At 47.8% G+C, this 71,447-nt stretch overlaps 1 protein-coding gene, 1 long non-coding RNA gene and 1 other non-coding gene across 5 annotated transcripts in view; 1 reads left to right on the forward strand and 2 right to left on the reverse strand.

The window, feature by feature from the left end:
• Positions 1-9,655: 9,655 nt before the first annotated feature.
• Positions 9,656-54,561, reverse strand: LOC149369889 (phagosome assembly factor 1). Of its 2 annotated transcripts, none has more exons than XM_089559623.1 (13): positions 54,055-54,561; positions 50,712-50,794; positions 48,368-48,451; positions 48,212-48,255; positions 44,300-44,379; positions 40,821-40,894; positions 33,761-33,873; positions 29,686-29,798; positions 27,977-28,053; positions 25,431-25,571; positions 21,605-21,808; positions 20,845-20,976; positions 9,656-16,019 (listed from the first exon to the last, which is right to left on the reverse strand). In XM_089559623.1, exons 1-13 carry the CDS (start codon positions 54,116-54,118, stop codon positions 15,936-15,938), a joined length of 1,293 nt encoding a protein of 430 aa, XP_089415749.1. In that variant the 5' UTR covers positions 54,119-54,561; the 3' UTR covers positions 9,656-15,935. The 2 variants fall into 2 exon arrangements, with proteins under 2 accessions (XP_089415749.1, XP_089415743.1); XM_089559617.1 differs by lacking the exon at positions 54,055-54,561 and adding an exon at positions 52,874-53,979.
• Positions 54,562-63,036: 8,475 nt separating this feature from the next.
• On the reverse strand, positions 63,037-63,109 carry TRNAA-AGC (transfer RNA alanine (anticodon AGC)). The gene has a single exon. It is a non-coding gene; the product is annotated as a tRNA-Ala (tRNA).
• Positions 63,110-65,179: 2,070 nt separating this feature from the next.
• Positions 65,180-71,447, forward strand: part of LOC149369891 (uncharacterized) — an 8,733-nt gene continuing 2,465 nt past the window's right edge. The window contains exons 1-3 of one of the 2 annotated variants that reach the window (XR_016285466.1): positions 65,180-65,247; positions 65,375-65,431; positions 65,848-66,000. This is a non-coding gene — a long non-coding RNA (uncharacterized LOC149369891). Of the gene's footprint in view, positions 65,280-65,374; positions 65,432-65,847; positions 66,001-71,447 lie in introns of both variants that reach the window. The other variant, XR_016285468.1, reaches the window with a different exon arrangement.

Consider the following 71,447-nt stretch of genomic DNA (forward strand, 5'->3'; position numbering starts at 1 on the left):
CGCTTCAAAAGCTCCTTACACATAACCAGCTGCTTGGCAAAGAGACCGTGTTCTGGTCGCGTTTGTGCGGGTCATCTACATTTCAGGCACCCGATATAGGCACACCACCGAACACTGTCACCTTTTCCGTCACTGTATTGTTCTTGGCGAGTCGTCATAGAATGGCGCTCTCACTCTATTTAAGTAATGCGCTTCAAAAGCTCCTTACATATAAGCAGCTGCTTGGCAAAGACACCGTGTTATGGTCGCGTTTGTGTGGGTCATTTACATTTCAGGTACCCGATGTAGGCAAACCACAGAATACTGTCACCTTTTGCGTCACTGTATTGTTCTTGGCGAGTGGTCATAGAATGGCGCTCTCACTCTATTTAAGTAATGCGCTTCAAAAGCTCCTTACATATAAGCAGCTGCTTGGCAAAGACAGTGTTATGGTCGCGTTTGTGTGGGTCATTTACATTTCAGGCACCCGATGTAGGCACACTACTGAACACTGTCACCTTTTCCGTCACTGTATTGTTCTTGGCGAGTGGTCCTAGACTGGCGCTGTCACTCTATTTAAGTAATGCGCTTCAAAAGCTCCTTACATATAAGCAGCTGCTTGGCAAAGACACCGTGTTATGGTCGCGTTTGTGTGGGTCATTTACATTTCAGGCACCCGATGTAAGCACACCACCGAACACTGTCACCTTTTCCGTCACTGTATTGTTCTTGGCGAGTCGTCATAGAATGGCGCTCTCACTCTATTTAAGTAATGAGCTTCAAAAGCTCCTTACATATAAGCAGCTGCTTGGCAAAGACACCGTGTTATGGTCACGTTTGTGCGGGTTATCTACATTTCAGGCACCCGATATAGGCACACCACCGAACACTGTCACCTTTTCCGTCACTGTATTGTTCTTGGCGAGTGGTCATAGAATGGCGCTCTCACTCTATTTAAGTAATGCGCTTCAAAAGCTCCTTACATATAAGCAGCTGCTTGGCAAAGACACCGTGTTATGGTCGCGTTTGTGCGGGTCATCTAGATTTCAGGCACCCGATATAGGCACACCACCGAACACTGTCACCTTTTCCGTCACTGTATTGTTCTTGGCGAGTGGTCATAGAATGGCGCTCTCACTCTATTTAAGTAATGCGCTTCAAAAGCTCCTTACATATACGAACTGCTTGGCAAAGACATCGTGTTATGATCGCGTTTGTGTGGGTCATCTACATTTCAGGCACCCGATATAGGCACGCCACCGAACACTGTCACCTTTTCCGTCACTGTATTGTTCTTGGCGATTGGTCATAGAATGGCGCTCTCACTCTATTTAAGTAATGCGCTTCAAAAGCTCCTTACATATAAGCCGCTGCTTGGCAAAGACACCGTGTTATGGTCGCGTTTGTGTGGGTCATCTACATTTCAGGCACCCGATGTAGGCACACCACCGAACACTGTCACCTTTTCCGTCACTGTATTGTTCTTGGCGAGTGGTCATAGAATGGCGCTCTCACTCTTTTAAGTAATGCGCTTCAAATGCTCCTTACATATAAGCAGCTGCTTGGCAAAGACACCGTGTTATGGTCGCGTTTGTGCGGGTCATCTACATTTCAGGCACCCGATGTAGGCACACCACCGAACACTGTCACCTTTTCCGTCACTGTATTGTTCTTGGCGAGTGGTCATAGAATGGCGCTCTCACTCTATTTAAGTAATGCGCTTCAAAAGCTCCTTACATATAAGCAGCTGATTGTCAAAGACAGTGTTATGGTCGCGTTTGTGTGGGTCATTTACATTTCAGGCACCCGATGTAGACACACCACCGAACACTGTCACCTTTTCCGTCACTGTATTGTTCTTGGCGAGTCGTCATAGAATGGCGCTCTCACTCTATTTAAGTAATGCGCTTCAAAAGCTCCTTACACAGAGCCAGCTGCTTGGCAAAGAGACCTTGTTATGGTCTCGTTTGTGTGGGTCATCTACATTTCAGGCACCCGATATAGGCACACCACCGAACACTGTCACCTTTTCCGTCACTGTATTGTTCTTGGCGATTCGTCATAGAATGGCGCTTGCACTCTATTTAAGTAATGCGCTTCAAAAGCTCCTTACATAAAAGCAGCTGCTTGGCAAAGACACCGTGTTATGGTCGCATTTGTGCGGGTCATTTACATTTCAGGCACCCGATGTAGGCACACCACAGAACACTGTCACCTTTTCCGTCACTGTATTGTTCTTGGCGAGTGGTCATAGAATGGCGCTCTCACTCTATTTAAGTAATGCGCTTCAAAAGCTCCTTACATATAAGCAGCTGCTTGGCAAAGACAGTGTTATGGTCGCGTTTGTGCGGGTCATCTACCTTTCAGGCACCCGATATAGGCACACCACCGAACAATGTCACCTTTTGCGTCACTGTATTGTTCTTGGCGAGTGGTCATAGAATGGCGCTCTCACTCTATTTAAGTAATGCCCTTCAAAAGCCCCTTACATATAAGCAGCTGCTTGGCAAATACACCGTGTTATGGTCGCGTTTGTGAGGGTCATTTACATTTCAGGCACCCGATGTAGGCACACCACAGAACACTGTCACCTTTTCCGTCGCTATATTGTTCTTGGCGAGTGGTCATAGAATGGCGCTCTCACTCTATTTAAGTAATGCGCTTCAAAAGCTCCTTACATATAAGCAGTTGCTTGGCAAAGAGACCGTGTTATGGAGGCGTTTGTGCGGGTCATCTACATTTCAGGCACCCGATGTAGGCACACCACCGAACACTGTCACCTTTTCCGTCACTGTATTGTTCTTGGCGAGTCGTCATAGAATGGCGCTCTCACTCTATTTAAGTAACGCGCTTCAAAAGCTCCTGACACATAACCAGCTGCTTGGCAAAGAGACCGAGTTATGGTCGCGTTTGTGTGGGTCATCTGCATTTCAGGCACCCGATAGAGGCACACCACCGAACACTGTCACCTTTTCCGTCACTGTATTGTTCTTGGCGAGTGGTCATCTTCTTCACGCAGTTCATTATTCTCTCCCTCGAGCCAAACTTGGATTGTCATACCTGAAAAACGTAAGTACGTAAACAAAAAAAGTAAAAAGAAACTTGTTCGAGGCCCCCCACTTCCGGCTTCCCTGCTTCAATACTTTGTTTCTCATTATAATCGTGAAAAAAAGATGACAGATCTTGTTTTCCCAGGTTTACCAATCCTGTGGATTCGTCTTACAGAAGAGCATACCACTGAACATGAGTTGCGATATGTCATCATCATCATCAGCCTGACTATGCCCACTACAGGGCAAAGGCCTGTCCCATGGAGGAAGGAAAAAGAGAGGAGAGGCCGTCACGTGACATTTTGTGAAGCCGGAAACCAGCTCGGCGCCATCTTGTCCGGGCTGACGTCATCGCATAAGTCCCGCCCTCGACTACTGCGCGCGTGTTTCAAAGCCAACGAAGGAGCGTGCTACCGCAGGGGCACAGATCCCCGCGCTGGTGGCGCTTGGCTGCTTACCGGCCGGTTTAGGGCGCCCTATGCCGGTGTTCGTCAGCGGAAAAGTTAAAAAAGCGGAAATACCCGTGTGAGACAGGCGGCTACTTTCAGTTACTGCTTCGTACTGCGTCGTCTCCGCGCCGTCTCCAACTGCTTGGCCCTGGTGACAATTAGTAGCAGCCGAGAAAAATACTTATCTCAGCTCTTGCAAGCGCGGGAAGTGACCTTCGCTTTCAATTACTGCGGTGGCCCATCTTGCGGTGGTTATCTGCGGTGGCCCCCCTTTGGCAACGCCCGTCCCTGGGACTCTGAAGTTGAAGGCTGCATTCGATGAAACTAGTATACTTGCTTGTTTAGCTCAGCGCTCGAAATTAGCCTTCCCCGGGTGAGGTGAAGGACACGCGATAAACGTGGGCCCCTCGTCGCGCGAAACCACACGACGGCCACCGATGCCCGGGAAGGGCATTCGTCCGGTATGGAAAATCTCCTCCCTGTTCCTCAACTCTTGTAAGCACGGGAAGTGACCGTCGCTTTCAATTACTGCGGTGGGCGAAGGACAACTAAGCACACGCGAGAAACGCGGGCCCCTAGCCGCGCGAATTCCACACGAGCAGTGGTGTAGCCAGAAATTTTGTTCGAGGGGGGCACATGTTTTATTTATTTATTGGAAACGAAAATAATGGAAACGAAAATAAATGTGGAAACGAAATGTGGAAACGAAAATAAGAGTGCCCATTTATTCTTCACCGTCGCACGGCGTATGGCACTCCTTTTAATTCTAGGCACAGTTCACCCCATTATTAACAGACCTTTTTACGTCAGTTTACTTTTTAATCCTTTGCATTCTCCTCAAATGAAGGTATCGCGAAAATAAAAAGTGCTTTTTTTTTTAAAGGACCTGCAGCCGAGCGCAGGTTTGCGTATGGGGTTGAAGTTTTGACAAATGTCATTTGTTTGCAGTTGATGACTTTGTTATAGAGCAGAAGCTTTTGTGTTGTTGTATATGATGTGAAGATATTGTAAATAGCCACGTTTTTTCGTGCGAGTTGTTTTTTGTGAGAAAATAAATGTTTTTTACAAATTAAGTTTTCGGCATCCTGTGTGCATTCGTATCTTTATGTAGATATTGCAGTGAACAAAACTAACCCTTTGCCTTTATTAAAGTAAAAAATCTCTAAGGTATTGTTTAAGCGCAGGGTCTTTCTTTTCATTTTTACCGGCGGCGTATAACAGGGACGTGCAAGCATGCAAAGCGAGCGCAGCGGTTTCCTTTAAAATATCGCCCTCCACCGATGTCATGGCCCCCGCTGCTCACACAAGCGCAATCGCGAAAAACGAAAATAGTTACACTAACACCAGTGACGATCACTAGAGCGTTGCAAGAGCACGCCTAATAGCAACGAGGTTTCACTGCCGATGGAAACGGGAGCGCGAATGGCACACGCACACTGCACGCACAGGACGCGAAACGTCCGCGCAATACGGCGACGACCTCTCTAGCGCACGGCGTATTGAATCACTGGTAAACGAACAGCGCGAGTGCTCCTCAGTAAGCAGCGGCGGTCTCCCGACGGCTCCGAGCAGTGACGCAGTTGACGAAATGCCCATGCGATCGTGGTCGCGCACGTTGAAATCAATGCACGCAACAACGAGAGTTTTGCAGCGAATTCCGCCTGAGATATGAGTGAACGGCGCCAACGTAAGCTTGTGAGCACGATCAAAAACAAACTCGAGCAGTTGAGAAAAGTACGCCGCGGTCGTCTGCTACCGCCCGGCTTGCAAGCAGCAACTACGACGCCGTTGCTAAGCTGCCCGGACTAGGTGGCCTCCCGATCGCGAAAAAAACCACGTGATTTCCTCCACATTTTTCTCCCATGGTGTTGTGTGGAAAGGGCCTCTCCTCTCTTTTTCCTTCCTCCATGGCCTGTCCCATGTCTCTCCAATTAACCCTGTCCTTTGCCAGTTGCGGCCACCGTATCCCCGCAAACCTCTTAATCTCGTCCGCCCACCAAACTTTCTGCTGCCCCCTACTACGTTGGCCTTCTCTTGGAATTCACTCCGTTCCCCTGAAGGACCAGCGGTTATCTTGCCTTCCCATTACATGCCCTGCTCAAGCCCACTTCTTCCTCTCGATTTCATCTAGGATGTCATTAAACCTCGTTTGTTCCCTCACCCAATCCGCCCACTTCCGATCTCTTAACGTTACACCTATCATTTTTCTTTCCATAGCTCGCTGCATTTTCCTTAACTTAAGCTGAACCCTCTTTGTTAGCCTCCACGTTTCTGCCCCATAGGTGAGTACCGGTAAGATACAGCTGCCGCATACTTTACGTAGCTTGTAACTTGCACTTTGCGAGAGGAGCACGTGGCATGACGGCCGTAGGTTACTTTAGCCGTGGTACGTCGGATGTATCCTCGCGAAAGTAGGAGGACGAAGAGGCAAGAAAAGCCATGCCTTTCTGTCCTCGAATTTTCACTCAGCTTTTAAAATGAGCAAATCGCACCAACTAGCCAGCCAGAAAATTCTGCTCGAGGTTTGTGTTGTTTCCGTCGCATTTTTTCAGTGCAGAAATTTCAACGTGCTGTCCCTGCCGAAGACAAAACTGCCCTAGCGCATACGAAGGTCTCCATTCGTCAGTAGCCTCACTTTCCTGCAATCAGACAAAAGGTACATATTGGTCGCTATTTCACTCTGCATCGCTTCGAGAACAGAGTTGGCATGTGTGCACAAGCAATGGTCGAAAATTCTCAGGCAACCATTACTTCATGCAGCGGACTTCGGTGGTAGCGGCTGTAGTTTCTATGCCGATAACTGTGATATGCATGCTATCTTAATTGCCATCAACAAATAAACGATCAGTCTTTCATGAATCAGTCACAAACGGTATACGCAAACCAAACGCTCAGTGTTGAACCGACACCAAAATGCACATGTAGGGCACCATTAGGAGCTCCGTTGTCTTCACCTGGAACCTTTTGCTTCTTGAGTTTCAAGAAACTTAACGAACTGCAAGAAGTTTTCAACTCACCTCAGTTTCCCTAGCAGCATCAGGGCTTTGTCTTAGCTGTTTCGTTGAGCTTCGAGGGTATGCACTTTCAGACTTGGATGAACTCGGTGCTTAAGTTTCCAAGCGCACTCACGACATTTTTGAGCAACCCTTGAAATCTGCCATTGGTGGTCTACAAGGCCAGATTATATTTGCCTAAGTTCTCTTCACACAAAAAGCTTTTTCAATACACGGTAAGAGTACGACCTCCTTCCAAGCACCGAGGGAGGCAATATTTTGTTTGTGTCTTGCTTTTTCTTTTACTATGCTATGCACCGCTACACGAACAGAGGTGCTTAGTTCAATGACATGACTACAAGCCACTTCCACATGCAGGAAAAGACACTAATATTTTCATCATTATTTTCATTCATCATTCCTGCGCCGTATACAGAGTGTAGACAATGGATGAGGAGATCACCAGAGACCTTGCATTAACAGCTACCTATTTAAAACGCACTCAGCATATAACCCAAGCTTGGGAGTAACGATTCGCAGTCTGGAAGGTCGGAGATGGCAGCAGTTCTAGTGGCAGTGTTCCATAAAGCCAACTGCTCTCTGTAGAATGTCTACAGCCTTGCTAAACCTCCAACTGATTGCTGCATTTGTTCACTATGCCTATTTCATTTTTACAAACAAGTGTGCTTTACCAGAGCTTACCAGAAAGCTCATGTGGGCAGGGAAAGCTGAGAGCGAAAGTTGAGGGGACGCGCTTACTCGTCCCCTGTGGTTCGCTTCCCCACAGTGCACCCTCCTTAGTTGTGGTACTTTAACTAACAGGGGAGGGCGCTGGAGTCGCAGTGACACTAGCGCCACGAATGGCGTGTTTGCTGTGCGCGCTAGGGGGAGGGACGGACCTCTTCTGCTTGGGGCCGGGGAAGCGCGCTGACGTTACCGTGAGCCGCACCGCTCTTCGTCGGCAGGTGCCTCGTGGTCGGAACGTGCTCCTGCCACCTCGTCCCGTCCGGCCTCGAAGTTTCCCCTTGCCCTAGCGTGGGCGGACATTCGCTCGTAACCGTGCTGGTGAGTCGGACGTCCTCGATTCCTCAGTGTATTTTGTTGCTAGCTGGCGTTGTTAGTGTGTTAGCAATAAATGTCTTGTTTGTGTCAGCCAGTGTGTCATTCATTTGTTCCCTCAGAGCAAGGCCCGCTGTGGTTGGCGTGCGCTCGGTAGCGTACGCGACCACGGGGTGGGGTCCGCGCGGTTTTGAACTGCGTCAGCCGCGGTTAAGCGGGGAGAACGCATTTATATCTCCCCAATTATTAAAACCCCATATCTCGCAGCCCAACTTGGGGCCTGCGCTTAGAACATTGGACGACTGTCTGTTCGGTTCGGGGAACGCTCTTTGTCCGGGCTGGGCCTAGCGTGAATTTTGATCGCTAGGATTTGCAGCATGTTTTCTTGAGTGCGAGGTGTATTACACTGCAGTATGTTTGAACATCTCGACATGCTCAGCATGTTTTTCGTCAAGTTTTCTCTGGAGTTTCTTCAGCCCGAGAACCATGTGGCCCGCATCAAGGGAGCGCGAGGCCTAGCGCCCGCGGAGTTGCCGAGCCTGAAGCGAGTGAGTTCGGAAGCCGAGTGGGTGGTCAGAGTTTTCTGTAGATATTTTCTCTACTGTCTCTGTTTTGATTCCAGGAGTCGCGGCTTCGGGAGCCGGGTGGCCTGGGGCCACGGGTGCCACTACAAGCTCACTGGTATTGCAGCTCCGCACCGGGCGCTCCGACACCGTCCGATACGGTGGGCGTCGACCGCTCAGAAGCTGCTTTGTGCAGTGAGCGGGGTAGGACCACCCCACAGAGCTGATGTCTCCTCGCGGCTGCGTACACATAACCCGTTTCGGGTCTTCCTTTTGCTGAGGGTCGTTGTGACAATGGCAGTGAGGCCTAAGGCTTTTCAGAGCTGCCTGCACCATGTCAAAAGAGACACGACCACCGGACCGTGGTGTTGACAGGGGGTGCACTTTGCTGCCTACCCGTTTTGTAACCTCGCAAGAACTGAGCAGTCTCATTTAACTCAAGAAAGGGCTTTGGTCACTCGAACTTTGCGTTTGCATAGCTGCCCGAAATGTTTTGCTAGCGAGGTGAGCATTGAGGCCCTTGTGTACGCCGTTTCTCCTCCCGAGACCTACAATAAAAGCATGCGGAGTGTGTTTCAGAAATCTTGCAGATCCAGTGGAGCCACTCCGGCTTGCTGTCCTGTGCACATCGTCTCCCTGCCGCCTGCTGCGATGGAGCTGCCTGTATCGTGTTTGGCGCATCCATCTGGGGCAGCCATGGCGAGACCAGTCAGCAGTCACCTCCGGCTGCTGTTAACCTGGTGACTACTGCAGAATACTGGCCTACAGTTGTCAACCGGCTCCTCTTGCAGGCCAGGCCGCCGCGGTGGCTCAGTGGCTATGGTGCTCGGCTGCTGTCCCGAAAGACGCGGGTTCGATCCCGGCCGCGGCGGTTGAATTTCTTTGGAGAAATTCGAGGCCCGTGTACTGTGCGATGTCAGTGCACGTTAAAGAACCCCAGGTGGTCGAAATTTCCGGAGCCCTCCACTACGGCGTCTCTCATAGCCTTAGTCGCTTTGGGACGTTAAACCCCATAAACCAACCAATCCTCTTGCAGGCCTGCGGACACGTAGTCCACCGGCCATGCGAGTCGTCCCAGCGGAGACCTTCACGCCGCCTTCGGAATAACGCGGAAGACTGCGTGGATGCTGTCAGCGTGACCTCCGCTGCAGGACCTGCCTCAAGTGCCTGAATACAAGGAGACTCCTCCATACCATGTACTTGCAGGCAAGTAGGTCTATTTAAGGTTGGGGGATGTGGGCATGCTTTCTGTTGTCCCCTCTGGTTCGCTTCCCCGCAATGCATCCTCCTTAGTTGTGTTATTTTAACTAACAAGGGAGGGCACTGGCGTTGCAGCAACATGAGCGCCACAGTGTGTCATTGTGCCAGTGTGTCATTCCTTTGTTCCATCAGAGCAAGTCCCGCCATGGTTGGCGTGGGCTTGGTAGCGTACGCAACCACGGGGTGGGGTCCACGCGCTTTTGAAATGGGTCACGCATGCTTAAGCGGGGAGAACATATTTATATCTGCCCAGTTATTCAAACCCCATAAAGTACACCACACCAAAAGGCACAGAGCCAAAGTAATTGTCCTATTTGCGTTTATTACAGACACCTTTTTTTTGTGTTTTCAGTGAAAGTGGCCACAGGCTATGCAGAGCACTAGTCACGTACAAAGACAGCGCACGACCACACAATACATCAAAATGCCCGGAGACGCGGTTTCCGGGGGGCGTGCCTGCTCTAAACGCATCGTGGCACGCACATTAAATTTGTTCCTGACGTGCAGGCAAGACGCATCGGCCAACAGTGCAAACACCTCGGCGACTTCAGCGCGATAAGGTCTGCGCAAAAATGCTAACGTCGTGTGTAACGTCGAAACACAGGAAAAACCCACACTTCTGGGGGGGCTCACCAAATCCGCAGTTAAAATATGTAACGCAACACACGCACACACCCGCAAAGACTTCACTTTCATATGTGGCAAAAATGTCCTACCTGCACCGAGGTGCATACAACACTAAGCCGCTGTCACCACCACTAAAAGCAATGTACATAGGAATTCAAAGAGCTATACATCACCGCACCCATCTAAAACAAAAATAAGAGAACTAAAGCACAGGTCAGTCACACTCTAAAAGATGTCGGCATATAGGCGCAAGAAGCGATGTGGTGAAAAGCACGAAAAACCTTGTTTGATTCGGGGTTGTGGCATTAACCGTTACCGTGAGAGCTTGCAGTATGTAATCCCAGTCATGCATATTTTTCACTCACACTAAATGGGTTCCAGAAAAATACTCCTGCAAGAGGGAAGTAACAGAGCCAAAACAGAGAAAAGTTGCAGCACAACATTCAGACGAACTTAGCTAAACCAAATTACAGCATCCAGACCGTAAGGCATTGGTCAAAAACTTTTGAATGGCCTGCTGAGTAGTGCAATTTCGCTTTGACACTGAGAACAAGCACACTTAAATACTCATACGGATCTACACTGACCCTACACACAAAAACACGTTAGCGGATATACTTTCGCGCAGAGAAAAAAGGGGGGGAAATTAACCAGCTGTGTTCAAAGAAAGCGCAGTATTTATTGTTTTTATCACACAACGCAACATTGGCACGTGTCATCTTTAAGCATTGAATGCCATTAGCAGTATGAAACAAGAATCTCGGACTGACATGTGATCTGATGCAGGTCACTGGTACATAGTACTCTATTCAGCGAGTCCATATGAAGTGCGTCACACAGCGGGCATTGTATACACTGAAAGGCCAAACGAGGCCTCAAAATGTGACATCTGCTACAGAAATCACCGCCAGGAATAAGCGGTGTTAAATGTGAAGTATGATGGGTAAGGAACCAGCCATTCCTGCTGTTTAAACCAGTCCCAATGAGAGCGTCATAAAAATACATTGATCATTTCTCCACGGTGACGTTCCTTGGAACAATAAGAGAACAAAATAAATGGGGCACGTCACGTAACAGTAATGCACTGCTTTGGATCAAAGAGAAGTCAAAAGAAATGTCCACTTTGAGCTCCAAAGTACAGATTTTGGTGCGTCGCGCACGTAAGGCATGAAGCAAAACATTTTCGCTGCTCCCGTTCCTCGCGAACATTGCACATTTCTTCGGAATAAAAAAAAACGCCACGCGTGAGATCTTCAGTCTTAGAAGGCATGCGCACAAAAGGTCCCATACAGCAAATCAAACTAAAAGCAATCCACACAAAGCAATCAACTTGCGCAAGCAAGATGCTCCTTGCTTGCAAGTGTCAGTTTATCACAAAATAATGTCCCGGCACAGGTCTTCCAGTTGACGGCAAAGACGTTGAAACAGCCCACGTCTTAGCAACACATAGCCAAGTCCTCCTCAGTCAAAGGACAGAGAAAAGTACAACACAAGATACTACAAGCACAGTGTAGATGCAAGAGGTCTAACAGCTTCATCCTGTTCACAATTTGAGCCCACTTCTTAATCTCCACCGCTGCCTTAGATTGTTTTCACTGAGCATAAAATCCTGCACACGGCTTTTCACTTCTAGCAGCCAAACATACCGACCCTAATAAAGCACCATCACGACGACTTACTGAATATGCCTCCTGTAGATGGAAAAAGTAGGTGTGGAATCCGCCAGCAACTAGCATGGCTTTTGACAACATTTTGTTGGGAGGACCACAGCAGGCAAGTGAAGGGTATCCAACGAAAAAAAGCGAAGCTAGTTCAATTTACAGGAATAACGTCTCGCAAGTGCACAGTGAAAACCCCCCGGTGCAACTAAGTCACATGACTCCATGCACAGTCGCGCTTGGTACGACCCGTGCTCCATCGGCAATGACCACAGTGCGGTTTGCGCTTTGTAGCAAATGAATGCGCCGTAAGATGCACTGCAGAGAGCCTTAGATGCATAAGTTCACCACTAACTAGTGACAGAAGCTCCGACTACTACTCATTTGTTGCGGGTCATACCGAGCGCGACTGCAGAAGCATCAGACCTACAGATCCCTGTACGGAATCTTTTCTATTGGGAATGCTTTCCAGATCCAGCACACATACTCACCAGAGAGGCTTCAGCAGGGTGCCATCATACGTTTCTACTGGTCACGAAACTGCACACAAAATTTCATGCCGGAAAAGGAGCCGGCCACTACAAGAGGGCGCCACTATCTCTAAGAAAGACCACCGAAATCGGCTGCCTCGGCAACAGCGCCTCACACAAGAGGTAAGCCTGATCAGCATCCGCACACCCAAACGTCACAATGCACCCTTAGCTTCCAAAGCCAAGCAAGCTGCTGGCTATAAGACATGGTAATGTGCTGTGTTTCAACCACCGTTTGAAAACACCACCCACATTCGTCTTCAGCTGAAGTAGTAAAACTGCTGCCTGGGTTATCAGGCCATGCCCAACGGGTGTACGCTGCTATTCCTCCCAGTTTCACTAAAATGTACACGAATGGAAGGCTCTGCCCCCAAATAAATGTAGTGCATTGGTGCGTGTACCAGGAGTGACATATCAAGCTCTCCCATGCACATGTCTCATGACCAGTACAAAAGTACCACGAGACGCCGGGGTTAGAACAGGCTCGCAATTCTGGGAAGTGTGCTCGAAGCCTCCGTGAGATACCAGCAAGCATTCTGCACACCAAGGTATATAAAAAAAACCTTAGTTAACTGTGCATTACGTCCAGTGCCAGCTACCACAAACTCGCATGCTTTATCTTCGTGCATTTTTCCCTTTAACTCCTCCCGCTAAAAAAAAAAATGTGCACTTTTGTAGCCTTCACATTAAACACTGAAATATGATCCGGATTTCATCCACACCAGTGATAAGTGGCACCTTCCGCTTATTGAATTATTAGCGCAAGTCCTTTTTTGGCAAATTCCTTCAACACCCATGAAACGAATTCTGCTGAACAAGCTTTCAGGTCATAGAACTTTCTTCCAAGCTTCATTCATCTGAAAACATGTGAACCTCATGAACTGCATTCCGTCACATGGAATGATTACTGGCCATTGATTGGTCTTTTCAAAAGCTGCAGCTGACCTTGGTTATTATCCACCTGTAGCCCTGAAGGCGTTGGTAAGCGCCTTCAGAAATGTAACTCAAACATATTTCCCTGGAAACAGTATTCCACTGTTTCAAGCAAAAGTCGCTTGATAACCCATTCTCACTGCATTACTGACACTCATTTTTTTCCCCAAGTACCTCCACTTCTGCAAGGGTGCCAATGAGGCAGACTGCTTTGTGAAAAACATTTTGCCTGTCTGCGGGTCCGGCACATCCGTACAGTTGACATGCCTGGGCCTGCCACACTATAGCAAAATTATTGATGAGCAATTGCTGCTTTTTTTCCTTCAAGTGCTAAGACTAAATAATTCTGTGGCAACTCATCTCTTTCGCATACCTAAGAGAGGGCAGAGATCCCAGCCAGCCATTGCCAAAGTGCCAAGCAGAATGCTTTAGGGCCCACTTATTTGTTTACGTCGCTGTAGTTAAACAGAGAACTGGGCTGGTATGATTCAATAATTCTAGAACTGGATCCATTCTGTTTTTGCATTCCCCCCCCATTGGTGATTGGCTTAAGTGATGCAACGCCCCGCGTTCCCTCTTCATTACTGGCTCAAGCCTAGCAATACCGGGGGCGTGGCACCGCTCCAGCCAATCACCAATGGGGGGGGGGGGGGGGGGAATGCAAAAATGGGGTGGAACCGTTACATTACACTGACTATGGTGCCGTGTGACAAAACTTAGAGCAGGTAGTGTGACAAAAAGAAATGCTGGGAGTGTGAACAGCTCCCACGCAACGCCAACCTTTACCTTAACGAACAGATATCGAGGGTTGCGTCAAGCTTGCTACAGCACTTGCCCTGCTCTGGAATATTCCGTCAACTGGTTAAGCGGCCGTAAACGTGGTTGTCAATTAAAGGCCCAGTAGGTGCCCTGCACACCCTCGCAAATCCTTTAAGAGTGCCAGAACAAAAAATTAAAAATAAAAAGCTCGTTGCTTCCCTAACAACTCAAACCTGCTAGCATCTTCTGCTCACAAACAAAACTAAAAAACTACTGCAGATACACAACACGCAAATTCCGCGTGAAGAAAAGTCGTCGCAGGAGTCACGAAATCCCGCTAAAGCAGTTGTATACGTTCTATTGGCTTCGACATTATAGAACGGTTCTCGCACCAAAACAATGATGCTAGCTAGTCCGGTTTTTTGAGGAAGAGCATCAAATGGACTGAATGATGGAGAGTCGGAGTCGCGCCTGTTGGTGCGCGATGAAAAGAAATGAAAATATGGCGCAAAAAGGCGAGGATAAATAAATGCCTCGGCGACAAACGGGAGCCAATTTGGTCTCTCATTCGTTTGCCTGTCATTGTCTTTAGCGCCATTTTTGCATTCTTTTCAACTCAGCGCCATTACTTAGAACCTCGTATCAGTGACCCCCCATTAGCCGGTCTATGCCTGTTCACAAACAAAGGAAACCTGCTATGATCCTTGAAGGCAGGTGTCACCATTAACAGAAGGGTATACACATGTCTACAACATCTCGTTCGAAGGCCTGCGAGTGATTAAACAAATCGTTTCAAGAATTAACTCTCGTCAAATGCACTAACTGATGAGTCACACTGTCCTAGCTGGATGTTCAGCTGTGAATGTCAAAGGTGGCGGCTGCACCTACTCGTACAACTATGCGCGAAGAAATGATGCAAGCCATATTCATGCTGCTTTTCGATGAAAACTGAAACATTTTTAACTTGCTGCAAGGTATCCTGCATCCTGCATTCATGAATGTTTTCTTTGATCTCACTTCATATTCTAAAAGCCGACATAGTTCGATAGGTGCGCCTCTTTTAATAAGAAAGCTGGCTATTTCAACAGCTATCAACTCCACCAGGTTTTTAACCATCAGTGGTTATGCACAGTGAAAAGAAAGCGAAACATATGAGCAAACCTCAGCTCCACTCTGGCAACTGCAGGGACAACGCAAAGGCTTCACCAAACCTAGTTTAAAGCGCTTGAACCACACTGCCTTTTCATGAAAGGCTCAATTCCAAACAAAAAAACATCGCCGACCTCGGGTGTGCCAATTACAGCTCGCCTCTTGTAGCTGCTACCGCAGCTGGTTCAGTTGAAAATAACTTTCTCAGCAAAAGTTGTGAGAAGAGGCGCAGTAAAAATGCACTTCATATGGGCCGAGAAAAACCGCTAAATCAGGGGACAGAGAGCAAGTGCAATTGTTGCAGTGGGCTTGGTCGGCATGCTTTGACAATGTAAATGCCCTTAACGACAACAAACAGAAAACGTGTTTACTAACCCTCATCACCAGCAGCGCGGAACAACGCTTGTCATTCATAAAAGAAGAGGGAATTGCCAACCATGGCACCCTCGCTTAACGAAACCAAACTGCTCGTGCTTAAGCAAGCACACTGTCATTTCCCCAACAAGCACGGTGCTCATTCTTGGGGCACCCTTCGTCAGAAGTCCTGCCCAAAGAAGAAGTGTCGGGCAACAAGATCAACTCCGGACCAGGGCGCTAAAAACCCACAAATACGGACCGTTACCAAGACGAAGCGAAGCCCAGCAACAATTCACTTTTCGCTCCTCTCGCAAATCGTGAAGGAAAGCTCGCGAGAGGCTTTCACGCCTGCCTCGACCGTTTCCCTCCAAGACCGAACGGCACTCCGTTCCGCGTAAAACGACAGCAACTCCGCAAAGAGCTCAGAGTCCGGGAGGTGACCGACGCAGCGGAGGCTCACGTGACGACGATGTAGGCGGCAGCAGGCAGAAGAAGAGGGGTCCGGCGGGAGGAGAGGGGGGGGCGTTGTGGTGACTAGTGGGTATGTGCGTGTCGGGGGGGAGGAGGTGTCATGAGGCGGTGCCCTTGGTGCGGTGGAGTCGGCCGTTGCGCTGGTACAGCGTCACTGACGCTATGTGCTTGTTGCGCATCACCTGCGGCAAAAGGCACAGAAAAAATACCATTTGAGCAAAGCAAGGGTGGAAGAATGAGAGCCAATCTCTCTCCAGACGCTTGCACCTCTTCATAACCATGTCCATGTATTGTCAGCTACCACAGAAATAAAGCCAACATGCATTGGTCTTAATACACAAGCTTGCCTCAGCTGGTTCGCTAATGGCGAATCACTGAGCATTTCATTAAAACCAGCTTTGGGGCAAATAAAGGACTAGTTTAAGAGACAGCCAATTTCAATTCCTTCAAATTCAAACACAGTACTGAGTTCTCCAACAGTTAAAGCATGTGCACACATAATAATGCAAACACGAATATAACACGAAGAGTTTCAGTCTTCAGGAAAAATCATTGCTCAAATAAATTACAGTAAATCAAATCAATTACAGTAAAAGCTCATTGATTTGAACCCCGTTACTTTGGAAAACCGGATAATTTTAACTAGCGGCTTGGTCCTGGCCAACGTCCATGTAAGTCTATGGCATCGCATGCTTGCCAATTTGGACACTATGGGTCTAGCACCAGTTAATTTCAACAGGCTCCCAAAGGGAAGCAGAGTATTGGTGTGATTGACACGGCAAGAAATCTTCAAAACCTGAACTCCATGTTGCATAGTCGCTCACGCAGCTCTGACGTGCGCGAAGGCAGGCATGACGACGAATGGATGGGCCTGTCTCTGAGAACAGTAGACCGCTTAGTTTAGGTTTTGCTTTTCCGAGATTTGAGCCAACCTACAGCAACAGCAGCTCGACCAGCCAGCACCAGCCAGCTAACCTAACCCTGCTGAACACTATTTCAAATGCTGATTTGCACGCTGCTGGCGTTTTGTTTCATCCACTTTTTTTTCTTCTCTCTGCATGGTTCTGTTCTTCCACCCGTGCATCAAAACTGTGCGCTTGTCACATGCAGTTGCAATTTCTGCAGTGAAGCCTCCTCACAAGCTGTGACACCTCAGCAATGGAGCTCCACCGCGACGCACCATGAAGGATGCAAGGGGCCATAACTATTCTGGAGCAGTTCTGCTTTGATGCTCCCGACAGTGCGCTTGCAATAGAGCATTAGAGGAAACGTGAAAAACAGTCAACACCGCACTGTTCTTATCGCAAAAAACTGGCAGCCACTGCCCAGTTCTTCACCAAATAAATTTACTTTGTGACACAAGCAGGCCTAGCCATTTGATTATCCCCCTTGCATGCAGGAGATGCATGGTTCGATCCACAAGACTAGTTCCGATGGCTATAAGTCGTCCATGATAGCCTTTGGTCTAGTTTAGTTATTCTCCACCACAAGAGACTGCCATCATGCGATGAAGCCATGCAATGGCATTGTTGTGACCAGCATGGTCATAAGTCACGTCGGGAGGTCAACCAAAACGGGGTGGCTCAGTGGTTATGGCGCTCAACTGGTGGCCCAAAAGGCGGGGGTTTGATCCCGGCCTCGGCAGTTGCACTTTGATGAAGGCGAAATTCTAGAGGCCCGTGTACTGTGCGACGTCAGTGCGGGTTAAAGTACCCCAGGTGGTCAAAATTTCCGGAGCCCTCCACTACGGCATCCCTTATAGCCTGAGTCGCTTTGGGACGTCAGACCCCACAAAACCAAAACATGTCTAATGCTTCGTAGGAGAAATAATTTTGTAGAACACAGGAACAGATATCTTCCAAATTTTAATGCATTAACATTACAAGGCCCATTACTGCAAAGTGTCCAGCGTTGGTGTGCGGAGCCTCAGTTGGCAGGACGCAAAGCAGAGACGGAAATCCCTCTCTAAAGCTAACACATTCTGCTGCATGAATCACATAGATCGTCTGTGAGTTTTAGAGTGAGAGCTTCAATCCTCAGGGTACAACTTCCGATTTTAATGCGGCTGACAATGACCTTGAATGCATCACAACGTCAAATCGAACTTAACTGCATGATGGTATGGCCCAAGCTTTAGCAGTATGATGACTGGGTACCTGACCTTGACCTTTGACCTTGACATTTGATTGAGAAAGTGTTAACCTTGCTTAACAGACCTTTCACTCGTATCGCTAGGTTCAATCCGTATTGAACCCCGGCCATTTTTTAGGTCCGTATTCTAGACACTGAAGCCGACACGTACCGCGGTAAAAGTGGATCGGCAGTAAGGATTCCGCTGCAAACACCCATTCTGGAAGCACAAGAATTCTGGCCACGACAGCAGCAATGCAGATCAGCGGCAGACTAAACACCAGCTATGCTGTTTTCTGTATAGACAGTAGCGATTTGATTTGATTTATTGGGGTTTAACGCCCCAAAGTGACTCAGGCTATGAGGGAAGCCATAGTGGAGGTCTCTGGTATAATTTCGACAACCTGGGGTTCTTTAACGTGCACTGACATCGCACAGTGCTCGGGCCTCTAGAATTTTGCCATCGAAACTCAGACGCCGCGGCCGAGATTGAACCCACGTCTTTTGGTCCAGCAGCTGAGCGCTTTAACCACTGAGCCACCGCGGCAGATAGACAGTAGTCGGTAAGCCATTGGCGTGTGACAGTTGCGGGCTCGGTCGCTTCCGGCTATAACAAAGAAACACCGGTGCCCCTTCGTCTTCGTCATAGCAAGAGTACAGTTGTACCTCTGTTTCTGAATACCGTATAAACGCGTGTAAGGGCCGCACCCGTGTATGGGCCGCACCCCGTTTTCCCGAAGAAAATGTTAAAAAAAAAAATAAATCCGTGTAAGGGCCGCACCCGAACTTTCCATGACCCAGGCGGGTATAGCCTTCTAAATGCACGCGCAGTGGCCTCCGCAATCGGCTCCAGGGCGCGCTTGATCGCGAAGCGCTTGATCGTAGAGGCCAAGCACGCGCACAAGAGCTTCTAAAAACCGTCCATGGATGGCGCGCAAGGCCGCAGCCATCATCATCATCATCATCATCATCATCATCATCACCACCAATCTTTTTTTTTTCCCCGCGTCTTCCCGCTATCTACATCGGCATCAGTATCGTCAGTATCGCCAGCTCCAGACTTTTATGACGTGTTAGCGCGTTCTCCGTAGTTGTGGCTTTCGCGTGCTGCCGCCGAGTAATGTAGTTTTAGCACGATGGGCAAGCACGTTATCAGCTACACGGCTGGGAGTCAGCTCTCGAACGCGGCAAGCATGCGGCGGACAGGGAATTCGACGTGGCCGAGAAGTGCGTCCGATGATCGTGCTATCAAAAGGGTGCATTGAGAAACACAAGCTGCAAAAAGCGCGCTTTCCGAGGCGAGCCGTGCGAGTTTCCCGAACTGTAAGAAGACCTGCTCTCTTATGTGATGGAAATGCGGAGCAACAGCTACACGTTGACAGCGGACATGCTGCACGGCTTCTTTAGGCCGGTTCACATGCAAGCGACTGAGCGATTGAGCGACGCGTCGCAGCGAAAATTTCCAACTTGTTGAAACCTCGCCGCTCGTCGCAGCGACGACTCAAAACAGGTTTTTCCGCCGCGGCGACAGGATTCGCTAGCATTTTCGCTGTCATGTGAAACAGGCTTTTGAGATGAGCGTGCACCAGGGCACAGCACCAGCTCAGAGTCGAAATACTCTGCGAGTGACGATTGAACGTAGAATAAATGAAGCTCATTCCCTGATTGGTGTGTTTTTGCTTTAAAAAAAAATTTTTTTTTCGTGCGTCGCGTGTATGGGCCGCACCCCGAAAATTGGCCCCCGAATCTCGAAAAAAAAAGTATGGCCCTTACACGCGTTTATACGGTACTATAATATGAGGCACATTCAGAAGCCGGCAATTTGGAGAGGAAATTTCGTGTTATTATACATGCGGAAGATACTACTATGTATGAATCACCATGTGGCACTTGCCTTCGGTTGCTAAATACCGTATAAACGAGTGTAAGGGCCACAGCCGTGTATGGGCCGCACCCTGTTTTCCCGAAGGAAATATTAAAAAAAAAAATCCCTGTAAGGACCGCAGCCAAACTTTCACGACCCACAAAATGCACGTGCCATGGCTTCCGCAATCAACTTCGGTTGCGAACAACGGTGCGCTTGATTGCAGAGGCCACACACGTGCACAGGAGCTTCCAAGTGCCGCCCATGGATGGCGCCCGAGGCAGTGTCTCATCATCATCGTCAACTTTTTCTCCCGCTACCCATATTGAGATTAGTATCCCCAGCTCCAGCTTTTTGTGGCTGCCAAAGGCACAGGAGTTGTGGTAGCCTGTTAGTTCGCCGCAATTGTGGCTTTCGTGTGCTGCCGCCGAGTGTTGCAATTTTAGTACGATGGGCAAGCGTCTGCGAGGAATTAAAAAAAAAAAAGGCGGGAGCCGGGATGTTTAATGAGATTTAAATTGGGTAAATTGGCCACACAGGGCAATAATTCGAAGTTTCCAAGAATGCTCGGAACGTGTAGATCAAGTACCAGTGGTAAAAATACAAGTTCCGATTCCTCTTCAGTGCATCTTTAACACCTACATGGCTGGGAGTTTGCTCTTAGTCATGTCAAGCGTGCAGCTGAGAAGCGCGTCCGACGATAGTGCAGCCAAAAGGATGCATTGCAGAACACAAGCTGCAAAAAGCGCGCTTTCCGAGGTAAGCCGTGCAAGTTTCCAGAACTGGAAGAACAGCTGCTTTGCTATGTGATGACTGAAGTGCTGAACAACGGCTACACATTGACAGCGGACATGCTGCGCGACTTCTTGTGGGATGAGTGTGCACCAGAGCACAGCACCAGATCAGAGTCTGAAGATTCCGTGAGTGACGACTGAACATAGAATAAAGTATGATTTTGTTATTAGACAGGTTTAACTGACTGCAAACAGCACTCATACTTAAGGTTTCCTCACCTCAAATATGATGTCCTGATATCCGTAGCAGTAGGTGGATCCAAACGGGTTGGTGGTGTTGGTAGACGAGGTCCGGTTCAGAACCACTGGGCGCTCAGATGCTTTCACCAGGCGCTCCTGAAGCTCATCCCACTGGCAAAGAAATGAAAACGCAATTATGGCCAGCACTGTACAAACCACAGCAGCTGCAGTCGTGATGGATTGCCCATTGTTACCTTTACAACTTCGGTGTCACAAAGAAAGATTGGCGTGCATTTAAGAAGCCGACACAGCTTAAAAAGGAATGCACTCCTGTACGTCATGGAAGGATTGAGAACGATCAAGAGAAATCCACTCATGAACCACGGAGAGTATGTAAACCTGCGTGTGCTGAGTGATGCCTTCTCCAATTCCCTCGGAAGCGGTGTCGGGTCTGAAAGAAGCGGCTCGAAACTTTTGGAAGCTGCCTCCAAGCCTGACCAACGGCAGCGCATGTATCGGGTGAGAAAGGGTGAGAGAGGCACTTGTACTGTCTGTGCTGTGTGTGAATGTGTGCCTGCCTTCCTTGGTGCAAAGCGACTAACAGTGGCTGCCCTATAAGTGCCCTATAAATGAAGGACAGTGAGGTTTTGAAAAAAAACCTAAAGTACAAATTTTCAGTCTGAAAACTGGCGCAAGTCTGCTGTGAATCAACGTCACTAGCCTCCCGCACACTCAAGCCTCGAGGCTCTTCACCGCTGAGGTGTTCCGGTGCAACTACGGTGAGTGAGGGTAGGCCCACCTTGGTGAAGGCGGTGACCACGTGTCCGTCCTGGTCGTCGGCCACGTCCACCAGGGTGGCCCGGCGCTGCTCGGGGGTCGGGGGCAGGCGCAGCCGCAGCCGGAAGGGGCACCGGTAGTACTGCTGGAAGTTGAAGTGGCCCGGGTAGTTGCTCTGCAACACCAGCTTCTTCACCACATGCCGCTGGGCATCAAACAGCACGTCCTGCACGCACACACAGGACACCACCTTGTAGAGTGGCGGTTGCAACGCGCAGCCAATTCTGCACGCTTGCATTACGCAGCTATACAGTCAAAACTCGATTTAACGAAAGTCCCGATTTAACGAAGATATCCTAATTCCCCCTCAGACGCCCATAGGGTTCAATGCTTTGACTAACACAAAATAATGAAAGCGATTCCGTGATCTGTCCCAATTTAACTTACCTTTTTTTGAGAAATAAAGGTGAAAAAGTGCTAATTTTTGGTCTTTTGTAGACAGCACCCCAAAATTTATTGATTGAGAGTCTGCGGTAACAGCGCGGAACACCTTCATCCAGCTTTTTTCAAACTGCACGGCACAAAACGAGAGTTGTAATGTTGAGTCGAGCTCACCAGATGGCACCAGCGGTACAAGAGTTTCGTGCCACATTTCATAGATGGCGCTGTTGCAGTTCACCGCGTTTTTTTTTTTGTGTTGTGCTCTGTGTTCGCTTGCTGTCTTCACTGTGCGGATTCCTGTGCCTTTTAGCGCGTCTTTGTCAAGCTCAGCTTGCTGGGCCTCCAGTCAGTCTAGCCGTGCTATTGTGAACGTGGACGTGGTGTGTGCGAGCAAGTGCACCGCTAACCCACCTGACTAGCAGATGCAGCCCTGCAAGAAATGAAAAAGGCTTACCCTGGATGAGAAAGCAGACATAATTCATGCTGTGACAAGTGGACAGAAGAAATGTGACATGGCTGCAGCACATCGCATTCCAGCGAGTACTCTCTCTACAATACTGAAAGGGAAAGATGACATCCTCCGCGCCACTTCATCGGGGAATCTCTAGCGCAAAAAAATGCTCAAGACTACTACTCAAGGCAAAATGGAAGAGGCCCTCTTTGCCTGGTTTATGGATTTGCGGGCGAAGAATACTCCCGTGAGTGGAGACCTGCTCCAATAAAAAGCTCGCTCTTTCACGTGCTTGCTGGGCGACAACGAATTCAAGGCAAGTCCCGGCTGGCTGTTGCGCTTCAAAGAACGACACGGCATCGTCGGGGAAAGTGCTCAGCGGTGAAGTGAGCAGCGTAAACATGGCTGTAGTCGGCGACTGACAGTCTGAAAACGTGCCCGACATGCTGGGAAAATATGCCCCCAGCGACGTCTACAACACCGATGAGAGCGGTCTCTTCTACCAAATGCTGCTTAAAAAAACACTCGCCCTGAAGGGGCAGGCGTGCCACAGCGGCAAACAAAGGCTGACTCTTTTGCTGTGTGTCAACATGGACAGTACTGAAAAACGAGACCCGCTTGTAATTGGAAAGAGTGCGAGGCCACGATGTTTTAAAGGCACCAAAAAGCTTCCTGTGAAGTACGTTGCCAACTCAAAGGCTTGGATGTCGCGTGTCATTTTCGCTACATGGCTCAAGGAATTTGACAGGGACATGTGTCGCCAGAAAAGGAAAGTATGCCTGTTACTAGATAATTGCACGGCCCACTACGTGGCAGAGGTCAAGCTGGCCAGTGTGGAGCTTCGCTACTTCCCCCAAACTCAACGTCCGTGGTACAGCCCTTGGATCAAGGAATAATTAATAGCGCTAAGTGCGCATACAAGCGTCAAGTCATCGACAGAGTTCTTCTCAACCTGGAGCTGAAGCGCGAGACGAAAATAGATATTTTTATGCCGGATGAGATGGTGGCGGCAGCTTGGAGAGAATTTAGGCCGTTGATAATTGTCAACCGCTTCAGGACTGCCCGTTTCGGTACACTAGGCCTTGAAATTTCCGAAGCTGGTCCAGACTGCGCGAGCGCCGGGCAAGAGGATGAAGATGCCTGGGAACACCTTCGCTCAGTGAATGAAGTGCCCACAGGCATAAGTTTCTCAGACTACGTGAACGCCAACGCAAACGCAGTCACAACGGAAGTTTTGACTGATGCCGATATGTTGCGGCTTGTAGGAAGCGTGGAGGGAGTGACGGCTGAAGACGCTGACAATGACCCTCCAGGTGCCAAAGCTCCCGTGCCGACACCGGGTCAGGTGATGGATGCTATCGATCTGCTGTGGCATTTTGCTGGAGCACACGAGGGGATGGAACACGCGTTGGACGCACTTCAGACCTATGAGAAATCGGTGCGGCCATTGTTCACAAAGCGCACGCAGGCAAAGATCACCAACTTTTTCGCTGAAAAATAAATTTGTAGTCCCCTCGGGCGTTTGTTGTTAAGTAACAGTTTTTGTTGTTTCTTTTCATACACACTAGCGGCGCCGGTCGTTTCTGCGGTCCGCAGTTTCATTTTGGGAGCATTTACGCTTCACAAATATGATGCCGCGGTAGCTGTCTGGATGGCACCATACCATATAATCGAATGTACCAAAATATGTGCCCAAGAAATTCCTCACTCAATTTAACGAAGTTCCCGACTTAACGAAATAATTCACGGCTCCCCTCAACTTCGTTAAATTGAGTTTTAACTGTAGTTGGATACAACAACAGAATGAAGCAACAAATGTCTCTCAAAAGATATCGTCCAGCCGATGGCGTCGGCCAGTTTTCATGACAGCGTGGTTAATTTAATTAACTCCTGGTTACTTCCCATCCATGTGCCACCTCGTGCAGTTTCGCACTCTCAGATCCAAGGAGAATGTTCAAGGGGGAGGGGAGATTCAGTCAAAGCCAATGGCTGGAGGGGCTCCTTTGAGGGGCATTTGCAGCTTCATTCGAGTAGTATGAAACTGAAACTGAATGCTGATACCCAAGGTACATGCTTTTGTGACTGCACATATTTGCCTTCGGGCCTCATCTTTCACATTATAATTGGATAAAGCCTGCTATACACTTGTACCCATGGGCATGAGGCATGAGGCTGCACCAAATTCTCCATGAAAGTGACCATATTGAAAAGGACTTTCAAATTCATTATGCAGGCCCATGCCAATGGGGCAAGGGACCACAACAGGTGCTTTTGGTGCATTTTTTTTTAACACTAAATTGGTTTACGGGGGTTTCACGTTCCAAAGCGACTCAGGCAATGAGGGACGCCGTAGTGGAGGGCTCTGGAAATTTTTACCATGCACCTGGGGTTCTTTAACAAGCACTAACATCACACAGTACACGGGCCTCTAGAATTTCACCTCCATCGAAATGCAACTGCCACAGCCGGGATCGAACCCGCGTCTTTCGGGTCAGCAGCCGAGCGCCGTAACCACTGAGCCACCGCGGCGGCTTCTTTAACACTGAACTAGAAACCAACTCGGCTCACAATTTCCTAAAGCCCTCACCACTGCAAAGATATGCTTAGCGCAGAGTCGCTCTGAATATGACAACCTGCAATCAGTCAGCTGCAGCACAAGTACTGCTTTGTCACGGAATTATAACAAATGCTGTCCACATAGATGGGCATATAGGGTGGGGACTGAACTATTTCAAAGGACCATCTGGGATCCCTTCAAGGAACCAAAGCAAGTGTTACCTCATGCATTGTAGGCAAAATTGGCCCTGCAACTCAACTCTCAGCCACACAGTTGCACTCTCAAGTGAGCCCTGCCCCTCCCTTAATGAAATACTCCCGGCCCCTTTTCAATCGAGGTACACACAACTGCTAATGCTCTCGGCAAGGAGGAAAAGTGGGAGTGCCTGCAGTCACGCACCAGTCCCAGGGTGAAGTAGTTGTAGAAGTAGTCGGAGGCCCTGGCAGCCAGCAGGCGGTGCGAGTCCTGGGCGTGGATCTTCATCTTGTCCTCCTCCTTGTAGAACACCTTGTTGGGGGAGCCCAGGGCCCACACCACATCCTGGGTGTTTCGGGAGGGGAGAGAGAGACACACACAGACGAGTCAGCAGCCTCAAGAAACTTCCCCACATGGTGGATGGCATGGAGAGTTTTTTCAAGCTCACTCGAGCCTCTTGAGAGCTGTGTTAAAAGCAAGGGCAGTCGCACTCAATACGAGTTGCAATGCACCCTAAGTGAACTAACGGAATTTTCCGTTTTACGGTAAATCAATTTGCTTTTACAAAGAGCGCACAACTTGTGTGGGCATTCAGTGTACTTTGTTTTTTTGCGCCAACGAATAACTGCTTCAAATTCCTGCACCACTTAGCTTGCAGTGCTTCAAGAACTGAGCTCCTAGTACACCTACGGCATTGCAGCTCACATTGAGTGCGACAGTTCGTCTATCTCGCCTTCAATGCTGTTCAATTTCTTGCCCCAAAGTGACTCCTCCAGTGCTATGGCGTCTTGAAGTGCCACGCTAGCATGTGTGGGCCAGTTCAATACAGCTGACTGCTTGATAAGTCAAACCAGTCGTTAAAGGGAGACTCGGAACGAGTCTGTCCAATTAGCCAAAGCGCCCTATGGGAGCTTTCCACCCACTGACCCACTGCTCTGAAAGAGTTAAACATCTGCCTTGCGACTTACACATGCACTCACTGCCTTACGACAAAGTAGAGAACTGCAAAAAAAAGCAGTCATGACCGCATCGAAGAGTTAACTCTTTCGCTACCGCGCCATAGGCCGTCGTTCGCATATGATCGATTCAAATCGCCCGCGCAAAAAAGCTCATTTTGGAGCGTCGTGGACGTGCTCCGCCATCTAGTTAGCAAGCTCAACAACTGCTCTTTCAATTGCAGCCTTGGTTTGAGTGTTTTGACATGAGGGGGCGCCGTGAAAAATAAAACTTTGAACGGACGCAGCAGCGTCAGCCGGAGAAAATGGCGTCCGCGTCGCCGCGCGCTCCTCGAAAGCGACAGCTGACACCGAGCACGTCGGCCGGTTTCGGTTTCGTTTTTTGCTACAAAAGCAGCAGTTATTAGTCGGGCAGCAATGTACAAACGTCAGATTTCGGTTTCGACAGCGAGACTTTGCCTCGGGAGCCTGGAACGACAGCGCGTACTTGCATGCAAGTTCTGTTTTCGTTCGCTGTGTGTTTTCTGCGGTGCATACGGTTTGTAATTGATGACAGTGGTTTATTTTTGTGCTTCAGGGTCTTGACAATGTATAGCGAAGACAGTTTGCCAAATGCTCAAGGTCGCGTCGCGTTTTTCAACCAAGACGACAGCTAGGTGTCCATATCGGCACATCGCTGCGGAGCGGCGCTCGGAGATTCGCTCGACTTTTCGACTTTTTTTTGATGCTCTTCACGGCGGAAATGATGAAGACCGTATGCGGAAACACTAATAAGTATGCATGGATAAAGATTTTCAGCAAATTCGGCGTGACGGCTCATGGGAAGAGGTGAATCTGTTGGAAATTCTGATGTTCATTGGAATCATCATTTACATTGGAATTCTTGACCTGCCACGACTGTATCTCTACTGAAATGCCAGAATAATCCTGGCCCTCTGCCATCAATAATCATTTTTCAAAATTGGTTCTTCGCATTTGTTGTTTTTTTTTTGCACGTAACGGACCCGGATGATTCAGTGGCGGCAGCTTCTATTGGCAACACTTGGAAAGTGTCCTGGCTTTTGAATCACATCGATAAAACATATTTCATCCATCCTGATGTTTTAGAGCTTGCCTAAAATGCCAAATTTTATCAGCTGGCTTTCAGGGAGCAGCTCATTCAAGAAATCTTCGGGTATGATGAGGGAAAAGAAGTCCACGCCCCCAATCCTCTGATAGAATCCATTCAACACCAACCGAAAAGAATGAAAAAAAAAGAACAAACTGCAAGCTCGGCTATCAGAGAACAAGGGAGGAACAAAGATAAAACCTTATGTGAAGCACTTGTCAGTCTACCTCTGCTTCACATCTCCACCCCTTATTGCTCTTCACAGTGGCACCACAGTCATGACCCCTGACTTGACAAGCCATGGAAAGTGCAGTAAATTTTTCTCGTAGCTGAAACTGTGAATAATGACAGCTATAAGCATGTGAAACAGTTTGTATATTCCAGTTTTCCTCTAATCAAGCTCGGGCTTAGTGCAGCCGGTAATTTTTGTTTTTGCTATTTACTTTTTTTGTATTTTTAGCAAATTTCACAAATAAATGTTCATTTACTTTTGCACACACAACTCTTCTGTTTGTTTCATTCAGAAGTGCAACTAATAAGCTACAATTTCATGCATTGCAATATGTGCGGGGTGTAATAGTTCTTGTGAAAAAAATTTTTCTTTCAGTACACTCCAAATCGGGCATTTTTCCGCGGTAGCGAAAGAGTTAAGCTCTGCTTCAACTGAGATGCGTCGTTCCCCTCACCTGAACGGAGTCTCCAAAGTACACGCATCGTGTCAGCTTCTTCTGGATTGGCCCAGACAGCCGAGACGCCTCATACGCTGCACAAAAACAGGCATGGCACAACTCAGGTCAACCACTCACTGCTCGGATATTAAATTATCCAATTCAACAAACACCTATCAATGCTGTGGTCTTTTGTCCCTACGCTATAACCCGCCTTCCAGCTCAGCTCTAGGGCATCATTAAGGCCCCCAACTTTCTGTGGCAGAAAATTTTAAACTCTGCAAACTGGGAACAAAAAAAAAATCTGCGGAAGACATCAAAAAATGCTTCAAAATGCACCTCGCTTTATATCTTGAACCAAGGTACGAATATAGTATCAATTCTTTTTCTTTTTTTTTTTCCCAGCTTTTCAAGGCAGCTGAAGCAACCTTCTCTACCAGGCCCTGAAAGCCGCCAGGTGAAGCCAGCTTTTCTGGGCATGAGCAAAGGAGAAGGTGGTTATGGATATGGAAAGAAGAATAAAGGGCAACTGAATATCTGGAATACTTTTGGCACACAACAGAGGCTGAATCACACAGTACGCAATTTCAAAACCACATGGGTATTTCTTGCACAAAAGAATATTATTCAAGAGAAAAAAAAAGTGCAGAAATAATGCAAAAAAATGCTTAAAAAGTAACGTTTACCTGCCAGGTAAACAAAAACTGTAATAAAGTACAAAAATACCAGCACAACAAAACACTACCTTCAGAGTGTGTTGGGGAGTTGAAACTCCAGAACAAGAAACTGCACATGATTTTGCAACAAAGGCACCAAGAGCAACTGTGAACAAGAGGACTCTGCACCTTGAGGGAATGAAAAAACTGACCTGCATTCATGCAGGCTAAAGTCTAAACTTGCAACTTTTGTTTTCCTTTTTGGCTGCAGTTAGAGGGTGACCCTGAATGCAGCAATACGCGGTATTCAAAACCAAAAGCACATGAGGCAAGTGTTCCAGGAACGTTAATCGTTTCAGAAGAATTCGGATCGAATAAAATACAGTGCACTTCGGTGTTCGACCTAATGCTTGAAATTACATCCCAAGCCTGATCAGACGAGACAGGGTTCAAAAGGGAGGGTTAATGAGGCTCGCAATCACTGCACATACTACTAAAAAAAAAGGAAGGAAAGAAAGTTTGCTGAAGTAACATTTTTAAATACACGGTATGGCATGTGCCAAAGCCACTTCTGAACTCCTGTGTGTGGAGCCAGGAAGGAGAATGCACAAATTTCAAACGCAGGAAATAAGAATGGTTTGGTTCGGTTCATTGAGGTTTAACGTCCCGAAGCAACTCAGGCCATGAGAGACGCCGTAGTGAAGGGCTCCGGAAATTTCGACCTCCTGGGGTTCTTTGACGTGCACTGACATCGCACAGTACAGGGGCCTGTAGAATTTCGCCTCCATCGAAATTCAACCGCCACGGCCGGTATCGAACCCGCGTCTTTCGGGTCAGCAGCCGTGTGCCATAACCACTGAGCCACTGTGGCGGCTGGAAATAAGAATTGGTATATCGCTAGAACAGCTGTTTTAATGAGCTCGGGCAGTAAGGATGCTGAAACTCAGAGAAATACTCCAAGCATGTACAAAAGTGTCGGGCAGTAAGGACACTGAAACTCTCAGAGAAATACCTCGAGCATGTACAAAAGTGTTGTGACACATGCTATAAAGTACAGGGAACGCGAGTCACCTTCGGTGAGCAGGGTCAGCCGGATGCCCAGGGTGGTGTCCCCTTCCCTGAGCACCTCCAGATTCTCCAGGAAGCTCTGGTTCCCAAAGCAGCACAGGGGCAGGGGTGGGGGCCTGTGGGAGGCATTCGCAATAGTCACCCACCATGCCTAGTGCAGGCATTCAGGGCAAAGATTAAAAAAAAAAAACTGCCAGGAATGTGCCACAGTCTAACCTTGTTATAACGAACACTGATATAGTGAATTAACGGTTATAGCGAACTAGATACAAACTTTGGTTTGAAAGCACGAGCTGATGGGCGAGTTGGTTGTACATGATATGATTGAAACAGCGCAAGGCCGAAGGCCAAAAAAAGAGAGCAGAGGAAAGGAGGAAAAGGACAACACAGCGCTGGTTGGTCATGCTTCATTTCAGTGACATTCATTCTTTTATAACGAAATGGAAAACGCAAGATCCGCCGAAATAGCGGTTGTAATGAAGAAATATTTGGTTTAGACGAGGCTCAAAACTCTGAAGGTAGCATAAAAAAAAAAAAAAGAATATTGGAAGCTGATTCGCAACCACACTTTTTTTTATCATTCGAAAAAGTTTGGCTGTGTGGCACAAAAATTGTGTGCTTGGATTGTCGTGCCACCTATGAACAGAGCACACAAAGAGCACACAAACTCTGAAAGGTCATGTGACGACAAAGGGTCGAAAGGAGGCGTGGTAAAGAAAGGCAAGTGCAGCAACACTGGCAACTGCGAAGCTGGCATCCTGACATCAGCACAGCGGCCAGTCTTGTTCTTGCAGCGCTCGAAATGGCATCGAAGAGGAAGGCGATCTCGCTCCAGACAAAGCTGCAGACACTGAGAGCTGTGGACAGTGGCCGCAAGAAAAAGGATGTTGCATCAGAATTTGGCGTTCCCCCAAGTACGTTATCCACCATTTTGTCCACAAGGAAGAAGATTGAGGGCAACACCGAGGACGCCATAAAAGCCGACCGTAAGTGAGTTAGGCCTAGCCATCACCCGGATGTGGAAATGACTTTGCTTTCGTGGTTTCAAGATGTGAGGGCGTGAAACTTGCCAGTATCGGGAGCACTTCTTCAAATGAAGGCCAACAGCCTGGCCTGCACACTGGGGCATGATGATTTCCGTGCAAGCAGCGGTTGGCTGCAACGTTTTAAAGACAGGCACGAGATGGTGCGCCACACGTTGTCTGGCAAAAAGGTGCGCTGTCGACGTGGAGACATGTGAAAAGTGGCTAGAGAACTTTCAGCCTCTGCTCCAGGATTACGATGAGTGCAACGTGTACAACGTCGACCAAACCGGAGTGTTTTTCAAGTTGTTGCCAGAGCGGACACTGGCAGTAAAGAACAAAACCTGCCATGGAGGCAAGACGAACAAAGGCCGAGTGACTGTCATCATTGCCGTGAACATGGACGGCTCTGACAAATGACGGCTCACCGTCATGGCAAGTCTGCTCATCCGAGGTGCCTGAAAGGCGTCCGGAATTTGCAGGTTCAACACACGTTGAACAAAAAAGCGTGGATGACGACCAAGCTTTTCGAGGACTGGCTCAAAGCGTTCGACCAGGACATGGAGAGGCAGCATAGGAAGGCCCTGTTGCCCTTGGACAACTGTTCAGCGCATAAAGTCTCATTCATGCTTGGTGTTTCTGCCACCAAACGCAACTTCTGCTTTGCAGCCTTTGGACAAGGGCATCATCCGTCCGCTCAAGTGCAATTACCGGAAGCGTTTGGCGATCCAACTGGTTTTCAATATCTATCGACATAGATCAACAGCAATCAACATCAAGACGACACTCGAAATGTTGTACGCGTCGCGGAATGAGGTGAGGCAGTCCACAATAAGGAACCATTTCGAGGATGCCGGTTTTGTTTTTTGCCTCCAACCAAAGATGAAGTTCAGCCCGAAGACCAGACAGAGCTGGACAAAACTTGGGATCAACTAGCCCTCCCAGGCGTCGCATTTGACGATTTCATTTCGGCCCATGAGAACTTGGCCCAGGCACCCGAGCTAACGGGTCAAGAAATTGTGGATCGAGTTGTGTTGCCCGAGGATAACAGCAGCAGCGATAGCGAAGGTGACAGCGAACGTGATGAACCACCGATGAGCAGTGCGGATGCCGCGGACATGGCCAGGAGGCTGAGAGGACATTTGGAAAAACTCATGACGACCAAAACTCTCTTGTGCATGGACACTGTGGAAAACTTCATTCTGTGCAGTGCTGTGAAAAGCCACCAGACGAAACAACATCCTTCTTCAAATAAATGAATGCAGATCTGTTTTGTCAAACGAACCTTGTTCTGTTGTAATTCGACATTCCCACATTCCGGTCTATTTTGATTGAATGCCACAAGGAAACAGGTAAGGATTACCTTGCTTATAGTGGGTTCGAAGCCAAGTGTAATGCATTTTAGGGTCTAGAATACTTGCACGAGCCAAATTATGGATTTGTCAGAGCCGATATTTAAGTCTACTGTTACAACGAATAGCGGATATAACAAACTAATGTACGGTACCAACGCTACTTCGTTATGAGGTTCGACTGTATATTAAATACACACACAGCGTTGAAGGGAAAGTGAAGAAAGGCGCCTCGTAGTGGCATACTATTATTGCATTCTAAAGGTAGCGTCATACAGCGGAAACACAACAGTGACATCAACAAAGCGCGTAACAAAGTCATGCCAGATCAATTTGTTCCCCAGCAGCCTGTCGCACTGCACAAAATAAGCTGCTGCAACGTTGCTTTGGTGTAACAGGTTTTAGCAGCAAGAACCAAAGTTACTCGACATGAGATGGCCTGTTCATTGGCTGGGCAAATTTGCTGGTGTGAACACACCAGCCAAACCATGCACTTTGCAGTGATCGACCGCTTTCGTGCCTTTCGTGCTTGCAAACATTGTTTGCAAAACGGTTCCCATCGTCACATTGTTGCCTGCCTCGGCGCAGTGTCTTGCAGGCAAGCGGGCTGCCGCCGACACCGGCAGTAGGCAGTTGCTGGTGGCGTGGAGAAGCGCTTCCCTTCCGATTCCCGAGACAACCCATTCTCAAAAGAAGTCATCAGTAACCTCGTCTCCAGTAAATATCTGTTGCCTTACTTTGATAGTAAGGCAAATGATATTTCCTTCTGTCCCCATGTGCCAGCTTTCTTTCAATGCAGGGTGGAGTGTGCCAAGGACAGAGCAACTTTGAACACGATCAAATCTGGCACGAACTGGCACATGACTACATGGCAAATGATATAAAGTGTGATGGCGAGTTGAGCCTAATTCAGACTTCAAAGGACCAAGAGAAATGCCCCCTCTCAAATTATCCGAAACATCGAGTTACCAAATGGCCCCCTCCCCACCATCCCCCTACCCCCGAAAAAAAAAAAAAAAAACACTGAAAATATGGCAAAGCCTTGCCAGTAGGCTCATTGCCCAAACAGCAAAAAGCCCGTGGCAAGCACGCAGTTCCAGCATGGTGGGAGAACAACGCAGAAATGCGATAAATGCACACTGGCATCGGAACGGTGAGATTGCAGTCCAATCAGTCCAAAAGCGGCACACAGTTGGTGTATGTGCGGCATGTGGCCACCATCACCGCTGCGGGCTGGGGATGAAGCTCAGAAAGCGAAACTAATGCAGCTGGGCTATGTGTCCAGCCTAGCATCAGGGGTCCTCCTATTGTTGTCAATCCACATGTCAGAGGTGCACAGACAATAACGCACCACACATGCCAAGTGGGATATTTACAGGATTTGACTGGTCCCTGCATTAAGTAACACAGAAGAAAACAAAGAGGATGTTTCCCTGATAAAGCTTGATGCCCAGAAAAGTTGCCCAGGTACTGTGCGTCCGCCATGGTTGGATTTGTGAAAGTCGACAGTATCGATCGCGTCCGAATGTTTGCAAATTTTCGAATATCTATTTCCCAACTCAAAGGTGAAGCCAATAAGAAGCATATTCGGTTCTTATTCAGAACTCCCCGAATATTCGCACACCCCACGAAAACTGAAAACCCATGTTGCAGATTGTCCGAAACGAGGACTTCAATTGACAGATCATGCACCTTGACACTGACCTGGTATCAACGAGGCTGTTGCCGTAGTAGATGGCCATGCGAGAAACCAGCGGCGAGCTCCCATTGGGCAGCTGACCGGTGGGGGAGGAGCCAAGGGCTGTGTCCAACTTGCACTGCCCAAGAAAAAGAAAATTGTGTGAGAGAGTACACATGGCCACGCACGCAAGGGGACTGCAGGATACACATCCAGTGAAATGCCACGCACCAGAGGAAGCGCCCCAGAGGACTGACTAAATCAGTTCACTACAATTACTATCAAAAGAAAAAAATTCAGGGGGGAACTTTGTTGACCTAAAGTGCGGTGAGGTGAAAGCCTTAAGCCCGGTGTTACTGCCTGAGTCCCTGATGTGTGGTTAAGATGTTAAGCTTCACCTCTAAGAGTGGAACACCACAGTGTCTTGGAACAGCGTCTTGGAACAGCGTCTTGGAACAGCGTCTTGGAACAGCGTCTTGGAACGCTGCCAGGGAGTACTGTACACCTTGCTCACGGTAAATTGGTTTTTGAGGAAAGGAAATGTATCTGTCTTGCATATCTGGGTGGACCAATATCTCGGTGGTTAAAGGAGGAAGATGGGAGTGAACAAAGACACCCTATTCACTGGACGCACCTTTGTTCATTCCAAACTATTGAATTGGCATGGCGGAGTGGTTAACGTGCTCATCTCCATTCCGGAGACCCGGGTTCAGTTCCCCATACACAACCAATTTCCGACTCGGTTTTATTTATTTATTTCACTTGGGGCATCACTATACCATCCCTTTAATTGGTTGCATGGTTACTAGCCAAAGTACAACTGGCCCCGTTTGAAATTCGCACACTGTGACGTCGCAACCATTTCGACCAATTGAAAAGCGTGACATTTCTGCCGACAACCCCTGCTTACAACGATGAGGCATTAAAGGCCTTAAAAAAGAAACGGCACAAAGCATCCGATAGGCACACCATTGTACCAAATGGTAACTTCAAAATAACACATTGTTTCAAGACAAGCATGAAAGTACACACCGTGAAAGGAATATGAAAACCCAAGAAGAGAATGTGAATTTTAATTTAATTTCACCTTGTTGATTACAATAAACAAGGAGAGAACACCAACAATGAAAGGGGACACAAGCATTTCGTCTGCCCTTCCCAGGGTAATCATATTTTTGAAATTCTAAGAACTGATATGGCTATTACTAACAGCCAACTACGAATCTCTAATTGCAATCAGGTGCCTATCTGTAGCAGTTAAAAAGTTAAATATTAGAATTTCGTTAATCCCTTTACTAGTCAGCATGATTTGCCTGTTTTTTGATGTCCACCGACACTGCTATTACCATGCCGCAAAAAGCTCTTTATCTCAAAACCAATTTTAAAAGTGAGTGATTGGATTCCCTGAAACACCTGTCATATATATGTTACATGAAAACGATGAATAAAATAGCCTTTCAGAGAATTTCCTGCAAAATATACAGTCGAACCTCGATGTAACGAACCTCAATGTAACGAAATTCGCGATGTAACGCATTTTTTTAAATTCCCAATCACTTCCCCATTGAAAACCATGTATTTTTTTTCGCGATTTAACGAAGTAATTTTGCTCCGCACTTTCGATGTAACGAAGTCCTTGCGCATCGCATGCATGTGCCAGGAGCTACCTTGACAATCGAATGAGAGCTAAAAGTTTAGCCGAGACGAAACGCAGTTTGTATTTGCCCTTTTACGCGCCAGTAGTGTGGGAATCTGCGAGAACGTACCGCCGCGCCATCTGTCGTGCGCATACAAAGCCCGCGGCATGGAAGTTTCAAGACGCGCCGCGCCGTGACGCCACTGGCGAGCTGTAGACTCTGAACGTGAAAGCGCAAACCGGAAATACGCGTGCGTGAGCCTTGAGGTCTGCGGAGGCGAACAAAGTGCGTCGCGTTGTTGAGCTCGTTTTCCTGAGGCCTACGAACGGCAGCAGCGTTTCTTCGACTTGGCTCCGCTCATGGTGCAGTGCGTTTGACACGTGGTTTGACAAGGCGCGTCGCGTTGTTGAGCTCGCTTTACTGAGGCCTACGAACGGCAGCAGCGTTTCTTCGACTTGGCTCCGCTCATCGTGCAGTGCGTTTGACACGTGGTTTGACAAGGCGCGTCGCGTTGTTGAGCTCGCTTTACTGAGGCCTACGAACAGCAGCAGCGTTTCTTCGACTTGGCTCCGCTCATCGTGCAGTGCGTTTGACACGTGGTTTGACAAGGCGCGTCGCGTTATTGAGCTCGCTTTACTGAGGCCTACGAACGGCAGCAGCGCTTCTTCGACTTGGCTCCACTCATCGTGCAGTGCGTTTGACACGTGGTTTGACAAGGCGCGTCGCGTTGTTGAGCTCGCTTTACTGAGGCCTACGAACGGCAGCAGCGTTTCTTCGACTTGGCTCCGCTCATCGTGCAGTGCGTTTGACATGTGGTTTGACAAGGCGCGTCGCGTTGTTCAGCTCGCTTTACTGAGGCCTACGAACAGCAGCAGCGTTTCTTCGACTTGGCTCCGCTCATCGTGCAGTGCGTTTGACAAGGCGCGTCGCGTTATTGAGCTCGCTTTACTGAGGCCTACGAACAGCAGCAGCGTTTCTTCGACTTGGCTCCACTCATCGTGCAGTGCGTTTGACATGTGGTTTGACAAGGCGCGTCGCGTTGTTGAGCTCGCTTTACTGAGGCCTACGAACAGCAGCAGCGTTTCTTCGACTTGGCTCCGCTCATCGTGCAGTGCGTTTGACATGTGGTTTGACAAGGCGCGTCGCGTTGTTCAGCTCGCTTTACTGAGGCCTACGAACAGCAGCAGCGTTTCTTCGACTTGGCTCCGCTCATCGTGCAGTGCGTTTGACATGTGGTTTGACAAGGCGCGTCGCGTTGTTGAGCTCGCTTTACTGAGGCCTACGAACAGCAGCAGCGTTTCTTCGACTTGGCTCCGCTCATCGTGCAGTGCGTTTGACATGTGGTTTGACAAGGCGCGTCGCGTTGTTCAGCTCGCTTTACTGAGGCCTACGAACAGCAGCAGCGTTTCTTCGACTTGGCTCCGCTCATCGTGCAGTGCGTTTGACATGTGGTTTGACAAGGCGCGTCGCGTTGTTCAGCTCGCTTTACTGAGGCCTACGAACAGCAGCAGCGTTTCTTCGACTTGGCTCCGCTCATCGTGCAGTGCGTTTGACATGTGGTTTGACAAGGCGCGTCGCGTTGTTCAGCTCGCTTTACTGAGGCCTACGAACAGCAGCAGCGTTTCTTCGACTTGGCTCCGCTCATCGTGCAGTGCGTTTGACATGTGGTTTGACAAGGCGCGTCGCGTTGTTCAGCTCGCTTTACTGAGGCCTACGAACAGCAGCAGCGTTTCTTCGACTTGGCTCCGCTCATCGTGCAGTGCGTTTGACATGTGGTTTGACAAGGCGCGTCGCGTTGTTCAGCTCGCTTTACTGAGGCCTACGAACAGCAGCAGCGTTTCTTCGACTTGGCTCCGCTCATCATGCAGTGCGTTTTGTGTCCAAGATGAGCGCTCCTCGCAAGAGAAAAGTTTTGTCCATGGACATGAAAGCCAAGATCATCACTAAAGTAATGAATGGCGAAAAGAAGAAGACTTGCCGAAAGGTATGGACTTTCGCAGAGTTCACTGTCTACGATTCTTAAATTGAAAGACAGCATTATGACTGCCGTTAGTGCGGGTGGCTCGGGCCTGCAGCGGAAAAGATTAAAGGAGGCAAGCTACGTCGACGTAGAAAAGGCCCTCTTCACATGGTTCGTGGACATGCGTGCCAAAAACATGCCATTGAGCGGGGCCATTCTACAACAGAAGGCCCTGAACTTCGCTTGCATTCTTGGGTGCGACGACTTCAAGGCCAGCAGCGGGTGGCTGCAACGATTTAAGGAGAGGCACAACATTGTTGGAAAGGTGGCCAGCGGCGAGTCGGCCGAGGCGAACGAGATTGGAGCAGCTGACTGGCTGCGTGATCATGTCCCGGGCATTTTGGCACGTTTCGACGTCGCCGACATTTACAATGCCGACGAGACGGCATTTTTCTATCGGCTGTTGCCAAAGAAAACGTTGGCTCTGCGAAATGAAAAATGCCATGGTGGCCAACATAGCAAGCAGCGTTTAACTGTTATTTTCTGTGCCAACATGAATGGCAGCGATAAACGCGTGCCATTTGTTATTGGAACAAGCGAGAAGCCGCGCTGCTTTAGCGGCAAGAAAACAATGCCCGTGAAATACACGTCAAACACGAAGGCGTGGATGACGCGGGATTTGTTCACAAAATGGCTAAAGGACCTGGATGCTGAAATGCGCAAGCAGGAAAGAAACATCTGCCTACTTGTGGACAACTGCTCCGCGCATCATGTGCAAGACTGTGCGCTCACTAACGTCGACCTGGAATATTTTCCGGCAAACTGCACCTCCCTGATACAGCCACTGGACCAGGGTATTATAAACAGCGTGAAGTGTTCATACCGCAAGCGGGTGATTGAAAGGCTGCTGCTGAACATTGAGCTCAAAAGGGAGACCAAAATCGATGTATTCATGGCCTTAGAGATGTTATCGCGGTCATGGGAGTCGACGAGCAGCGAGATTATAACCAACTGCTTTAAAAAGGCGGGCTTCAAGGATAGCATATTGCACTCAAACGAAGAACTGGGATGCGAAGCTAATGACGATGACAACGAAAGCATGCCATCCGCATCCAGCACAGACGTCGGTGAGTCGTGGCAGCTGCTCTGCGACCAGGGTGGTGCTCCCAGCGACGTGACGCTCGAGGACTTTGTTTTCAGCGACGCTTGTGCTCTCACAACCGAAGAGCTGGATGATGCCGCAATAATTCAGAGTGTCACAGACACGGGAATGGAGGACGACGACTCTGACCAAGACGTCCATGTGGAAAGCAGCGCGCCTACACCGACGCAAGTCATGGATGCGCTGGATGTCCTGCGTGCGCACGCGGGCGCGCATTCACATAAGCAGGCCTTGGTAGCCCTGTCTACATACGAGCGCCTCATAACGCCGACGCTTATTAAAAAGCGGCAGATGAAGTTGACAAACTTCTTTGCTGCCACATGAACTGGATCGACTGCACGTCGCCCAACGCCGCCTCTCCTCCTCCTCTTCTCTCAAAGCTCCTTTGGCAGCTTTTTTTTTTCAACGGTCCCTCTCGGGGCCACCAATCGCGCTTCAGCAGAGCATGCAGGCACGAGGCTTCCGCTGTGTCTCACTCGAGTTCCTCTCTCTACACCAAGTCGCCTATGCGCAGACACATGGTGCAGTCGTTTCGCGCCACGCACTTTCACGTGCGCGGCGACGTAAGAACAGTCGTGTCACGTCATAAAAACAATTGTGATAATGAGGTATAAACAGTGTTGTAGGCGTTAGCGAAAAAAAGGAACAAAATACTTTGCTCGTTAGGGTAACTTACTGCTTATTCGTCTTAAGAACTAACAACAACAATATTGCAAAGCTCATATTTAACTTAAAACGCCTAGCTCCACCAACTACTTTACAAGAAATCCTTATTTAACGGGAATAACTTAGCAATTTTATAGTGGCCTTCAGTTGACTAAGAACACGGCATGGCACTTTATCATCAATTATAACTTCACAAAGAGACAATCGGTGAACAAATTTACAGTAATTCTGAAAACTATGATGTACCTAAATGCTCGGCATGCTTGCACTATGGAGAGAGTTGTGTAACAACGGCAGCAACGCAGTATCACACGGTTCGTCACATGAGCATTGACTTGTGCAACGCTAGGCCGGCGGCAGCAAGCCCGCGATGACGCCGTGGTAGCACGCAGCGCTGGAGATGCGATATTAGCCTAGGGCGGCTTACAGCCGGCGTTTTGTCATCGAAAGGGGTCTGTTGAACCCCGAGTAGCAGTATCAAGACGTTTCGTTGAAGCACGCGTGACCATTGACTTATGCAACGCCAGGCCGGCGGCAGCAAGCCCGCGAGAGCGCCGTGGTAGCACGCAGCGGTGCAGATGCGATGAGGCCCGACGGCTCTCGAAACTATGTGGGGGAGGAGGCAAGTAGAGGAGAGGCGGCGTTGGGCGAGAAGAGGAGGAGAAGCCGAATTTTCTTGCAGCGTCCGTTCGTTTTTTTTTTTTTTGCGTGCGATGTCCTCGTAGACAACAACAAAAAAAAAGTCTTCAGTGTTGACAAACTGGTGGATCTTGTGTGGTCGTACCTTTAAAACGGGTGAGCGGCGAAAAGAAAAAAAAAAACGTGCTTTGGTCGCATAAGCGAAAATAAAGTGCAAAGCAGGAAAAGGGCAAGCGTTCACTGCGCCGGCGTGAGCGATGCGAACATTTTTCTTTATTTTTCTCTGATGCGTCCCCGGCTGCAAATGTTCAATGCTGATGATGATGATACCAGTAGCGACATCTTGTGGCGGCTTTCAGTACTAGGCGCTGAGCTCGTTCTTTGCTATGCGCACACGGAGAAAAATGATGCCGTCGCGGTGTTTGCTATCACTCATTATGCTCCTGATGTAGAAAAAAACATTCGGTGCCCTTGTTAGCTATACTATTACTCGATTTTCTTGCGTATTTCCTCAATAAGTGATTTACAAGTTCCCATCAACAAGCAGTGTTCCATGAACCAGTTATACTTTATTTTGACAGCTGAAACATGGGAACCTCGACGTAACGAAATTCGCGATGTAATGAAATTTTCGGCTGCAAGTAGGACTTCGTTATATCGAGGTTCAACTGTATGAGGAGCTGCAGAATGAGAGCATAAAACAAGCTCATGTTATCCTAATTAAAAATGCCACTGGTCCAGTCTTCTTTTTCTCACCATCTATTTTTTTTTTTCTGACTGCATCTCATAACGACTGTTATTTGTATCTGTTTTTTTTTCTTCAGATTTTTGCTTTCCATCCCGCTCCAAGCACTTCTAAGGTGCTCAGCGGGGAAACTAACCAAATGTTCTCCCGTTATTGAACACATCTCGGAATTTGTCTTTAGCCAAGTTAGTACTAACAGGAGTCTAGAGCATTTCTCACTGTGGGCCCAGAGGCACATGTCTGGGCTTCCCTGCACAAATATCGCAGCTGTGCGCACCTTGGGATCAGCCAGGAAGGAGAAGGACAGGCCCCGGAAGTGCAGCACAAACATCTGCTGGTTGGCGTCATACTCTGCAAAATGGAGAGCCACATCAGAGGACAAGGTGAAAGACAGGGCTACTTTAGTACTGTCCGATGTCAGTGCACGTTAAAGAACCCCAGGTGGTCGAAATTTCCGGAGCCCTCCACTACGGCGTCCCTCTATAGCCTGAGTTGCTCCGGGTCATTAAACTACATAAACAAACCAAACCTACCAACAAGCTTACTTTAGTCTACAGCCTTCAAACCAAGCCCTTCGTAATCCATTCATGCTTCAGGGGCCGGGCTTCAGCTGAGCTCTTTCTGTAACCTGTGACTACCGTCACGGTTTTCTAACAAGCGTGAATCGTTGTCACAATTATTTCTACGACGCATGCAGCACATTAAGAGCCATTCTAGTCAAAGTGAAATTTCGTTTCAGTTGGCCTATAAATATTAGGCAGCTATATGACGTTAGTCCAGCGCCTGCATAACAATATATGCGCAGAGCCAGAAAACACTGTCGCAATGCCCCAAGCAAGCTCCAAGAAGCACCTGTGTTTGATGAAGGCAACTCTCATTCCATCAAAGCATCATGCAAAATCTAAATCGCTGCACTGAGAGGTCTATAAATACCAAGAATAATTCAGACATCCGCCTTTGCGCTTGTCACAATGCAACCTGGACTGCCCTTAGCACAACTGGAGAGGTAAGTGTTAGGTTACCTTCACAAACAAAAGACTACACTCAGGTCATTGCGACTTACGTGTAGTCCTTTCAATGCAATCACTGGTAGCGTGTTCATGATACAGCACACTATGAAAGTGGTGGACAACGCACACTCTTCAACTCATTACAAATTAGAAGATGAGGCCATAATTAAAGCGCATCACTTCTCCTAATGACTTTCTGGCATGCGCGAAAAGGCCAAAGAAAAAAAAGAGAAAGCACGGACAATTAAAAAAATGCAACAAGATGACCACAGCCACCACTGGACTAATAGAAAAAAAAGTGCCGACTAGTTTCCCTTGAGGAAGCTGAACCTGTCAACAATGACTGAATGCTCTCGTGCCAGCAACACTAGGTCTCCCCCGATTTGGCTGCATTTCCCGCACCAGTTCGCGCAGTGCGCCAGTCTCACACTTGATCTGCCAGAGCAGCTAGCGCCACCTACACTTGGGCACTCAAGTTGACGTGGTGCTGCATGAGTTCTTCTCCACTGCTCTACCAGCCTTCCAGCAAGTTCTCTTCTCGAACAAGTACACTCCAAACAGAAAGGCGTAAGATGGGAGTAAAGTTGTCCTCTGACACACACCCTTGAAAAAAGGGAGTTTGCTAGAAAACAGCTTACTCCCCTTTTTACACCCATATAGGTGTATTCGTGTTTAGAGTGCAGTGAGAGGTGCTTGGTGCACTCCGTACACTCTAAACACAAATACGCCTATATGGGAGTACAAGGGAGTAATTAAGGTGTTCTCTAACACACTACTCCTTTCTGTTCAGAGTGCAGCAGACAAGTAGCAGACGATTGAGTGGCCATGCTTGTTAGTAAACGTCCTTGAAACAGTCACATTTCCCGTGCTAGGCCAGCAGGGTGACAACATGGAACACAACGGAGCGTTTGTAAAAGAGAGAGAAGATGCTGTTTTTATTAATACGTGGGTAATCACAATGTTTATGTTGACTCACTGCGACCTGTTTCTTTTTGCCTAGCTGGCCTCCGCATCAGCATTCAGTATGCATGTTACAGTATCTGCCGCAACTCCACTTACAGTAAATGACTGGCAGTGAAGTCGCCACCAGCCCACGCCTTCCCTTATTAATCAGCTAACATCTTTGCCCGCCAGTCAGTCTCTGACAGTCACTCTGCCGTCACAGTCCACCAACAGTGAACGCAATTGAGTTATACAGTTCAAATAAGCTGAAACTTAGCAGATGGCCGGAGACACTTTTTTTGGGTGAGACGGCGACAGCCTGAACTATGTGCACGAACTGTCAAAGGTCTTGCACAATTCTGAACAGTCTCTTGAAATAAAAGTCCAAGTATTTTGTCGTTACCGCTGCAAAAGTACCCGTTTACTCGGTGACAGTCTACTCTGGCCACTTTGCACAACACAACAAAAAAGGCCGGAGTCTAATTCTTCACCGCCATTGGAACTGAAAAGTTTCGTGGCCGTTGCTAAGAGATACGTTGCTTCGAACAAATGTACCACATTGAATACAACTCGTACAATCTAGCTCGCATCAGACAAACGTCTCAGCACTTTTGCGCTCTAATTGGGCGCTGCACTGACAGCACTAGTGTCAAGCTACATTCACACCACTAGAACTGGCGCTGCCCTGGCAAGGACACTTTTGTGAACTAGTGCAGAAAGTGCAGCCACATCGAGGAGACCTACTAAAAACAGTGACATCGTCAGCACTGGTACCTGTTCAGAAAACCCAAGAAACCAAGACCACAAAATAGGGGTGTCATGGAAGACAGCTAGCTCACTGTACGGCCTCCAAGCACAATGCAGTGAATAATAAAAGGAACGAGACAGCCAACAAGGCAAGTGTTGCCTTATACTCAAAATGAACTTGCTCAGGACCTGGCAGTTTCACAATAAACACTGTGTTTGGTTCGTAGAATCTAATCATTGAAGTTCGAAGCCCTTCGCCACAGAAGTGAGTATCTACAAAAGTAATGAGACTCTGTAAAAGTGGATGCTACTGCAACCGCCCATTCAGGGCAGAATCTGCAATCTGAAAATGGTAGGAGTTGTAATCATACTTTTTTTTTTACCTGCACAGTTGCAACATCATTTCTGTCCCAAGAAAGTAATAATGAGCTGCTTTCTGCAGGATAATACTTCTCACTGATTACGTCAAAAATACAAAAAAAAATGGGCAGCAGTCATAAAGCATAGTGTTAGGCCAAATTATAATTGCAGTCTCGCCTGTGGCACCCAAGACAAACAACGAGCTACCTCTCTTTTGCACACCCAGCGTAATTAATTACAAGGCCCACGCTGACCCATTGCAAATGGTTTAAACTGAAGTTTAAACACAGTGACCAAAAAAAACAAAGCAGTGCCTCCCCAATTTCAGCGTCAGCCAAATGAGCTGGTTTCAGCAAATCACACCCTCTACCATCGCCATTTCGCACTCTCACACGTTTGTTAGCCTTCCTGCCTCCTCCTCAAGAAAGGGAAAGGCAAAGCGCCCCACAAATAATGCCATACTCTGCAAAACGGACACATTTTTAACTCTCCAGTTCTTTTTTTAAGGCGGCCCTTCATAGGAGCATTTTCCAGGCATGCCACCGGATAGCAGCATGACGTAGGCCACAGCACCCCACAAGTGGCACCACATCATGGCAATTACATGAACTAAGCCATTCAGTGCAGTCCCACTGCTAAGTGTGACTGGCACTGAAAACAGGGCAGGCACTGCTAAAAACAAGATGGCTGCCATTACCTCCTGGGTGGGTGGCACCAAAGCAGTCGTCGATCTGCTGCCTGGTGGGTAGCACCTCGGGTGAGCAGAAGGTGCTCCCGCTGCACGACAAACATATCAATGGCACATTAGCATTGTCATATGATGATTCCGCTCCAATTTCGTATTTGCCACCTTTTGTCAATGGCGTCACATCCCAACTACTGCTGGGCTCAAGCAAAGAACACAGAGTGATTGTGAGCTAAAGTACCACCCGAGCCAATCACGATAGTCACTTGGCAACCAACTGTCGTTGTTTGTGCACACCCTTCTCCCAAAGCAAGCACTGCGGTGGCTCAGTGGTTATGGCGCTCGGCTGCTGACCCAAAAGACGCGGGTTCGATCCCAGCCGCGGCGGCTGCATTTCAATGGAGGCGAAATGCTGGAGGCCTGTGTACTGTGCGATGTCAGTGCATGTTAAAGAACCCGGAGTGGTCAAAATTATCCGGAGCCCTCCACTACGGCGTCTCTCCACTACGGAGTTAAACCCCATTCACCGCCTCTGCGCAGTACAATACAACAGCACTATCAAGAGAGTCACGGTTACTTTTGACAATCTAATGGCTCCAGACCCATTGCCACATGACAACTCCACTCCATTATGGTATTCGCCACCTTTCGTCAATGGCCTAAACGATGTCACATCCCAACTACTGCTGGGCTCAAGCAAAGAACAAAGAGTGATCGTGGGCTAAAGTACCACCCGAGCCAATCACAATGGTCACAAAGTAGAAAATGGAATACAATCAATTTCAGGATCATGCTATCCTGGCATGGTTCATAAATCTAGAACTCATGTGTTTTTGAGTGCACACAGCAGTCAGTTAACTACACACAATCCCCGTGGCTAGATGGTGATGTACTCAAAACAACAGCTAGTTGGTGCAAAGGTTGCTCCATGTGCAATGCCTGACAGAGCCAAGACTGCAGCCTTGGTGATTTGTGGCTGTGTCAACCTGTCAAGTGCTTGCGAAAGTTCACCTGGTCCCAGTGTCAATGCGGGGCATCTCTTTGTTCAACTATCCTGGGGTTCTGACACATCTTCATGAAAACACGCAATAGGTATCCCAACTACAATGCTCAAATTAACTTGCCAAAGCTTTTCTTTTCAAGCTTTCTCAATACTTTTCACTGCTACAGTCACTTGAGAATAGGTGGTGCTGAGATTTACCGAGTGGTTCAAGCATCCATATGTACTAAAGGTATAAACTATTTATGCTTCATAGTACTTGACTACATTCCACTGCAAGTCCTTCTTAAAAGTTCAAAAACTAGCATTCACTTCTTAGCCAAGCATTTTAGTATCATGCAACTCTCGTCTACAAGAATTCTGAATGGCTCAAGCCGATTTAATCGGGACTTTAACTCTTTCGCTACCGCGTCATAGGCGATCGTTCGCATATGATCGATTCAAATCGCCCGAGCAAAAAAGCTAATTTTGGAGCGTTGTGGACGTGCTCCGCCATCTAGTTAGCGAGCTCAACAACTGCTCTTTCGATTGCAGCCTTGGTTTCAGTGTTTTGACATGAAGGGGCGCTGTGAAAACTAAAACTTTGAACGGCCGCAGCACCGTCAGCCGGAGAAAATGGCGTCCGCGTCGCCGCGCGCTCCTCGGAAGCGAAAGCTGACACCGAGCACGTCGGCCGGTTTCGGTTTCGTTTTTTGCGACGAAAGCAGCGGTTATTAGTCGGGCAACAATGTACAAACGTTGGATTTCGGTTTCAGCAGCGAGACTTCGCCTCGGGAGCCTGGAACGTCAGCGCGTACTTGCATGCAAGTTCTGTTTTTTTTTCGCTGTGTGTTTTCTGCGGTGCATACGGTTTGTAATTGATGACAGAGGTTTATTTTTGTGCTTCAGGGTCTTGACAACGTATGGCGAAGACAGTTTTGCCAAATGCTCAAGGTCGCGTCGCGTTTTTCAACCAAGACGACAGCTAGGTGTCCATATCGGCACATCGCTGCGGAGCGGCGCTCGGAGATTCGCTCGAGTTCTCGACTTTTTTTTGATGCTCTTCACGGCGGAAATGATGAAGATCGTGTGCGGAAACACTAATAAGTATGCATGGATGAAGATTTTCAGCAAATTCGGCGTGACGGCTCATGGGAAGACGTGAATCTGTTGGAGATTCTGATGTTCATTGGAATCATCATATACATTGGAATTGTTGACCTGCCACGACTGTATCTCTACTGAAATACCAGAATAATCTATTCTGGCCCTCTGCCATCAAAAATCATTTCTCAAAATTGGTTTTTCGCTTTTTTTGTTTTTGTTTTTTTTTTTGCACGTAACGGACCCGGATGATTCAGTGGCGGCAGCTTCTATTGGCAACACTTGAAAAGTGTCCTGGCTTTTGAACCACATCGATAAAACTTATTTCATCGATCCTGATGTTTTAGAGCTTGCCTAAAATGCCAAATTTTATCAGCTGGCTTTCAGGGAGCAGCTCATTCAAAAAATCTTCGGGTATGATGAGGGAAAAGAAGTCCACGCCCCCAATCCTCTCATAGAATCCATTCAACACCAACCGAAAAGAATGAAAAAAAGAAGAAACTACAAGCTCGGCTATCAGAGAACAAGGGAGGAACAAAGATAAAACCTTATGTGAAGCACTTGTCAGTCTACCTCTACTTCACATCTTCACCTCTGACTGCTCTTCACAGTGGCACCACAGTCATGACCCCTGACTTCACAAGCCATGGAAAGTGCAGTAAATTTTTCTCGTAGCTGAAACTGTGAATAATGACAGCTATAAACATGTGCAACAGTTTGTATATTCCAGTTTTCCTCTAATCAAGTTCGGGCTTAGTGCAGCCGGTAATTTTTGTTTTTGCTATTTACTTTTTTTGTGTTTTTAGAAAATTTCACAAATAAATGTTCATTTACTTTTGCACACACAACTCTGGTGTTTGTTTCATTCAGAAGTGTAACTAATAAGCTACAATTTCATGCATTGCAATGTGTGCTGGGTGTATTAGTTCTTGAGAAAAAAAATTTTCTTTCAGTACGCTCCAAATCGTGCATTTTTCCGCGGTAGCGAAAGAGTTAAGGTGCAAACAGTCAGTCCTAAATTTTCTTTTTCTGTGAGAAGGGAGCATGTTAGCAGCACAGCAGGATGATGATCCTGAAATGGTTTACAAAAAATAGGCTTCAGTAACTTTACATGTGCTCACTGTGCACATGTGCTCACATGTGCTCACTGCTTGCAATAACTTTAGGTTACAAAAAATGAACCATGTTTTTACTTATGACTTGTGTAAAGTAGACCCTCGGAAATTCGAACTCGACTAAGATACTATCAAATTTGTTTGAACTGTGCCAATTTCTAATCAATGAATCCCACATTCGGTTTATAGAAAAAAAAAGCACTTCAAATTCATCATCATCTCCATAATCAGCCCGACTACACCCACTGCCGGGCAAAGGCCTCTCCCATGTCTCTCCAATTAGCCCTGTCCTTTGCCAGTTGCGGCCATACTATTCCCGCAAACTTCTGAATCTCATCCACCCACCTAACTTTCTGCCGCCCCCTGCTACGCTTGCCTTCCCTTGGAATCCTCTCCGTTACCCTTGAGGACCAGCGGTTATCTTGCCTTCGCATTACATGCTCTGCCCAAAGCCCATTTCTTCCTCTTGATTTCGAGTAGGATGTCATTAACCCGCGTTTGTTCCCTCACCCACTCTGCCCGCTTCCGATCTCTTAACGTTACACCTATTATTTTTCCTTCCATAGCTCGCTGCGTTGTCCTTAACTTAAGCTAAGGACAACTTAAGTTAAGGTCAAATTAACTTCAAATTAAGCAAGTTCAAACTGAGAACACTCTGCTGTATGTGCAGCATCCAACTGTCCTCATCCGATTATGCATATCAAAAAACAAACAGACGGTGCTCACCAGTAGGTCAGCTTGACCTTGGACATGTCAGTGACCTCGATCACCTGTTGAGGGAAAAGGTAACACAAACAGGCCACCAGATTACCAAGGCACCAAAGACAGGCATCAATCAAGAGGCGAAATACAGGCGAGTGGAGCACGCTGTGCCTAACTCACCTTCAGCCTCTGTGAGCTTGAGTCGAAGCTAAGCCGAATGCCATCTTCAGAGAGTAGGATGACAAGGTCGCTCTCCAGGGGACACTGCACAGAGCAGGGGCGAAAACTGCAAAGTCTAGCCACGCTCCATTGACTACAGCGGATGAAATTAGACAATGCCTTGTTTCTACTGATTTTGTATGCATGCATAAAGTACCTCCACTTCTGCTTTTACTGACTTCATCGGTCAAATAAAAATGCAGCACAGATGGCCACTTTAAATGTCAGAAGACGCATTCTATGAATCTAGTATCACAGCATTTAATTTTAAGCACATCGCGGCTCAGGTCTGGGAAAATTGTTCGAACAGTATGTAATTTTAGCTGCACATTTAGACCTCATTAAATGGTCATCAAAATTCCCGCTTTTTAATATGTTTACTTACACTATTTTGGCACAAATAATGTACATATATCACTTTTTGTAGTACACAGAAATTAGTGCTAACTTGGCACCTATCTTCCTCACTCTCAAGAACTGCACATGACCCTTGCCTTTTGACTTTGGCTATGTCCAGATATTACAAGGCACACATGAAATGTCCAGTCAGACATTCTTCCTTTTCCCCCGCCCCGCCCCCCCCCCCCCCCCCCCTCCCCCCTCCTCCTCACAACCCCAATCACAAGTGCAGTCAACTTTCCTTCCTTCCTTTCTTTCCTCATTTCAAACGTAATTAATTTGTTCACATTGGCTGCGCACCACAAAGGCAAGTAAGAGAAACGCAAGATTCAGCTAAACCAATTTGAACCAATTTGCTCAACTTCATCATTATGCGAGGTACAATCCCTCTCTACGTGTCCTTCACTATGAACACAAGCAAAAACCCCACTGCGCAAAATGCCACTGATAAGCACTGAGCACAGATAATGCATCAAGGCTGATGTACACAAAAAGAACAGGGCTTCCTTTTCACATTTGGAAATGAGCAAAGCATCAACGAGCTCAGATAGGGGAACCAGAAAGATTCAAAGAAACAGCAACATATAAGGGCACATGGTACCTCTCAATTCTCGTTGCAATTGAAACAAAAGACTTCGACACATTTCTGGAAAACGTGTACACAAGATGACCATTGGCGAATCACTGCAACTGCGTTCAACAAAGATGAAAGAAAATTATGTCACCAGAAGTAGTACCTTGTCCCACACCTGGTCTGCCTCTGTTAGACTAAAGGCACTTACAGCTCTACTCATACATAGGGCCACGACCTCTTGATGCACCAGTGCATGGCTTTCTTATTGCTGTCGTGTTTTATATTTTCAGCCCACTCCATCATCCTTTTTAAAGGACTTCACACACCAAATTTTTGCTTGCATGTTTTCCTCTTTCATAAGATGCGTTAGACTTTAGCATACATGAATCGCCTCATGGCATTTGCCTACAACCGCACTAAATAATTTATAACTGAATACCTTTTTTACGCTGTTTTGGTTTTAGTTTCACCACCCGTACGATGGCAGTGACATGTAGTTGATTTTTATGTCACGTGATGCATGAAAAAGACAGCAATATAACTGCTGATGTGCCGTTTATTGTCATCTCAGCTATCAAAGCAGGTTGGTTTAAGGGCTGCAGTAATTAAAACTACAAATAAGGAACTTAATTTTAGTTCCTTTTTTTTTTCGTGGATCATGTGACCTACACATTTATTTTATTTATTTATTGAATACTGCGGACATGCTGTATGTCCAAGCAGGAGAGGGAAATACATACAGGAGGGAAAAGCAAAACAGGTGCGATAGTAACGAACGATATAAATACAACAAAACAAGCAACGCAAAAGTACAATTGAGAACGCGGTTACAGCACAGCTACTAAACCAGCAGTGAAAATCAAGAATGATTACAAAACAACGGAGAGTTCTCCGGTAGAGCATTCCATTGAGAAACTGTTCTCGGAAAAAAAGAAAACTTGTAGGCATCTGTGCGTGCAAAAATAGGTTTCAGGCTATGGGCATGCTTATGGCGCGAGGCTCGTGTGGAATCATTAACGATGTAATTTTCAGGTCGGATACCAAGTCGAGAAAAGTATAATGAATGAAGGAAGTTGAGACGGGCTTTCTTCCTTCTATCTGCCAGTGGTTCTAAGTCTGCGAGTTGATGAAACCAAAGCCGGAAAAAGCATCAAGAATAAACTGAATTGTCAATTATTTAGCGGTCTTAGTCAAATACCACACAGTGAACCATGTGTTTTAATGGCTAACGAATGATTCTAAAGAAGAAAACATGGAAGTAAAATTGGTGTCTATGGTCCTTCACGAAACTGCAGTGCCATTCCTCTCAAAGGTGAATAACGGAGCACCCACCTGTTCATTGTAGATTATCTGGACACCCTTGATAACGCGGAACTGCTGCTGAAGAATGTGAACCACTTGGCTGAATGCCATGCCTGCACCAGGAAACACGAACAACACTGAAATCAGGAAACGCCACAAAGCAGCCGGGCACAAAATGATGGTGGCTTGGGCTGGGTGGTTTTCCACCACAGGACAGTGAAAGAGCAATGCAAGAACATAACAGCAATATGACAGGAACATAGAAAGGGACACCTACGATAGCCCTGATGTTTTTTCCCTTCGTGTTTGTCCATTTTCGCGCTGCTTTTACATGATTACGACAAACGAGTTAACTCCCGTGGCACCAACTGTGAGCTTTATGCATACAAAGCAAGGAACAAGACACCAGAAAAGACAAAACGAGACGAATGTTCCTCTTTTGTCTTTTTGCACTTCAATATGTTTCTAAAGTCATGCTCATTAGCAAGTTCTCCGTTTGTTCTTTTAACAGCGATGCTGTTTATGCTGGAGGTTGTTCCGTTACTCGTGCGCAGCAGCATATTCATTGTGTGCAGCGGTGGCTGTGTTCGCAGTAATGAGGTCACCCACGGATGCCTGACAGCCCCTGTCGGAGCGGATGACAACTATTGTATTAGTTGTCGTCCGCTGCAATAGGTGGTGTCAGGTGTCCGTGGGTGACCTCATTACTGCGAACACAGCTCAAGTTCAGGATTTTCTTGGACACCAATTTTAATTGTGAGGCAACTGTGGCACGCTTTAAGGTACTGCTGTAGAAACACTGAATGTAATGGTCGATTCTTCTGATGCATAGCAAAATCTTTCTTATAAAAGTTTGTCCATCACTCCCATCAAGTAGCTAAGGCTGCCATAGAAAACCAATGAAGAACATTTTCAACAACAGCTAAAACGCTAATAGCAAACTTAGTCGAACCAAACCCAAACAGCATCGCTGTGTCATCAGTCTTACACAAGAGTGTAATCTGCCCAACAATTTTTTTTTTTTTTTTGAGACCATTTAAGGCAGCCAGATGCAATCAAACACCATCTGAAGCAAGGGCATGGTGTGTGGTCTTGTGAAGCACACACAAGCGCTTTTGCGCTTTCTAGCATCAAAGTGAGCAGACAATTCATGTAGATCAAGCATTCCGTGGGTGACATATATGGACTCCGCATAAGCAGGACACTGTGAGGATGCTGGTACATATTCCCCCAGAGCAGAGAACAAGTTGGCAAAGGTTTGCAGACTTGGCACTTCCCTCCTCAACTCAAGATTGCATTCTAAAAAGTCGTGTTTTCTTAGGCATGCCATAACAAGAATTAAAGAAGTTCACCGGTCATTGAGCAGCATCATAAAAACACTGACGCTTTGGGAGCACCGCGGCTTCCTCATTCACAATCCTTTCTCCCTTTTTTCAACTAGTATACATTCTGGCCAGACAGTAAGCAGTAAAACAACTGATTACATCTTGCTGCGGCACAAGAATTTTAATGCAACAGATTTTTTTCCTGAGGCATCGATAACAGTCTGCTGTTAGGACTGCCAGATCTCTCTGCATTGGGCCCTTTGGCATTTAGAAATTATTAAGTAAAGAGGGTTGCTGAAGTACACAGATCCTCTCAGCTTATTCACCACACACACACACAAAACAAGAGAACAGGACAGAGTGCCTGTCCCGTTCTTTTGTCTTGTGTGCGTGTGTGGTTTTTGGTGCCTTTACTTTAGAATGAATTACCAACTAGATCAGCAAGAAGTTCTCTTACACTGCTCTAATGCTTTCTGGCATTTACTGGCAAGAGGCCAAGGAGAGCTTTTCTTATGATGTCTGTGGCAGTGTTACACAAGTACGAAGAGGCCCTTTTAATGCCAATAAAAGGGGGAAAAAACTTCATAATGTCGATGGGGGAACTCGGTGAAAAGTGAAAGGCATTTGCAAGTGAGGCAACGCTGAGCTAGCATCACAATGAAGTGCAAGACAAACAAGGCATCAATAATTGCCGATTAGGCAGGAATATGAATGGGACCCAAAGGTCTCGCCATGGAGGCACACCCGTCAGCGCCAGGCGCTTTGTGCGAGCGCACCTCGAAGCAGCAAACAAAGATAACAGCAGAGGCCGGGGGTGGCACGTGACACTAGATAGCCAAAGCGAAAGTGCGACAATGACGGCAGCACCCATATGCAGCGTTCCGTGGGGCACTCCGGTCGCCTCGACGCGCAGCACTGGCACCGGGAGAGTCGCATCTTCGGCGACGACGCTGCAGAGCATGACGACGACGGCGATCGCTGCTGGAAGTACGCACGGAAACGGGCGCGACAGTGGGCCGCGCAGTCGACGACGACGTCCGTCTGCTGGGACATGGGACATGCGATCGCCGAGGGTCAACGGCAGCTGCTTCGCCCGCCTCCCTTCCTCTCCGCGCGGTGACGTGTTCGCGCACGAACAGCTGTTTTCCCCGCCGCTCGCGACGACGTTTCCAATGCCGACGAAGGCCCGTCGCTATCGGCTGTGACGTAACCCCGCGCGCACACGACGCTCCGAGCTGTTGCTCGCTCCTGCGAGCCCGACCAGCGGCCGCGCTCGTCGTCTACGGAAGGTCTCGGTTGCAACCCGCGCATCGCACGAGCGCGCCCGTAGGCGAACGGGGCTTCACCGACGGTCTCTTTCTCTTGCGGTCAGCTGCTGGCGATTGACTCACGCACACCGCGCCCAGGCGGACTCCTTTCTGCGAGGGAAACGAAAACCTGGCCAGCGCTTCACTAAAAGCACGCAAGGTCGACCACTCGGCCGCCGACGGGCGCGATTTCTCCGGAGAAAATAAGGCCCCCTGGCCAGACGGCCAGCTGAGGGGAGGCGTAAAGAAAAACAAAGAAAAAAAAACACACGCAAGACACCCTTGCATCCCTTGCGCGTCGGCCGCGGACGATTCATCTGGGCGTGAACAACGCGAGCCGTCTGCAAGCTAGCTGTTGCGATCGGCCGCACAGGGATGCGGAGACGATGCGCCGTGAAAACGCGTGCCCCCTAGGCTGGGCGTGTTTACAGTAACACCACCACCTTTTCCCAAAACAGATTCCCGCTGGTTAGTGGATGAGCGTGGACGCACGGAATCCGAGATAAACGTGCCCGCATGTGCGATGCTCACTACGCCGTAGACTTTTTCTCGACGAGGGGTAGCCGCACGCACTCGAGGAAGGCACAGAGAAACGAACAGCAGACGACGGAGCGAAAGGCACTCCCAACTGAGTCGCACAAATCACACACACACGCACACACACACACAGGGGCTACCCAAGTCCTGTGGGACTGGGACGAAGGCGCACGCACAAAGTCCCGCGACGGGCGTAGTACTCACCGAGCACCAGCTCCCAGCTTTCGTTGCCCAACGACTTCTCCGGAACGACGTCGAGCTCGAGCATGATGATGCCGTGTACTCCGACGCTGCTTTCGTGAAGTGGTGCAAGTGCACGCGGTCCTCTAGCACTGCATCGGCTGATGCTGCACGACGGCAGGGATCGGAGGAAGGAGGTGAGAGAACCGAAAACAAAGCAGCGATTCCGGAGCCGTTCACTCTTTGTCCGCGCTATGAGTCGCCATGTTGGCTCGACTTTTGTTGTTGTCTTTCAGAGCTTGTCAGCTGGCTGGACCTGGCTCGCTCAGCTGCTGCGGCAGCGTCGCTGGATGGTCGCTGCTGGTTTATTTCCGCTCCTTTGATACCGCGTCGCCAGGGGGCAACAGCGTTGCGTCACACTGTACGTCATAGCTGCATACGTCCATTCTGTCCTGCAGCGCGAGCTAGCACGCTATTCGAACTGACTCAAACAGTTCAGGAGCTAAATAGCTAACAGAATCTGACGGGAAACGCTGGGCGTTTCTCTTTTTTTCCAAGCGTTCAACTGCTGGACCGTTCAGTCAGTCTACATTAACTTGCGCGTTTACTTCGCACATATTAAAAATACTTCCTGTTCTTACTCGCTCTTGGCCATGGTATGGAGATTCACTTATTAGGTTTTCTAAGTATACTAACACTCATCACATGGTACTTGCGTGTTACATCGGGGTGAAAATGTCGTTGGTACAGTGTTTAGAAAGCTCGTCGGTAAGCTCGGCCCTTGACACCGTGGCTACAGTGTACTAGAAGGGGGCAGTGGGCTTACTCGCCGGCACATGCTATGCGGAGCGGTGGCTCCGCGAACGTCGACGATATGTGCTTCTCCGAGAGGCCGAGCGGCGGCGCTGGTGTCGGCTTCAATGTAGCAGCAGCGGCCCGCGCGCTCATTTCCCTCAGCTACCTCAGCTCCGCGCCGCTGCGTTTGTTTGCGGTGGACGTCGTCGCGTGGGTTTTTTTGTGCAGTGTTTTTGTCGCGCACAGCAAGAAGATATAAGTGTGCTTTTGCAGGGACTGAGCTATGCCGCGACATCGGCAAAAACACTATTACGCGTCCGGGTGCCAAACGAGCTACGTTCATGTCAAGGGTGAACCGAAATTTTCTTTCTTTGGCGTCCCGAAGGATGAAAACAGGCGGCAAGAGTGGGAGAAGAACCTCCACAGAGCCCCTGGACGACACGAGCGCAGTATGCGAGCTCCATTTCGAGCCGCGTTATCAGGGATTATGTACACGTAAGCCAAAGCAAAGAGGGGAGGATAGCACATGTGGAGCCGATTCTGCGCGGCGATGCTGTGCCATCCAGTCTTCCTAATTTCCCGACCTACCTTACTAAGAAGCCGACACTGCCCGTTCGATAATGCTGCGGCCGTGCAGTCTTCTCGCACCGAAGACGCAGTTGATACGCAGGAAAACAGCTTCGATCACCAAGTCCTTTCGCGAACAAGCCGTCAAAAATGCCAGCCAGCGTGTACGTCTTCCGATTGCGATGTTTTAAATCAGTTTTATTTCAATTTGGAAATGTCATCAGTATACTGAAGCAAACAGTTTTCCCGGTCACGCCGATGTCGTAAACTGCACGGCCGTGTTTACCTCCAATGCAGAAGTGCTCTCCGAGAAGGTCGGTTGCAGTTCCCATATGCTCCTTCCCTCACAGCAAAAATAATTAGTTTTTATGTTGTCACACGTCTGCATGCATTTCTATGTGAAAGGAATTAACAGCGACAAGGCAGGAAAGCGGCCGAGGGCCAAACAGCTCGAGTTGAGCCGTTGCACATAAGGTGCTGCGTGACTCATTGGCCGGGGGTTGAACTTCACTTAATTGAAATAAAAGCTTCGTGTAAGCAACAAACATCCCTGTTATCTTTATTTTATTTACTCTTACATTGCTGTAGACAAGCATGGCACGATTGTAACTACATGGTTGGTAACAAATGCAGAAGTATACTGTCACATGTGAAACAACATATAGGTGATACAATTAAATATTTAAGCTATATATGCAATTTCATTTTGGCAAACCAACCTCATAGCATGCCTGCTTTTTTTTTAGCTTGGCTAGGAGGTATGGGCGCACTGTTTTCTAATTCACGTGTGGACTACCAGACATAATCTTCATACAAAATCATTCCCGGTTAGTGCAACACGATATGAAACGGTATATTTCATCTCCGATACTCTAATTCAAGATTTCTACTATATATATATATATATATATTTTGAACGAATGCTTGATAATTTGGAACATTTTAAGGCCCTTTCTGCAAAAGCAAAATCCGTCGGCGACGATTTATTTGGTTAAAATTCCTCGCGGTTAGGATAAGCAGCAAGCCGATGGAGTTGCCCTCGTACTTTTACGCAAGTTACTGAGGTGGGAAATATCATGTGGCCTAAAAAAATGCGCTGATTGCTAAAGAAATGCAAAGACTCTCAAGTGTTTTAAAATTAAAGCCAACAGGTCTGTCGACGGCTTGAACTGAAATAAACAGAACCAGCAGGAGATGAGAGCTCCAGGCAAAGTTTCCATTGAAGTTGCCTGTGGCGCCACCTCTCGGATGCGACGCTGACTGCGTCAAAGGAGCGGGTGAGTAAGCCCACTGCCCCCTTCTAGTGCACTGTACCGTGGCCCTTGACAATTTTCAAACTGCTGTTGCCATCTGATGGGGAAAAATAGAACCCTTACAAATAATCATTCTGTATTCCCCGCAGATGGCGATGCCTACCTTACTTTTGTCAGAGTCACTGGAAAAATATATCCAGTCACTCTTTCTCCGGCTTGGTTCAAATATCGTCGGCGAATAACGCAACTTCGGCATTTTGTACTGAGCACGCTGTTCTGTGGAGCTCGTCCACAACAAGAGTTTTACAATCATCATACTGTTCGAAATGTTTCAGGCGGGCAAACACTGGAGATTCCGTGTGTTGTAGTACGAGGCAAGCCACAAAGCGCAATTTCACCATGATCAAAGTTTTGAAAGCTTCACTACGGGACCTCGTGCTTCGATCGCTGTGTGCCTAGTTTTCACCTTCAAATGACCTTGAGCTTCGAACGCAAAAGGAAAGACGCATAACTGTACTCTTGGAACAGTGACAGACGTGCGCTGTATGCGTTGGCGTTGTCAACGTTGTGCCCGAAACGCGGCCCTGAAGCCATGGGCCGTCGGCGTTCATTGGCGTCGGCGTTAGCGTTTTACACTTCAAGAAAGGAAGTCCCATAACTGGCTCCCTTGGTCAATGGATGCCTGAATCGCGCTTATAAGTACGTGTGGTGATGAGAGAGAGAGATGTGGGCTGCATGCGTTAGCGCTGACAACGTTGTGGCAGACACGCGCCACTGCTGCAATAGGCTGCAGCGTTCATTGGGTGAGCAAACTCTCGCGATCAACCAATTGACTGTCACCTGCCAGAGTGGCAGGGTGGCGGGTGCGCTGCCTATCCAGTGTCCGGAACGCACTCAACATTACAGACGCCAAGCCACTTATAGTTGTTGCCCGATACGTCATAGCTTTCGCTGTCTAACCAGGTTCAGCACTGAACCAAAGCTAATTTTTCAGACCTGCCCCCTTGTTCGCGCACCCGAGGCTTCGCATACGGCCACAGTCTGTGACTGGTTGGTATACCCAGATGACAAGCATTTCAAGCAAAGTCTCCACCTTTTTGCGATCAGAATGGTTGCTAGTTCTTAGTTGGATATTAAGGCACGCGAACGATAGGCTTTCACTCTCCCAAATGCGATACTATGGTCGAATGAAGTAGCGAGCGATTGCTGGGATGGAAAGTATCGTTGAGAGTTCCGACCATGCGTGCCTCCTCCGGAGAAGTGGGCACTGAATATCTTCATTCAGGAGAAAGTGACAAGCCTGAATTACCCGCCCTAGGAATGGCCACAACGATTGTCTCGCAAGGCCGAGTAAAAATGTACTGTGCATGCATGCAGAACTATCACAATTTTTGCCTGTCATATATATTGCCGCGTCTACAACTATAGCCGCACGGCGGCTGTCCGACACGCGGCTCGTGCGCCACGCTGTTCGCTACTGAAGAAGACAAAAACTTGACGTTCCACCCTGGCCGCCTCGGTGTGCTGTCGCATCTTTCCGGTGTTGGCGTTCCTGTGCCGCCCAGACGCGGCGGTACCTGTACCAACTGCTACGTGACAATATTTTAAACGCGGAGAGGCGACTGAGGTAAAAGTGGTTACGAGTTGCAATGAGTACCCCGTAAAGCTGTCCTTGAAAACCACGTATTATAACGTTCATGATGCAAAAAGTAGCGCGAAGGAAACAAGAAAAAATTCGCTGTGGCTTAGCTTGGTTAAGCACGGTAATTGCGAAAGCAATATCCGTACCTACGCCATGGTTCAGCTGGTAGTGTAGCTGGTGGTGGTGCTTGTGGTTAGACTTGTGGTGATGCATCGGTTATACAATCCAATCCGATGTAATCTAATCTAATCCAATGTAATCTAATCCAATCAAATCCAATGAAATCAAATCCAATTTAGTCCAATCTAATGTAATCTAATCCAATCTAAGGCCGCCGGTGGTGGCACCGCCACTACTCGCAGACGGCGCGAGATGGTCGCCCAGCTCTTCGGCGTGACGTCACACAGAGGTCATGCGAAAGGTCATTTCATGTGCACCGCCTTCGCACGGCAAAGGCTTGAAAGTACAAGTAGTAAAGCTTTCGCTTCAAAACGGACAGGACGACGCAGACAAACGCTTGTCTGCGTCGTCCTGTCCGTCTTTCTTTTTTCCTTCGCGCTATTTTTTACATCATGAACGTCACCAACTCGTCCAACTTTCGGCTTTACTTAGTATTGTAACAGTTGACAAAAGCAGGAGCATTCGCAATCCTTTTGAATATGTTAGTTCTGGCAAAGTAAGGTTTTAGCGGTTCAGTGGGCCCGTTTCTTGTTGACCTGGACGTTATCGATTGGAGATACAAATGGGGAGCCATTTATAATTTTTCAGTAGAAAGAAAAATCTTAACGTTAGTATTCTACGCCGAGCTTCAAGGGACTGTATATTATGTTGAAGCAACAGAGCAGATGGTGAGTCAGCGGTGCGATATTTAGAAAATATAAACCGAACAGCTTTGCGCTGAATTCTTTCAAGGGCATTAATGTAAGTCTTTGTGTGAGGATCCCAAACAGTGCATGCATGCTCAAGTTTTGGTCTAATCATGGTGTAATATGCGAATTGCTTAACGTTGCTTAACGTGTAGGTCATTGGACCAGCTGGCTGGAGTCTCCTCTGCGGAGAGGAACTGTCGTTACAGAGCGTGTAGTGAGCGGACCGCGCCACCAATATATACAACCAGATTATGCCAACAGGGGTAATCTTATGACATTATGCGGTATACTGATCACTGAACTTCTGTAGACGTGTGAATAATAAAAATTACCGGGGGCACTTAAACAACTTACGTGCGATTAATGCGAGAACTCTCGAATTCTATTTATATTCTAGTCCAATTCCACTCTAATTCCAATTCAATTATATATTCTAATTCTACGCTAATTCTATTCTATTCCTTTGCACATGGTGGAAGTGTAGATGCTGTAGTAAGGTACAACTAAGAAACGAACGTTCTGCTGGTGTGGTTTGGGAGGGGGATTAGCGCGAGAGAAACAAGGACATGAGAGGGACTCACAGAACGAGCGCTAAATTGCAGCTGAAAAAAGTGGAATCAAGTCGACTTGCTCGAGGAATCAAGCGCGCAGCCCAGCTATCCACCGATTTGAGGATGCGGCTAGATATCAAGACCTAAAGTGACCTAAGATAATTTGGGCGCTAAAAAAACGATCAAAGAAGTATGAAAATAAAAACAGGAAGCAGCTGCCCAACTTCCAAAAAGCAAGACCGAAGAGATTACTCAGCATTTAGCAGTAAATTCTTTTCCTAACAATTCAACCGACGTGTCACTGACGCACTTATCGCTTCCCAATTTATGAATGAATGACTCCTCAATAAGCGCCCTTGCCAGCGACCAAGAACTTCAGTTTTTATGAAAAATGGTTGACAATAGCAACCTAAACCATGTTTCGGCAGGTTAGTTGTGGCAGCTAGAATTGGAAGGGGGGGGGGGGTTGCGTTCTGGTGAAACTTTGCTTCCCTTAATGGAGAACCCTGTGCTCGCCTATGGTTGGTGCATTGGGCCACGGTCCACGGCGTGTGGTGCGACTGCGCTAGCCAATTACAAGAGTAAATAAAATCAGCTTTTTAATGTTTCACTCCATTCCAATCCAGGTAGCAAAATTCTATAGAGTTCATAATGCTTTCTGATGTTTAGCTTTCTTTTTAGGTAACGAGGCATGCTTTAATTAACAATGGACTACGCCGCCGCTTTGGTTAAGCGGTTATGGTGCTCGGCTGCTGACCCAAAAGACGCGGGTTCGATCCCGGCCGCAGCGGCTAGAATTTCTTTGGAGGAGAAATTCTAGAGGCCCGTGTACTATGTCAGTGCACGTTAAAGAACCCCAGGTGGTCGAAATTTCCGGAGCCCTCCTCTACGGCGTCTCTCATAGCCTCAGTCGCTTTGGGACGTTAAACCCCATAAACTAAACCAAACCTTAACAGTGGACTACAGGACGCAGGGCAACAGAGGTAAAAGCTGTTTTGCAACAGCTTAACAAATCCACGGGCCCACTTTTTAAATCTATACGTCGTGACGTAACGGAACCTGTACCGCTAAGATTATTGTAAGAGGTGATGACGCTGCACCACATAACATGACAACAAAAACAAAAAAATAAAGTAAACGCAGATAAAACTGCCTCTGGAACATAGGTGAACGAAATAAAGCCATATGGGCTTATGACAGGAAAAATAGATTGATACAGACAATAGTTTACAGTAATGTCTTTAAAGTAACGCAACGTCGTGTATCGGCATTCTGAAAAGCGACTAGTTTTTCTTAGGCCGAGAAGAAAAATTGCTGAGGCTCAGCTTGGCTAAGCCTGGGGAATGCGAAGCATATTAGTGGCTAGGCTTAGTAATACATGGCTTTCCTTGGTTGAATACTTGGTCATTTTAATACAGCCACTAGAAGCCTTCGTCGTGGGGGAAGACAACGGCATGGCTACAGCGGAACGCCGACTAACCCCGAGACGCGCGTTGGGTGAGCGCCTGGATTGCCACGGAAGCCGCGTCTGCCTGCCCGGTGGAGCGAGCGTTTCACCTACACCGAGTGTGAACGCGCGTTCGAAATGCGCGGGAATGCGCGGGTGTGACGGCTAGGGGTCCCACGGCGACGGCGCGAGGTGGAGGCCGGCTCTCTCATCCGATGTCACGTGGTGTGACGTCACGGTGTCACGTGGCGTGACGGCTAGGGGTCCCACGGCGACGGCGCGAGGTGGAGGCCGGCTCTCTCATCCGATGTCACGTGGTGTGACGTCACGGTGTCACGTGGGGGTCCCACGGCGACGGCGTGAGTGGTAGCTCTAGCAATATGCTTCGCATAAAAAAGCAGGAAAAAAATAAAAAAGAAAGTAGGCTATAGGAAGCATTTTAACGCGACAGTGTTAAAGGCACCGTTGCCCAGGAAATACGACGTAGGCGTTGTCGGTGTCGGCGACGGCGTTGTGAGCGAAACATAACGGGCATGGCTTTTGCAAGTGACCCAAGGAAGAAACCTAGGGGGCAGGAGGGTCACCTAGGTCACGTGACCTTGCAGCGTCATCACAACGTGCCCACCGGATAGTGAGCAAACTGCCCACCCTGGCAGGTGGAGCCTAGAGGCTACAACACACGAACCTACATGTCCCGCCCTAGTTAATAATAGCTAATCTTCCTTGGCCATTTCTTCAACCATGTCTTTTTACCCCTTTATTTATTTTTTTCGTGATTACAAGCCTGCTGGCTGAAATACCGCATGCATGCAACTTTGTCGGTCCCTAAACGAAAATAATACTTGAAATCAGGCACATAGTGGTTTTACGAAGTCGTGGATGCCGGCGTGTAAAGCTTGCAGACCGTATGTTGGAAGCAGATCAGAATGGTGGGCCTGTTTTGTATGGCATGTCAAAGAAGAAAGACCAGCCAAAAAAGACGAACACACAAGGAGAGAACAGCCTTTGTGCTGTGTTGTTCTCTACTTGTGTGTTTCTCTTTTTCAGCTGGGTTTTTTTTTTCTGTGATTTGTTCGAAATACCGAAATTTCTCCACATTGATCTCCATAGTTTTTTGTGTACTTTTTAAATCTCAAAGATTTCGGCTAACTGTGGCGGAGTTTGGTCACTGGGAAATTAGTGTCTTAAAGTTATCTCTGTCATGTGATTAACCAAAGTAATTTTTTAACAGCCTGAAAGTTCTTCAGTGACGTAATAGTGCAAACAACGATTAATTAGTTATACCGCTTAACTGAATACCTCACCTCGACTGGCTGTGACTACGGGGCCCGGATGTTACGCGCACCGAAGCTGATTCTCCTCTCGCCACTCGTCGCGCTCGACCAACATCGGCTCGCTGTCAGACCGCGGTGGCCGCGTTTTGATGGAGGCGGAACGCAAAAGGCGCCCGTGCGCTGTGCGATGTCAGTGAACGCTAGAGATCCCCAGGTGGTCGAAATTATCCCGGAGACCTCCACTACGGCACCTGTCTTTCTTCTCTCTTTCTTCTTTCACTCCTACCTTCCTCCCTTCCCTTACGGCGCGGTTCAGGTGTCCACCGAGATACGTGACACCATACTCCGCCATTTCCTTTCCTCAAAACTCATTTTCAATTTTTCAATTTCCGCCGAAGGCTCATGACAATAAAGAATAGCTACGGTCGTCTCTGTTGTCTTGTGGTATATATTCACCGCATGATCCGTTTTCAGTGCGTTGGTTTTCCCCACGCGGCATTAGACTCTCAGGGCCAATGTGCACTCGTCTCTGCCCTCCAGCTTGCGGTTTAGAACCGTGTTTTCTTAGAAGGGGTAAAAAAAAAGAAATAAAAAATTAACAAAAGTACTGGAGGTGCGGGGTATCGATCCCCGTACCTCTCGCATGCTAAGCGAGCGCTCTACCATCTGAGCTACACCCCCGAATGTCTCGGCGACGGCTTGAGGCCGATATGGTAGAGCTCGCCATCTTTGAAGGCTTAAAGGGTCAGTCTACTCACCGAGATTAGTGTATAAATAATGGCATATTCTGGTAGTTGGCACCCTATAACATCAATAACGAGGGAACTGCTCGCGGTTTAGGCAGGAATTTATATTTTATTTCGGCGTTAAAAGTCGTCTAAAAATGCATTGTGGCGACCCCAAACGTTCATTTTGTTCAAGAAGGTGGTAGTCTTTTTTTGTAGAAGCATAAGTGAATATACTACGTACCATTTGTATGCTCCAATGTCAGAAAAACGCACGTTTTGTTCTAGTAAACAGTAGAAGGCGTACCGCTCGCTTTTTCTGTAAATCACATGAATATTTATAGTTACACGTACGCAAAACGCAGACACATTCCCACTTTTAGTTCAGCGTATGCTAGTAGAGACGCAAAAATAAACTCAGCCTATAGTGGCGCCATCTGGTTGTCAGGACGGGAACCATTGCTGTAAACAAACCGACTCTCCACTTAAGCCTAGGAACGGCAGAATCGTCACTCTAATTATTAAAATAAAGCAAATTTATCTCTTATATGTTTTCTTATGGCGAGATGAGACGAAGCGAAAGACCGGCGCCTCATTTATGACCAGTGAACTCACTGAAAAAGGCAGCAACAACGAGAATTCAGTCCGAAGCGAGAGGTCCGGCTTCGACGGGCGCCGCCATGTTGGTCGCCGCGCGGCGGAAATCCAGATGGTTGCCAGATGAGACTACCATCTCATACAGACGTGTTCCCACATCAATAAATTCTATTTTAAAATGTTCTACTGCACTTCTTGGCACCACAGCTGGCTAAACGGTAATTTGAGTAAAGAGCTATCGGTTGCCGCAAAGAAAATATGGTCGATAAAATTCAGTAGACTGACCCTTTAAATGACTTTTTCACAGAAGTAGCGAGTTTTCTATCGCTTAAGGGCATAGGGGAATAACATGGCTCCAGTGCGCATGCGCAGAACAATAACCCGACGGGCGATGGGGACAAGCCTCGAAGAAGTAAAAAATTGGTTGAAAGTTGGTTTTTCAGGAAAGGAAATGACGCATAACTGTGGGGTCCCTAGAAATTTCTAGGGAACTGTCTCGCATATCTCGGTGGACACTCGAACCGCACCGGGCGCCACCGGGCGGCTGAATTTCGATTAAGGTGAAATTCTAGAGGCCCGAAAATGTGGTGCTGGTTGCTTTGGGGTATTCTGTTGAGAGGATACCGGATGTGAGTTATGTTACCCTTAGTTGTGGGATCTCTACTATCTTGGCGTCCAGGGGAAGGGGAGGGGGAACGAAGGGGATGTGGGGAGGGTAGGATGCAGTCAGCGTCTGCGTTGTGACCAACGTTTCTAGATTAAGACAGTTGGGAAACTTCGCCGGCGAGCCAGGGAGCCGAGCGGCCCCTCGCGATCGCCGTCTACGCGGTGGCGCTGCGGTCGCTTTAGGATGACCGCGTCGTCTGCTACTCCCAGTTCAACGTTTTTAGATAATATAATCAACATAAACTACGATGAGGCAATCGGTACGTCATGTTTCTCTAAACCGCGGAAAGAAGGGCTTCCAATTTTTTCCGATATTTACAGCCAAAAGCTCAACCTCGAGCATCCTTACCTCACGTACCCCAGACGTAGAGCGCAATGGGCGCAATGCAATGAGCCAATGGGCGCCGCGGCGGTGAAGAGAAATCGTGGCCTCTGAGATCAAGCGCGATGTTAAAGTACCGATGCTTGAGGTGGTCACGGAGACCATAGAAAACAAACGCGGTACTCCCACCACCCAAGAGATGGCGCTCGCATCTCTTTGAGATGAAATCGGCGACAGAAAGGGGCCGCATACCCGCACAGAGTTTTCCAACTGTCTTTATCTAGAAACGTTGGTTGTGACTGCAGAACGGAAGTGTCTCCTGCGACCCGGTCGCAATAACGCAAGCGTTATTTTCACCCGTGACTTCGCATCCGGTTTGAAAAATGACGCCACGTCCGGCCATTTTTTTGTTGTTTTTGTCATGTTTGAGCCGAGCTACAGCCGAGCCAAGCATTGCTTGCAGTAGGAGAATGGCTGGACGGTGGGAGCTACGCGCGCTCGTGTTGCCCGTGAGCAATTTCTCTGTTCTTCCTGTCTTTTGGTATGTATGTACTGTATGTATTGAGTGATTGCCCGTTATAATGCATTCGGCATTTCATTTGAACTTCCTTGCGCCCGAATATTTTGTGTTTGCAGATCACCAGGACTAGCACTGAGCCCGCTTGCCCGGCAGTGGACACAAAGGCCCTAAAGGTGAGACTCGTCTGTTTTATCCTGAGTTCTGCTCAAAAGCTCAGTGCAGTTCGACAGAAGAGAATATGCGCTGCGTATGTTTTTGTACCCTTTGTCAGCCCGGCCCAACGTAACTTTTGGTCATGTAAAACAGGCATGTTTAGCGTGCGCCCGAAAAAAAGGCGGGAAACTTTTGACAACAGTCCAGTTGAACTAACCGTTTATGCGGTGAGTTTTGTGCGCGGTCCGATTTTTGTGCCCCCGCTAATAGAAAAGTGTATAGATTACTGATTTAATGGTTCATTTTACAGTTGTGTTGCTGTTTATCCATACGAGCCGCTTTCCGAAACAGGGGCACTAATTGCGGCGAGATAAACGATTACGCTTTGGTGTCTGCAGCGCGTAAACATGTTCTTTTAAATTTATTTTCATTTCAGAAAACGGCACTTGAAAAACCGAAATGCAGTTTACTTGTAGGCACGGACCTTCCCGATTCCTGCATCGAGTCCGGCGTTCTCTTGCTGGCGCAGAGGCTGAACAAAATGGGACGATAGAATGCGGAAGCAGCAAAGGCTTTAAGGCGCCACTAGGTGAGCTCTCCACCTCCTGTGAATTTTAAAACTAGTGCTGTGCCACCTGCACTGAGCTTCGGTATTACACGGGGAAGGTGCTTGGACCCACGTAGCTAACGTGATGTCCTTTGATATTTTGGAAGCTTGTGAGTTGCATAAAGCTCACAAGGCACTGTTGCAGTGTGTGACAGGTCATTGGTCAAATGTTTAGGGGAATCCCCCAAGGTGGAGTAGATTTGTAATAAGGGAGTAATTACTCATTGGCATCCACCCGAGCGCAGCCATACGGCTACAAAGGAAAGCTATACAGCTTTCTCAGAAACTTCGTAGTTAAAGAAAAATTCGTCCTTGTCCGGGGTTCGAACCCAGGACCACCGCTACACCGGAGCAGTCGTTCTACCAATTGAGCTAACCAGGACGGCAAGGTTATGGTAGGGCGAGATCGAATTGATCAATAACTCGAAGTGGGAACAGTGTTGGTCAAATGTTTAGGGGAATCCCCCAAGGTGGAGTAGGACGAATTTTTCTTTAACTACGAAGTTTCTGAGAAAGCTGTATAGCTTTCCTTTGTAGCCGTATGGCTGCGCTCGGGTGGATGCCAATGAGTAATTACTCCCTAGTGACAGGTCATTGTGGTAATGATGATTATGTGGCCATTTGCTTTGCACGGGTGAGTGGCAGTTTTTCGCCCTGGCTGTCAAGTAGAAAGAAAAAACAAAGAAAACGTGGGAACATTAACTCTCAACATGGCTTTCACCTGCAGACCCCAGGTGAACAAAGCCTGCCTGTATAGTAAACAAAGTAACTCGGCTGTTATGGATCTAGCAAATTATAATTTTGAAAGTGGGCCTCCTGCTGTGAAACCGGGAACATTTGTGCCCCTAGAGATAAGCAGAGGCGAGAAGCCATAGGCGAATGTAGGTAGGCCAGGTAGCTGAACGAGGGAGTAGTTCCCATATTTGAAGAACACATGGGAAGACAAGGACGAGGCGTTGTTTGTGTTGTTCCTTCTATGTTTGTCTCTTTTTTTTTCCCCCACAAGTAAAAGCCGATATTTGTTGTAGTTTCACTTTTTGAGGCAGCCAAAAGATAGAGCACAGGGATGACTCACACAGCATTAGTGTTTTCGTTTCGTTCCTACTGTTTTGTGTACTTGCACCTCTTGACCTCAAATGCGGCATTGTCATGATCTTACGTGGCGCTATGCTGATAAAAGATGTGTGCGGCACACCTATGGGTGTGTGGCGTTCAGGTTCAAGCACGAACGTAGGGCTTCCAGTGCAGCAGGAATTATGAGAGGAAAAAAAGCCTCAAGGATGGGGATGGGCAGTTTAGCTCTTCAGTTTGCTTTTTGTGAAAAATTCTGTGGCAGGAGGTTACATGTCAGCCCACCCCTTATGTAATGCTGCCTTTGGGCCGTTGAGGTACAGATAAACTGATAAATAAACAACAAAAAGTAGTTTCTGTTCAAACAGTATAATTTGCAGCTTTGGTGGAGGATTTTCTGTGGCCTCTTCAGGGAATGTTTACCCAGAAATTGTAGTTATTCCTTAATGCCTCTTGGTCCGAAGAACCAAACAGTAATCAATTGCCCTCATGCCTCTTGATGAGGGAATCTGAGAGGTTGAAATGATAATTTACCATAGCTGTGAACAATAATGGCTGGGTGTATCGCCGGAGAGAACCGAGGTCATCTACTGGACTGAGTGGTAAGAATTTCGGGTTGGTTAAAGCACAGATGGCTTAACATCATATCGCCAGATCTTGCACTGTTGGCGTGTGTGATTGTTGCGGTGTGTGTGGCTGGTGAGCTGTCAACTTGGGTGTGACAGAAGTTGTAAGCTCAGCCAGACATGCCTGTGCTGTTTGAGCTCTGGGCTAGAGCTTTGAGCGAGGCCACTGCATTGTGTCCCTGTTGTACATTTGGCTTTTGTGGTGCTCCAACTTCCTCCTTCCCCCACTTGCTCGGAATGTCGCCATGGGAGTGAGAGAAAGTGGTGTGATGTAATTAGAGCAGTGGCATGGCCATAAGATCCATCCGCACAGTACCACTTATAGGTTGTTTGCTGGTTTGGCACCGCCGTCAGGATTGAGGTGAGTTGTGAGTGGGCCACTGTAGAAAATGACATTAGAGCAGCATCAAACGTGGCACCAATGGTGGAGAGCAAACTTTGATGTCTGTGTTACCATTGTTGTCAAAGTTATCTGTGAGGCCATCAAGGGCAGCACCTGTTCTGAATGCATCGCATAGCAGTAGATCAGAACTTCACCTTTACACTTGGGTCATGGGCCTCACTGCAGGAGGTGTATCAGTCAGTTCAGATTTCACGTTGAGACGCATCAAATTCAGCAACCTTACTACTCATAAGTACAGTGAAACCTCATTAAGGCGTACCTCGTAGCACTGCAGAAAAACTATGTGCAAAGCGGCAATATGCCCAAACTGAAAGCGGCCTGAATATATCCACTTACCTGGTAAAAAATGATTCCTGATCAATTTTTTAAAATGTGCACTCGAAACCTTTTAACTGCATAGCTATCGTTCAGCCTCGAATGTGGCTTGAGCAGGGTATGTAATCCGAAGGCAAAATAACCGCTGGTCCTTAAGGGTCCTTAAAGAAGGCAATCGTAGCAGGGGGCGGCAGAAAGTTAAATGGGCGGATGAGATAGGAAATTTGCGGGGAATACGGTGGCCGCAACTGGCGAAGGACAGGGTTAGTAGGAGGGAGACATGGGAGAGGCCTCTGCCCTGCAGTGGGCGTAGTCAGGCTGATGGGGATGATGACACTGCCATCCTGCTGCAGAACATCTGCAAAGAGCCCTTTACAGGCAGCGTAGCTGTCAATACTGAGAGCTTTGCCCTGATGTGACACACTGCAGCTTATTTAATTTGGGAAGCACGCTATCCATGACAGCGTTGGTAATATGAGAACGCAATGAGAAGGGGCTGGACCACAGCTGCACAGTGGCGCAGATCAGCCGGCAACGCAGCAATGATAGGTGCGGCGCATGGAGGAAAACTGAAATCTGCTGCAGAAAGGCCAAGTCATGTGACAGCGATAAGCAGTAGCTATAGCAGTGGCACATCTGCATGGCTAGGGTCGTGGCTGCTCGTACACCAGCACCTGCAAACAGGTTAGTGACGAGCCTCGGGTGTGGTGGGGACAGGCTGGCACCCCCCTCTCCTTGCAATGGGAGGGAAGAGTTCTCTCTTTCCAGATGCGTCAAGCAGCTGCAAGTAGCCTAGGCATGTCAGCAACATGTCTTATTATGTCAGTGTGGCGTATGCATTAAAGCACTCATGAACTTTCCTTTTAAATAATATGCATTTTAAAAAAACTGTGCAGCCAGTAGTTTTTTAAACTTTGGCATATCCGTACCTTTACCTTCTCTCAGTATTGGTCACCTGCTACAAAACTGGAAAACTGCTCCTAATGGAATTTTGGCTTGCGGCAAAGACTGCTCCAAAATGCTCGTGGCCATTCCCTCCTCTCCACATGCTGTGTGGTGTGTAATATTCATTTTTCCCATGGGCATTGTCACATATGGCAAGCTGGGTGGTGTGTATCATTTGCGTAAGGACTTAAGGGCACTGAGAAATTCCCTAGGCAGTTGCTTGGCCACCCACTGATTTCAAGGTGATTGCACTCTGCTTTTCAATGAATGCTAAATCCTGACGCGATGGTGTCTGCAAATTTTTTTGCCACCTTCCCCCCTCCCCCACGGTTTTTTGTCTCCTTCTTTTATTATTTTTTTTCTTGGATGTTGCAAGTGCTGTTTTATGCAAGAAGCTTGAATTAGGAGCTTTGAAAAATTTGATTGCTGGTCTGCTCGTGATTGTCTCCATGTCCAGGTTTTGCGCCATTTCCTAATCCCTGACATTTTTTGGCACTTTAACTTCATTAAAAGTTTTGTGTGTGTGTGTGCTGGCACAAATTTTGGAAAGCTCTTTTTCTAGCGCTTGCAAGTTCTTTCCATATTTTCGTTTTTCATGGGGCTGGAGCTTCATGGCACGTCCAGTCCATCAACTATTCCTTGGCGTTTTGATACTTTGTCCCATTGCATTTGTGTAGTGTGGAGGAGCCGCCGCTGCTCTTAAGATGCTTTGTCTCCTTGCTTTTTTTCATAGCCTTCTTCGCAGTGCTCAGGTGCATTTGGGCAAAGTATCGAAAAATGATGACTAGCTTGGCTGGCATTTCTTCTTAGTCAATGAATGCACCGTGCCGTCAGAATTTGACGAAATTATGGACATGTACACCGGGGAATCGTTTCAGAAAGTTATCCAGGATTTATATTGTGAAGAAAAATAGTGTAACACGCATAATTTTTGGGTTTGTATACGGCAGATTACACGAACCGAGAACAGAATAGCAAGGGTCTGCTATATTTCTCTGAAGGGCTGTGATGGCTTTACAGGGTGTGAAGGACTGACTGAAATTAACGCAGTGTTCTGCCGCAAGTTTCAGCGGTATGAGTGCCCAGCACACGGTCTGTTCACATTGGCGTGGCATATTTTTGCTTCTAACATGTGTGAGGCATGGCAGCCTGTCTGTTTTGGGTGTCTTTCTTGTCGTCCATGATGTGAGCATTGTATGTACTGGTTCATTCTGTACAGGTTCCCGGACTCGAGAGTAAATTTGTGCTGGTGCATACGAATGGACATAGCTGCATTCAAAAGTATTTTCTGTGGAATAAGCCGTAGTCATAGCAATGTGCAGAATTCATGCACTTTCAGTGTACTCATGCAAAAAGCCACGCCACCCTAGCGTGGCATCAAAATCAATCTGAAAATCTTGCTCTCAGGCCTCGTCAATCTTGTGGGCCATTGCAGAAACAAACAGGCTAGTTTCTCTGTGGTTTGAGCTGTGATAAGGTCATAGGAAGCTGATATTTTTTATGGAAATCTCTTGGTGCTTGTCCCATGGCATTGCTGCTGTCGGAAGGGATGCCAGTGTGAGCACAGGGTGCCTTCATTGGAAAGGCAGGAAACGGCAGTACTTTTCACTGATGGAAAAACCAACCTTTGAAAGCCTGAAATAATCTCTGGCAGTACAATGAGCAGTTTATGAATCCCCTGAAAGCATGCAGAGTGTTTCGTTTAGATAATTTTCCAGCATTTTCTCAAAGTGCTGCTCTTTGTTTCTTCTGTAAAAGCACATATGGCCACCACTCTTATAAACCATTAAAAGAGAGCAGAAACTTGTGAGCATAATTTTAAGAAACTTCCAAATCTAAGAGCCCAGATCACTGAGGCACTTTTCGTCAGGTGAGAAGGAAAACAGCTGCCGAAATTGCTGCACAGATTCCGAATTGAAATGTGCCAGCATCTGTGGGCCCGTTATGGCTAGGGATTCCAGTGTGGTGAAACCCATACACAAAAGTTAAGCGGGCCATGTCCCGTTAAGAATAGTGCATCTGGGACAGCATTTCACGGTTGGATCTGTCTCTAGGCGTCACGAGGCAGC

The sequence above is a fragment of the Amblyomma mixtum genome, chromosome 1 (genome assembly GCF_055824585.1).
Source record: "Amblyomma mixtum isolate Tamu chromosome 1, ASM5582458v1, whole genome shotgun sequence".
Lineage (NCBI taxonomy): Eukaryota > Metazoa > Arthropoda > Arachnida > Ixodida > Ixodidae > Amblyomma > Amblyomma mixtum.

Coding starts and splice junctions, on each gene's coding strand:
- LOC149369889 (XM_089559617.1), bottom strand. CDS start 53,066: ATGTCCCATGTCCCAGCAGACGGACGTCGTCGTCGACTGCGCGGCCCA. Junction 40,895..44,299: donor TGGTGCCACCCACCCAGGAG/GTAATGGCAGCC, acceptor TCCATTTTGCAG/AGTATGACGCCAACCAGCAG. Junction 16,020..20,844: donor ATCAGGACATCATATTTGAG/GTGAGGAAACCT, acceptor CTTTTGCCGCAG/GTGATGCGCAACAAGCACAT.